Source organism: Strongylocentrotus purpuratus, unplaced genomic scaffold, assembly GCF_000002235.5.
Source record: "Strongylocentrotus purpuratus isolate Spur 01 unplaced genomic scaffold, Spur_5.0 spur5_scaffold_20, whole genome shotgun sequence".
Taxonomy (NCBI): Eukaryota; Metazoa; Echinodermata; class Echinoidea; order Camarodonta; family Strongylocentrotidae; genus Strongylocentrotus; species Strongylocentrotus purpuratus.
The window spans coordinates 27,465,518-27,536,464 of NW_022145606.1; the positions used below are offsets into that span (position 1 = coordinate 27,465,518).

The window sequence follows — 70,947 nt, forward strand, 5'->3', positions numbered from 1 at the left end:
AAAAATGGCACATAGAGATTATTCGTTTGGTAAAACACATAGAAATCAAAAACAAATACTAACCAATGCGATATTTCTGTATCAATAAAGTCCCCAACGGGTAACTCCACTAGCCTATTGTAATATATATATATGGTCCAATAGTAGGAATTTGAGAAGGTTCCGGGTTCAATATAGGTCAGCTCATTGTATCCCATATCTGTGTAGGTTAACGGAACGTCCCGAAAAGTATCCTTTCCCAATCGCGTGATATCACTTCCGAATAGATTCCTGCAAAATTAACGAAATATACAATTGTATGTGTTATACAACATCATGGGTCTAATTACAAACCTTAACTTCTAGCCCCTTCAACCTGGAGACGTTGTCACCAAGAAAAAATGGCATCTACAAAGATTAATCTTAAAGCGAAAATATACAATTTGTTTAGACATTGGTATATACCCCTACATTGTGATTAAAATTATCAGGGAAGATTTCAATATTTGTTTCACTTTATACACCATACACCATACAAGATATCATGCTTTTCAGTTGTGTGAGGTCGCAGTTCGACAAATTACATCTTATAAAGAGGAAATAACCCAATCCTAAAGTGGTTAAAAGCACATTCTCATAACGGAAGACTGAAAAAGACCTTTGACAGGTAACATAAGTATATCATCTATAGATTCCATGCGAGCGTAGCGAGCGAGCTTTCGGGAAAATTGGGAAAATTGCTCTTAGTCGCTTGAAATTAGCTAGGGCGCGTTTAATGATGAGAGGAAAAGGGGACACTTATCAGGAAAGAAAAGGAGAAAAAGGAGCTTGTGCCAAAGTACAAAGAGTAATTATCAGATGTGAAAATGGGGCACCTCTTACACCCTCAAAAAGAGGCACTCACCAGGGATGAAAAAAGTCAGTCATGACAGAGAACAGAAATAAGCATTTGTCGACAGAAAAGGGACCCTTTGTCAGATTTCGGTGCATGTATAAGATATTATCATAAATTGTTAAAAGGGAAATTATCAGAGGTGAAAAGAGGCAATTATTGCACCTGAAAAAGGGGCAACGAACAAATATTAAAAGGGGGCACTTATGAGAATGAAAAAGTGGCACTTGTAATAAAGGAAAATGTGCATTAGTTAAAAGCAAATGGTCACCGATCAGATTTTAAAGGGGCATTTATCGGAGGTGAAGAGGGCATTTATCTCAAGTGAAAATGAGTAACTTCTCGTACCTGAAAAGAATCATTTCCCAGAGAAGGGGCACTTATGAGAAGGGGAAGGGGCTCTTTTTTAATTGGGCACTTATCATTAGGAAAAGGGGCACGTATCTCTCAGATTTAAATAGGACATTTATCAGAGTTGAAGGGGGCATTTATCAAAAGTCAAACGAGGCACTTCTCGTACCTAACTAGGGGCATTTACTAGAGATTAAGAAGGGCACTTATGAGAATGGTAAATGGACACTTAATACAAAGGAAAATGGGAACTTGTCGAAGGAAAAAGGGCACGTGTCCAAATAAAAGGGACACTTATCAAAATTGAAAAGGGGAAGGGGCACTTTTACAAATTAATAGGGGCACTTGTCAAAGTAAAAGGGGCACTATTCCTATGTAAAAAGGGGCACTTCTTAAAAGTCTGCTCTCCCCCCCCCCCCCCCCCCCCGAAGTACAATCTCTTTGAGAGGGAACTATTGTGAAGCTTCGTGACACTCCTCAATCAGAAGCAACTTCCGGTGACATAACTACCCCCTCTCAAGTAGCTATGCCCTGATGTCAATTTGATTATTAGCATGAGGCATCTGTGAAATGTGCCACCCAACACGATGCGCAATGAACCAGGCATCAAACAACCGTTTTTGTTCTTCTTTTGTCTTATTTTTGTTTTATATATTATGTAACAATCGTATTATGTAAATGGAACTTTAATCATATGCAAGCATAATGCTTCCAAGGTTTCCTCCTCCTTACTGTAGATTATTGTAAGCATCATTGTATTTCATGACTTGCATAAAATCTTTTTTTTCTGTTGTTATACCACCTATCTATCGAATATATTTATGTACATAATTTGTTATCTTGTATTTGCGTTACTTTGTAAGTTCTTTCAATATGCAGTTAATGTGGAAATAAAGCCTAAATAAAAATAAAAATTGAACTAAGCCAATGGGGCAGATTGTTTACATGTATTACAGATTATGGTTGTGACATTAGTAACATAATCTTTGAATATGACGGACAAAGAAAGCGGACAAAATATACAGTTCCTCATTCTACCCTCAACATTTGTTGTGGTAGACAAAGGAACATCCCTTCACTGCTATTATGTAAAAATAAGTAGCACAGATGAATATGCATGAAACACCTGTTCTACACATTTTTACATAATAGCATTGAAGGGATGTTCCTTTGTCTACCACAGCAATTGTTGAGGGTAGAATGAGGAACTGTATATTTTGTCCGCTTTTTATTTGTCCGTCATGTTCAAAGTGATACTGGAGCCAACTTACAGTCCTGATAACTTGTAACAGCCGAAGAATGCGCTCGATGGTAAAGATTTGATTCTCATGTACTTGATATTTAGAGTCTTCAAGGATGATAGGTTCTGGAATGCCCCATCATGTGTGAACTGGAAGTTATTCCTGTTTAAATTGCTAAGGAGTAAAAAGAAAAATATATAATAATAGTTACAATGATAACGATAATAACAATATTTATTTGTCCGTGTCAGGCATATTTACATCTGCATATTCTTATGTTAGTTTTTTATCATCATCAGTATCATCACCATCACCTGTTTGTGTTATGTTGTAATCATCCCACCCCCCCCCCTCACCCTCTTAACTCTTATCATTCCACAGGGCTAATCCCCATTGTTCCAAGCCCCAAATCACGGAGCGCCAAGTTTATATTGAGATAATCTGATTAACGCGAAGGTTTATCAATACCGCGTGCAAAACACACAGCACACTACAATGGGCATGAACAATAACTGCTACTACGAAAGTGTGCACGCACGCACATGGCAGCATAGCAATGGTTTGCTCGCATCTACAAAGCACTATAACGATAGCGTGCATGCAGCCTAATGGCAGGCTATGAGTTAACACCGGGCTATCACGCTATCAAGCAATCGCGTACTGTAATGGCCCTTCTGCAGCTTTCTGGATGACTAATTTTGGATATTGTTTAATCAGTTATATTTTGTTTTAAAGCCCTACTGCACTATTTGTAGCTACTCGCTCCCTCTAGAAAACTTCCCCATCGGTGCCTGTTGGTCCCCCATGATCCTCTTTTTCATATGTTAGTGAGAGCTGAGTTAATGAGATAGCCACCTGTTAGTGACCTTACAGGGAGTTATATTCCCCTGGCCAAACTAGTGCAGACGGACTTCAATGTCATCATGTATTATTATTATTTAATTATATACACATTGGAGAAAACTTGTTAAATTTTGTATACGTTGAATTGCCGACATGTAATTTGATTTGTATGCTGCAGAAGAAATTCAATTCAATTCAATTCAAAATGCACAAATAGTAATAAAAATTATTATAATATTAAGAATGATAGTGATAATGGTTATGGAAATAATAATAATTATAGTGATAATATATATTAATTTTATATGAGGCTAACTAAATGAAACAGCATGTTACACAATTTATGAAATATATGTTTCTATCGTGAATTTTAACAAAGTAGACCAGGTATTTTTCACCAAAAATATGTCAATAAATATATATATTGCTTGTTAATGATGATAATAAAAGAAACAAATTAATGATGAGATATATATCACTACTAATTATAATGTGAACATTAACAATCTCAGTAATATTTATCATATATATGATAAAATAGCAAGAGTACTTATATTGATATTTTTCTGTGCATCCAAATTATCTCTATGTCAGAGCCTCCATACCCCACCCCACCCCTACCCTGGCGATAAAACAACAACACATATATGTTCAATGCGTTCTCTTATAAATGGTGCCCGATGCTTAAGCTTGATTCAAAGTAGCCGTTAATCACGCGGGCATGTTTGCTCTTTTCTTTCATAGGTGAATCTATTTCCTAGCTCCATCGTCGAATCTGCGATTGCAAGACATTTGTTAACTTAGATATTTTGCAAGGCTCTCATCATCTACAAACCAGTTCATAGATACAATCTGCGCATGGGCAGATAAAGGTCATTTGTACCAAAAAGGTAGAACCCACAGAGATGAATACTGGATATGCGCTCAGGAAAGTTATGTAACATTATTCATTTATGCACCAACGGTATATTCTATGATACGCAGGTGGAAGTATTCTTTTCAAGAGGGCAAACAAAATGTATTTATGAAGCACATTTAGGACTTTGGCAGTTATAATTCTAATATGCTCAAAGTGGAACATCTCCATGTGTAAAAGATCTGTGGATATTTGGGGTCATTTGTACATAAGAAATCGATGCAAACGAAAGGTTAAGGGTTATACTTACATATCCTCAACTGAGGTGGGAAACACGTTGTTCTCAATGGTGACTATGTTATTTTCATCTAGAGATATAGTTTTCAGGCTAGATAGCGCTGTGAAGGTCCCGGTTTTCAGATATATCAACTTATTGAATCCCAGTTTCCTGTTAGACACAAGAAGGCCATATTAAACTCTCTTTATATACCAAATAATATAACAAATAATTTCCCTGTGAAACATATTATATATATCATAGGATAAATAAAGATAATCTTCAAGTTCTTTTTATTCTGTTTCCCGTGAGGGATTTAAAGGGGTATGAACTGACGAGACTACAGACGCGACCGCAGCCATCACGTGCGTGCAAAATACGCAAAATCGAAGCGTGAGGTAACTTCAGTCTGTTTCGCGAACGCTCAACATGTAAAGATTAGTCGCTGACTACCTTTCACCAAGTCCATTCGTTTACGTGCAGTTGTTCAAAAGGAGACGTAGATGGCGTTCCCCTGTAATCGTCAGTTTACACCCCTTTAATATAAACGCCGCAAAAACAGTCTCTCTGTCCCGCATTTTCTTGATCATAGGAGAGATGTATCCACAACTTCGAAGTTATCTTAACTTTTTCGGTGCAAGATAAATCTATGCCGGTGACATAAAGGTTTTCAATGGGGAGCTTACCAATTTCAGACAGGTGTAATTTTGCAACGAAAGTCCTTCAATTGAAGGGGGCACTTAAACGATGGAAGGGGGTGGGGTGGTCAGGCATGTAGCCACGGGGGTTGGGCACGAGAGGGGCACGTGCCCCCAAAATGTGTTCAAGATCGGATGAACTTGTTTAGACCCTTTTTTTTTACCTCGATCGATTACATGTATATGCCCCCCCAAAAAAAAAAAAATAAATAAAAAATAAATAAAAAAATAAAAAAATAAAAAATATATATATAAAAAATAAATAAATAAATAAATAAATAAATACAAAAATAAATAAATAAATAAATTTAAAAAAATAAACAAATACACAAATAAAATATTTTGTTAAAAAATCAAACTCTGGTTACATGACTGTGGTGGTGGTGGGAGGGGTCGAGGTACTGGTCTAACTAGACGATACAATACAAAACAAAAATGCTTCTGAATTCGATGGGGGTCGGAGGGTGGTCCAAACCTCCTCTTTTCTTGCATTATCTCTAGTGTCAATAACTTCCCAACTTTAATAACTGCGTTGAAAAGAAAAGAAAAGAACTATTGTTGTGAGTCCTGGTTGTGTACGGGTGCGGGCAGGCAGAAGGGGGGGGGGGGGCATTGACTCGAAATGAAATAAATTGGGAAGAAATATACAGTGTTTTGATAGCATGTCCATATTTTATATGTTTTCGGGTGTAATTGTACAAGTATCGACTCGTAACTACGACTAGATAATAACAGGTGGCTGCATTCATGGAGGACCTTTCACGGGGAACGAAGTGCTTACCTTACCCACCCCTTTCCTCTCTCGTGCTACTATATGAAACGTTCGACACTCTAACCTATCACCACTAAAGGGATTGGGTAACTTTGTCTCTGATTCTGAAACAAAATCCTTGATTTAGCTCATGCTGCAATTATACTTATAAACCTTGAGGTGAGTCACGAACCCCATGACTTTTACAAGCCGATCGCCTGTCTGATTATCAAGAAATTTATGATTTTTGAGGGACTTTTTGATCATTTTGAAGCGCAATTTTGTTGGGGCTTCAATATAAAACCATATCACAAACACTGATAACACGTAGGGCCGTGCATCTCAGATTTAACATTGATGCCTTTGAAGTCATTTATCAAGCCTCATCATTCCCCCTTGTCGTTTGCACTGCATTCAGTATACTATGGATGGATAAGACAAAACGCATTCTCACTTCAGTAAAAGTATGACAAGGATGACGTAAAATAACTTCGATATGATTTGAAGTTATGTCTGTTGCATGACAATTTGTAGAATTAAAAAAAAATGGGAAATTAACTTACAATTTCTCTAGACTCCCAAGGTTTCCTTTTACTTGAAAAGATTCAGGCACAAAAACCATCTGATTAAGTTCCAAATCCCTGAGAAAAATAAATAAATAAATATTTGTAATTCACATATTTTTGTATTGATTTGTGTAAACGCTATTTCTCTCTCTTTCTCTTTCTCTTTCTTTCTTTCTCTCTCTCTCTCTCTCTCTCTCCCAAACACACACACACGCACACACAATTCCCACCAAGATAGTAACATTTGTAAGTCCTTCAACTAAGCGACACAGTTGGTAAATAAGTACCTGGTAGGATAAGACGGTCAATATGACTAGATTATTAAACATAGGCGCAACCATAGCAACACGACTAGCAGGACCTGGACAAGAGCTAAGGGGCATTTTGCGGTATTGTTTCTAGTATGACATAACTTTAAGCAAGCCAATCTATCGTACCCCTCTCTTGTTTTACCATTAATCCTTCACCCCTTCAATCATATTTTACTTCCATTAGGTCCCCTAAAAGATGTTGTATTGCCCTTAAAGGTGCCAAAACATGGGTCGGTCGGTCAGAAATCTGTTTGTTCTCCCTCTTTGGGCTGATATTTTGATTGCTTCAATATTTTGTTATTCATCAAACATTTTTTAATCTGAAAAATGGAATTAAAAAAATTTAAAATTTAAAAAAAAAGTAGATTTTAAAATGTGTGGGTCGGTTGCAAAGGGCAATACAACATCATTTTTTAACGCCTTACAAAAATGTTTTGAATACAAGAAATACCTTTTCAATTTAGTTCAGTTCAATTCAAGGCTAAATTTAAAGGGGCACTTTCCCGCCAGTGTATTTATCGGAACATGCCATCTGCGTAAGAGCCGTATTCTGTTGGTGTCAATAGGCAGCTATAGCACCGTCCGCCAGCGCTTACGTATTTGGAACGCCCTCTGGAATACGGGGAACATGCCTCTTTAAATGGTAAAAAATGATGTTTAACAAGCAAAATGTATTTTTTTTGTGGAAAATATCATTTTGTACTTACAAATACATTAATGAAGATAAGCATTTGAATGCGGCGACGTCAATCAATTTATCGTCCAACAGGTTATTGTACAGATGCAAGTCGGTGAGAGAAGGAACCTCGCAAAAAGTATCATTACTTATACCCTGGAGCAGATTATTTCCTAAATGACTAAAAGATAGTGGACAAAGGTAAATATTAATAATGACGACGATGATGATGATGATGATGATGATCCTTACGATGTTTATGGTAAAACTGTTATTACTAGTACAAGTACTACTACTATTACTACTACTGCTAGTACTAATACTACTACTACTATTACTACTACTACTAGTACTAATACTAATACTACTATTACTACTACTACTACTACTACTACTACTAATGCTACTACTACTTGTACTATTACTGCTTATATATATATATATATATATATATATATATATATATATATATATATTACTACTACTACTACATGTACTACCAATATTACTTCTACTGCTAATAACAATAATAGAAAAAATAGTAATGATAATGATATTATTGATACTACTTCTACTACTACTGCTACTACTTAATGATAATAATACTACTTGTATTAATCCTACTATTACTTCTACTGATTCTTATTACTACCACTTTTATAACTAATAGGCCTACCATTAAAACTGATAATAATGAAAACAATGATATTATTATTACTATTACTAACTCCACTCCGGCTACGGATGTACTCCAACGATGATGATCATAACAATATAAGCCGTACTAAAATTGACATAATTCATTACCAGTAGAAAAAGTACTTGTAAATAATAATACTTATAATTTACAAAGAGAAGCCGTTGAATGGAATAACCCGAGACACATTTTACCATTCTTCTCAACTTAAGAAGAATCTACTTATGAAGCCTACATAAACTTACATTACAGCAAGATTACGTAAGCCTTTGAATGGTTTGGCATCTTTAACCAGCGTGTCGTAGAGGGCGTCACTTTGTCCACTGAAGTCGTTTCTGGATATCTCCGACGCGTTGGTAATCTCGTTAGAATCCAGAAACCTGAAAAGACCAGAACAAATGTTGATTTACATTTTTGTTATCACGTCCAAAATGAAAATTTACGTGTAACAGTTAAGACATCTTCTTCGGACGGCAATTGGCAAACTCAAAAAACACTAAAATCATTATTACAACCATCCTGATAAAGCTCTTTCAGAATCAGAACAAATATTGAGATGTAACTGGAATTATATACCTTTTTCGCAATAACCCTTACAAATGGAGCGTCGTTCTAATTGCGTTTGTGTCTTCACTATATTTTCAAAAGATAGCCAGTTCATGTGCTTTTGTTTTATGGTTGGTTTGTTCTGTGCCTGTGCCATGTTTGCAGGCGCTTTTGCTCAATGCTACTGTGACATTGCGAACCAAGACTGTCACAGTTGCTGACGTATTCGCGTCGTACGTTTTCGAATAATACCGCGGCATTTGCAGCGAGGATAAGGTAGCATTCAACAATGATGAGACTAAGAGAAATAAAATTTGAATAGTTGAATGACATCACTTGAACAAAAAATATTATTTTGAGGGTCTTTATCTGCTGTAAATTGTTATTTTGGCGAGAAATTAATCTAAATTTACCACTCTTTTCCTAGTAGAACTAGATAGGCCTACTGGACAAACTAGAGCTCCGTTCATGCAGCCATATTAATAAAAATAAAAATAATAACAACAATAACAATAACAACAATAGTAATAGCAATAATGACATTTATCGAGAATAATTATATTGATAACGACTACATTTTTTGGTGTATTTTGTATTTTGCATTTTTAAAATTTAATCGAATCTTGTAAATATGGGACTCTCATGGTTTGTTCTAATGAAACATACACAGAACAAAAAAATAAACAGCCATATAATGGTGCCTTCTTTTAGCGCACATGTCCATCATACCGTGACATTCTTGTCGTTCCAATGTCAAGAATAGCAGTCATGACCAAATTTAAAAAAAACCCCCACTGTTATAAGAAGTTTTTACATTAATTTTATTGTTATTGTTATTATCACTGTTCCTATTATTATCATTATTTCTGTTATTGTTTTTTGTATCAACTATTATTCCTGTTATCATTATCATTATTATCAATTGTCCATCTACTTACAATTCCTCCAAGCTTTCGAAGTTGCCATAGTTGAACATACCGTGTGGTACAGCTTTTAGCCCATTCTCACCAAGAAATCTGAACAAAAAATCGAATGAATAATAAATGAAAACATCATCAAATAAATGAAAGATTAGATAAACGATTTGTTAAAAAAAAAAAACGCTAAATGAAATAGATTCATGCATTGATTAAAAGGATCGTTTAACAATGTTAAATCTGATATACACGGTCCTACATGTTACCCGTGTCTGTGATATGGTGTAATATGGAAGCCCTAAAAAAAATCGCGCTTCAAAATGATCAAGAAGTGCCTCAAAAAAGTAAAAATCTTTGAGTGACCGGTTTTACCATACTCGTTTTCCCCTATAGACTGTAGTGTTATTGAACCGTTCGGCGAACGGTTTTCAAAATTTGTAATTCCAATCATTAATATCTTGATAATCAGACAAGCGATCGGCATGTAAAAGTTATGGAGTTCCTGACTGGCCTAAAGATTTATAATTACCATTGCAGCATGAGCTAAATAAAGTTTTATTTCTAAAGGATCTAAGACAAAGTTACCGGATCCCTTTAATTAAGAATAATCTAAAGAAAAAATGAAATCAATGAACTCATTGATAAATTGAAGAAAAAAAATCTTTGTCATTGAAGTATAATTTCCATTTGAACAGAAGTTTATTACTTACTGAAAATACGTAATTTTCGTTTACAAAACATGTATGTAGAGAAAATATGAAATGAATAAGTTTATATTTTAGAACTACTGAAGTTGGGGCTCCTATTTAGTCAAAATATGATTGCGGCCTTGATATCAATTACGGTTGATCAGATTCCACTGATAAGAATGATGATAACCAGAAATTATATCCATGCAGGTCACAAAGTCACTAAATATCGGTGCATTTTGCTTACCGATTTATGCTAATGAAAACGTAGCACAAACTGCCTCTTGTCACACTACTAGCCTACTAATTTACTCTAAAGCCTGATTATTACGTAATGGATGTCTGATGTTATCATGTTACAGTTGTCAGTATCGTCACAGGTTATATGTGACTATCCTTAAATAATCAATCAATAATGCTATGTTGTATAACAACTTTTTTTGTTGTGGCGCAATTCTCATATAATTAATAAAACGTCCTTATAGACAAGTAAAATATAATATAAACTGTACTAGTGAACTTATCACCGAAATTAGTTAAACAAATATCTGCCGTTTTTAATAATGAAGATCGAGACGAGTTTTGTATTAGAACAATTCTATGTTACAAACGTGTAACATCTTTAAGAGTTCGTAGAAGAAAACAAATTGTGGAATAACGTTTTGTATTTTGAAAGTAAAGATAAAATATTTTGCAAAAATAATAACTGTATTGACAAAAAAGAAATGATCAGTAATAAGTACAAATATATATTCATCTGTGAACAGAACATCATGTATATTTTGTCTTTTAACCATGAAATGATATCATTCTAAAGAGATCGTAGTTTTGTTTAGAATTAAGAAATAAATCAGCAAACGTCTTTTTATGATATTCATAAACAGAACATAAAGAGAGCTTCATTCCAAAAGGAGCTGAATCCACTTTTGATGAAAATTGAGTTATTGATATCAGAACATTGTTCAATTAAATACCTGTCTTTCAACGAAATTATTAACCTAAATTTTGGGAGCAATTATGAAAAAATGCTCCTTCCAATATAACTTTTCCATTGATGCCTGTACAGAAATATGGTAAACAATTTCTTTTGTTCACAAGTTACAAAAATGGATTTAGCTCCTTATGGCTTTAAACTCTTCACATATTAAAGAGAAGGTTCAGTTGTGGGAAAAGGTGAAAAATAATTTGTGAGCGTTATCATTCTTATTATGCAAGTGTGGAAGAACATTAGATAAGACATGTTCCCTGAAAAGCATGGCTCTTCAAATGCCTACATATTCTAAATATGTCATGTAACATCGTAAAACCCCAGGTTAGGATTTTTACGCCACGTGTTCGTGTAGTCCCATACACATCTTTCTGTGTACAGTATTTGTAACTTTACCAAGACTTGGCCAAACTTCTTATCATTTTGATGATTCCAAAACCTTGCAATACACACAAATTCTTATATGCTAGATGATCGACCTTTTCTAGTCGATTCCACACCGGTTCTTTCACAATGCAATCGCATGACCAGAATTCATTCTTAAAGTAGTACTTTTTCCTATTTTCTTACAAGGTTGTAATGTTCTGCCCCGCATCTTTGAAAGCAGAGTGGGAGATAGTGCTGAGTTTGAAACCATCTTTTTGCGAATGGAGACGCCTAAAAATAAAAGGAAGGAAAACATGAACATAATTTTGTTTATTTAATTGTATTGTATTGTACTGTATTAATCTATTCACGGTAAAATTTCCCATCCAGTTAAAAAAGACTACTTTTCAGCGAGTCCATGCACATTATAAAAGAAGACAAGTAAACTGAATACAAAAAACATTGACAAGCAGATATTGAACAAATTTGTATCTTCAAACAATATTTTAAAACAATGAGAACCTCAAGGGGATTAAATTGTACTCATCAAGTTGTCAGGAAAATGTGTACATCAATGACAGCATCAACAATAATTTGCATAAATGTAAATACCCCCCAATATTCTTTGATTTATCGTTTATTGTTATTAATAAGTAAATACTAGTAAAGTTATTAGTAGTTGTAATTTTTTTTTTCATAGTATATAATTTACTTACTTCAAAAAGTTATGCGATTTTTTTTCACTGAAAAGTGTAATACTTACAGCCTGGTAAGACTTGGAAGTTGAGTGAAGGTCTGCGATTCGATGATCCGTATCGTATTGTTATTCAAATCTCTGCATCACGGGGAAAAAATATAAATAGATCCATTTTCTCTCTCTCCTCTCCACTTTCCTAAAACTGTTGTTCGCATGTCTTGAGAAATCTATGTATTATCTGATTGCTATACTCATTCTATGTTCTTTGATTGGTCAAACGAATAATAATAATAATGTAACCTTTCATTTGCCACCGCAGCCGATCCACACGATCGCTTTGTTTACCGCACTTGCCGATCGGCACAAAACAATATTCACCCATAATATTCTGTGCAACATAGCACCTTTGCATAAGTGCCCAATTTGTGTATTTATTCGCTCCATGGCAACCATTTTAACGCGTGTATAGATAAGTCTTGCACTGGAAACAGTTAAAGTGATCCTCGTCACAACGACATGAAATAAATTATTCATATTAATCATTTAATATGTGTTTAAAAATATCCGTTAGTTTCAACAATGTATTTGTTTTAAATGACATGAAATATAATAATGGATTCAAATCGAAATGCGAAAATTATATGCAAGTATAGACAAAAAAGGCTGACTATATGAGTAAATAAATAAACAATAAAATGATTATGTGGAAAATATATAAATAAATACATTCATAAGTACATAAATGGTTAAATGAATAAGTAGATATATTAGTAAGCAAATACATACTTTAATTAATAAATAAATAAATAAACTCAGGAACTTACAAATGTAACAGATTTGGTATGTCTTTAAACACACCATTACCGATCTTCTGGATGTCATTGTGATGAAGTTCTCTGTAAAAAGACAAATCGCAGAAAACGCTTAAATCACAGCTTAAAGGGGGAGTCCACCCTGAAATTAAGTTAGTTTTAATAGGAGTAGAAAAATGAGAGAAACAAGTCAGTGAAAGTTTGAGCAAATTCCGATTAAAAATAAGGAAGTTAGGATTTTTGAAGTTGTGATCAATTAAACACAAATTGGCAACTCTATGACGTATCATGCGAGCTCAACTTCCATTTGCTCAGTACTAAAAAAATCTAAAATTTTCATTTTCCCTCAAGAAAAATTTCAACCATACATGCACCCTAAATATAATAATTGCAAATGTGTTTCTATACTCCCCCTGCAAGGAACAAATATATATTCCGTCATCAATAACGAAGAAAACATGATTTTATGGAATATTATGCACAAAGCAAATGAAGGAGAGCTCGTATAATAAGCCACAGAGTTGCCAATTTGTATTTGATTGATCACAACTTCAATAATTCATAACTTTCTTATTTTCATTCAGAATTTGCTCAAACTTTCACTCACCTGATTTTCTTATTATTCTGCCTCTATCGAAACAAACTTATTTTGGGGGTGGACTTTCCCTTTAAGGAATAGTCCATTGTCGTTATGAAAATTTAAAGTGCAAGTGTGGGAGAACATCACAGTAAAAAACGGTCCCTGAAAAGCATGGCTCTTCAAATGCCTTACTATTCAAAACATTGACATGTATTAAACAGCATACAAATCGGGATGGATTTTTATGCCACATGTCTTAGTAGTCCTATATACACCTTTCTGTGTACAGTGCTCTTAACTATACCAAGACTGGGCCAAATTTCTTATCATTTTAATGATTCCAGAACCTTGCACTAGACACAAACACATATTTGCTAGATGATCAAACCTTTCTGATCGATTCCACATCGTTTCTTTCACAATGCAATCGCATGACCAGAACTCAAATTTATCTTTAGGTGTGTTTCATGGTAAAATAATTCCATTTTGAGAGGAAATAACTGAAATTCATTCCACATTAGTCGTGCATTTGTAAATTTGGTTTTAATATATAATTTCGGAGCTGGAAAAGGTAGAAATTATATTTTGTTTAATACACATAAAACACGTTCCCATTACATTAAAATGTTGTTAATATCAAAGAAAATGGTTATGATTTATTTACAAAACGCAATGAATTTATTTTCTACTGTGTTTTTATCTTGTATAAACTTGTTCTTAAAATGTAATAAGTTCCCCCTCCCCCCCCCATATTTTTTTTAATTTTTATTCTTTCTTTCTTGTTTTTTCTGATATACTTACAAGATCTGCAGGTCTTTCAGTAGCGAGAGGGAATTCCGGGCAATGTTTGTAATGTGGTTGTTACTCAAATTTCTGCAAAAAATATACCCAATTAGAAAGATTATTATATCACTTGAGGAAAAAAGAAATAGAGAAATCAAACACCTACACTGAGGACTCAGTAGTACACTAGTCATCTCGTAGTTTTATCATTATCATCATTGTCACTACAATTACTTTTGCACTTAGCTGCACTTTTCATTTCAATAAGTGTTCAATCTAAATGAAAACTATATAAACAAAATATGATAACACTAGAGCATTATCAGTAAAGAGAATACTTAGACAAACAAAATTATGAAAATGAGGGGTCAACAAAGAAGAAAGAAAGCGAATAGCCAAACAAAAAAATTACAAACAAATAAGCAAAAAAGCACGCATTATATAACATTTCACATTATTAATACAGACTTAAACATTGGATTTATAACAGTGTTTAAAAGAATTAAGTGATGGGCTGATTTGTAGTACAGGAGGAAGATTGTGCCATAAAGAAAGACCTTTAACAAAATGTTGAGTTATGTTTAATCAAATCTCTGACTTGAAGTAAATGATCATTTGATTAATTAAGATTATTGTTTTTATGTTTTCTTCAATTGAAGGGGTAACAATTAGACAGTACTAACTAGATTGTAAGACTCTTAGAACACAAACTCATTTAAAATAATTCTCTTACAAGAATCTTAGTTGACTCTAAGGTAATTGATAAGGAGAATGATCACGAGTATTGTGTTGATGTATTTTTAAATCAAGGGGGAAAAGTCGTAGACATGACTAACTGGGGTAAAAGACTTTTAGATCACAACAACATTAAAAATAGTTGTCTTTAATACAAGCATCTAAGTTGACGCTGAGGTAAATGATAATTTGATGGACTACGAGTATTGTGTTGATATAGTTAAATTAAAGGGGGAGACTCATGCCTCGTTGACACTTGCCCGCATTTTGGTCCTGCACTGCCCCGCTCTGTGGCGTGCCAATGCGTGCCAATTAGTGGCACGCAGGGTCACGTCTACTTTACGAATAGTTCACGCAATGTGTAACCACCAGGACACGCATTCGTATAGTACGCGGGCAAGTGTCACGGGGGCATATGCCCCGGTGACACTTGCCCGCATTTTGGTTTGCGCATAGTTTGCGCATAGACACATACTCTTGCGTGCCAATGCGGGAAGTATTCGTGGTAGCGTGCGGGAGGATGCGGGCGGATGCGGGCGGATGCGGGCCGTGCGTGAAATGCGTGACAGAATTTTCAAAATGTTCAAGATTTTGGCACGACAATTTTGTTTGGCAACGTGCGTGAACACTTCGTGAACTATGCGCACCCTATGCGCTGCCTAGTCGTGCCAGGGCGCGCCGCTGCGTGTCCTATGGCCTAGTGGCACGCATGTTCACGACTGGTTAACGACTAATTTGTGCACAATTTGCGCATTGGCTGCGCATACTTCGTGCGCAGTTTTCGCATGCCATGCGCATAGTCTACGAATGCGTGTCCTGGTGGTTACGCATTGCGTGAACTATTCGTAAAGTAGACGTGACCCTGCGTGCCAATAATTGGCACGCATTGGCACGCAACAGAGCGGGGCAGTGCGGGACCAAAATGCTGGCAAGTGTCAACGAGGCAATAGACATGACTACCCGGGTTATAAAACATTTAGAACACAAAACATTAACAATAATTGTCTTACAGGAATCTAAATTGACTCTGAGGCAAATGATAATTAGATGGATCGCGAGTATTGTGTTGATGACAGAGTGTTAGCCGTCGAATTCTTCAAATTGATGGTCTAAGGAACTACAATCCCCCTAAAACTATATACCTTAAAACAAGGTATATCGAGATGGCTGCTGGACTAATTGTTAAATTGAGGGGGAAAAGTCATGGAAGTGATCCACTGAGATATAAAACATTTAGAATACACACAAATTAATAATGATTGTCTTACAAGAATCTCAGTTGACTCTCAGCCAGGAATTTACAGCTCCGTTTGGTGACTGTCTCGATCTCGTTCATATCCAGTCCGATATATGTCAGTTTGGGCATGTTCTCTAGAGCATCCGATGGGATCGACCTGAATCGGTTGTTGCTGAGACTCCTTTAGTTTAAGCAAAACAAGAATGACAAGGTTAATTTCCGAAAGATAAGCTGGTATCAACTCCTTTTGCGAACTGTTCCAACTTCCAGGTTACTTGATTTGGAAGTAATTTTTCTCACATCAAGCCTTGCATAGGCCTACTGCTGAAGTCTGTCCAATTTGTTTTGAACATGAATGGGTTTCACCCGAATCTCTCATGTGTAATATCTTATATATAACATATGAAAAGAAATAATGATATAATGTAATACTTATGGAATATAATAAAATTATACACCATTTAATATGATATAGTATAACAAAAACTATAATGCAATATAATGTATTATATATGATATGAAATGATACGATATAACATAATTTAATTAAATTGAAAATAATATGCTTTATTAAAATATAATATAATATGGTTTAATATAACATAATATGTTATAATATGATGATACACAGTAGTACAATCTATTATAATGTACTAAGACTTTATATTATATAATAAAATACAAACTAATAATGAGCAATATAGTTTGTAACATGTATTTCATAATCAAAAGTTAATGTCTGATTTGTTTGTTCATGAAAACAATCTCCAAAAAATAGAATTGTCTTTTCGGGTTGCGTTAAATCATGACATTCACGACGGCCTTCACTTACGTGGAATAGTCAATTTTGTGTATTGAATTACACATATGATATGAGGAGCTTATTAAAGCCCGTCTGCACTAGTTTGGCGAGGGGGATTGGACCTCCCTGCAAGGTAAATGACAGGTGGTTATCTCATCAAATCAGAAAAAGGGGTCATGGGGACTAACAGGCACTGATTTATAGGCTTTGTTTGGTATGTATAGGGCGCAAATAGCTTTAGGTAGTGCAGTGGGGCTTTAAAACAAAATCATATAATTAGAATGTAATGGAAATACTTAATATTAGCAGTTTACTTACAACAGTTCAATTGATGTTCCCCAGAAAAACTTTCTCGGTAGGGTTTTCAGAGTATTAGTATTCAGGTTTCTAAAAGTAAAGGGGAAATAACAAGGTTACATGTATATTTATTACAATTATGTATATCATTTATCTTAAAAATACAAAATATATATTAAAAATCACTCATTTTAGGTTTGCGCTCTCTCAATATTTTCTTCTTGTATTTTCTTGTTTGTTTGTTTGTGTGTGTGTTCGTTTGTAAGTATTGAAGTTATTTTGATAATTCCACAAGATCACGAAAAAAGGATAGCTGACCCAAAATGCCCTAATATTCAAAATATGACAAACGTTACTTTTAACAAGTTGGCCGAACTGTTATACTACATGTGTGCATATTCCCATAAATGTATTTATGTGTACAGTACATTAGATATTCAGCACCACTGAGCCTCTATCTTTTTAATTTGATGAGATTAAAATCTCACAATCTGACAGGCTTTTCATCAATATCCTGTACTCATTTAAATATTCTAATTAGTATAACTTAACATTCTCGTCATGAATATCATAATATTAAAAAAAATACAAGAACATAACTTAACATAATATGATTGGATTCGTTTTACCGTTCCCTGTGACAAGGTGCCAAGATTCGTTCTAACTTACAGTTTCGAAGATTAGTTATTTCTTTACGATCAGTAGAAACGAAATGCGAAAAATTACCAAAGAAGGTGACTTTCTATTGATAGCAAAAAAACAGCATTTCCGAGTAACTTTACCAATCATATGACTCTCTTCAGTGTACTCACAGTTTTGTTAAATTCCGAGGAAAAGCCGGAAAGCGCTCTGATGACGTATATGATAACTTATTGCGTGAGAAATCCCTACAAGAGGAAAAATTGAGGTAATTTTTTGATAATTATTTGTTCAGCTTTCTTCCTTAAATGTGTTTTTATAACATTTCGATTATTAAATTATTTTTTTTATTTCACATTCAAGTTTGCTTACATTTGTAGTCAATGTCATCTTGATTTCGCATATATTTGATTTATATTAAACAGGGATAACGTGTTGGAACAATTAATTCATCTTGACATATACTGTTACACATCTAATCAGCCAGTTCATAATTGCAGTCTGAGCATGAGCAGATAAATGCAATTGCAGACCAAAGTATGAAATACACGGAGACAAATTACTGGATACGTGCTCATGAAAGTTTTGTAATCTTTATTCATTTTTGCACAAGCAGTGCACTCCATGATACGCAGGTGGACATAATATATTACCAGGGGAAACGAAGGCTTTTGGTGAAGCACCTCCATCGTTGTAGGAGTGATTATTTCAAAATGTACCAAGTGGGACCTAGTCATGTTTTGAAGATAATTATGTGGATATTCGGGGTCAATTGGGACATGTGCTAACCGTGGATTGGTCTATTCGTTTCTCATTTACCTATTCGTTTACATATTTAATATTCATTATCGTTATTTATTTTCTACTCACGCCTCCTTTAATTTTTCACATGAAGACATTGTTGGCATCGTCGTGACGTCACTGTTGTGAATTATCCTGTTGAAAGAAAGTGACATAATCAATGTTGGATTGTTGATCACATGGTTTGCGGTTCGTGTCCCGCCTGCGTCTTTTTTTCCGTAACATAGCCACCCCGCTGCTGCATTTGATTGGCTCAATAGGACATATACGTCATGCGCTAGTCATCAATATTCATGATACGGACGCACATAGAATGCGATAATTTATCAAATGTAAGATTTCATGCAAAAATTACAAATGCAAACCTAAGTTTACTTTAAATAAGTGACATTGCGACTAAATCAGGAGGGTTACCATAAACAAATTACTACCCAGGTCGTAATTTGTCCATAATCATTGCGACATACTGGTTAATTTAGTCCAGAATCTGGCCGATTTAATTTTGAATTTGATCTCCACCTAACCGTACCAACGCAAATATTCATATATTCAAACATAAATAGGCATTCTAGGATGGCTACCTTACGGAAAAAAGACGCGTCCCGCCGCGGAACGAACGTCAGTTGGCAAGGCATTAATCTACACTTGCCACTCACCACCCAGGTGTCAGATGGGTACTTGTAGAAAGGATATTTTCCTGAATGGTGTGACCACCACAATCGGTAGCCTAGCAGAGACTTGGAGCCCCTTGAGCACATTGCGCTATGTGCGCTACATTATGTTCATTTGTATTATTATTTTGATGACATGGAAATAAAAAAGACACAAAAAGATATATAATGGAACTAATGGTATTCGTATCAGGGCTTGATGATAACTGTTGTCCCCCCCCCCTCTCTCTCTCTCTCTCTCTCTCCCTTTTTCTCCCTCTCTCTCTCTCTCTCTCTCTATTTCCCTCTCTCTCTCTCTCTCTCTCTCTTTCTCTCTCCCCTCACCCGTCTGCCTCTCTCTCCGTGTGATTTATCATATTAAGCTTCAACTATAAAAAAGGATTCGTCAGATAATGAGATATCAGATAAGGATCGCTGGTGTAATACGCCACGGCTATATCATTTACTTCATTGTCTTCGGTGGCAGGCGACAACAACTCTTTATTGATTACGAATTTATGACTCTTACGTGCTGTTTCTATAGCTATTAAAACCTTTACTCATCCGTAGCAAGGTCATTCTGTTAGAAGTAGAATTCATAAGCGACACCGAGGCATGCTTTGTTAGTTTGTTCGCCAATAAAAATTGAAAGAAAGAGCTTTCGTTTTGTATAAGAGAAACATTGGTGATATGATTAGTCGGGGTAGGCGTAGATGTTGTGTATAGGATATTTAATTTAAGAAGTCATGGTAGTGTTTGTAGTAGTAGTAGTAGTAGTAGTAGTAGTAGTAGTAGTAGTAGAAGTAGTAGTAGGAGGATAAGTATTAGTAATAGTAGTAGTAGTAGTAGTAGTAGTAGTGGTGGTGGTGGTGGTGGTGGTGGTAGTAGTAGTAGTAGTAGTAGTAGTAGTAGTAGTAGTAGTAGTAGAAGTAGTAGCAGTAGCAGTAGTAGCACCAGCATCATTGTCTGCATTAGTAGTAGTAGTAGTAGTAGTAGTAGTAGTAGTAGCAGGAGAACATTACCCGTTCTAGTATCGTTCCCATGGTTTGTGTTTGATTATCTGAGCATCATTTGCTGTCTGTATTTGTTTGTTGGTTATATCTATGTATCTTTCATTCTCCCAACCATCCCCACTATCTCCCCCTCCCCCCTTCCCCTCTCTCTCTCTCTCTCTCTCTCTCTCAATCTCTCTCTCTTTCACCCTCTCTCTCTCTCTCTCTCCCCCTCTCTCTCTCTCTCTCTCACTCTCTCTCTCTCTCTCTCTTTCACCCTTTTCTCTCTCTCTCTCTCTCTCTCTCTCTCTCTCTCTCTCTATATATATATAACTTGTGTTTTTCTCTCCCTCTTTATCTTTCTTTCTTTCTCTTCCCCTCTTTATCCTTCTTTCGTTCTCTTTCTATTTCTGACATAAGTCCATATAACCATTCGCAGTAAAGACTAATTTCTGCAATGTGGTTGCTTAGTTACTTCTCCAAGAATGATTAGATATACAACATTGATACGTACAGATGTTCCAGAGAATCGCATTTCGAGAAGGTGTAGGTTTGAATAGGTTCCACTCGGCCCGAGTATATCTCTCTAAAGAAATAAATAAACGAGAACAAAATGTTTTAATATTTGCTTTCCAATCTCTGGTTAATTGATAAGAATGGTTTCTTCACACGACGAATAATATTTCGATATTCTACCTCACTTTACTAGCATCATATAAAAGATCGGTAAGATAAACGAAATATTAGGACAAAGCAAATCTGGCATTCATGCAAATTAGAGTATTATTCATGCAAATTTGAGTATAAATCATGTACAAATTTCAGTGCGATTCAAGGATTTAATTCATTTAACTTTGAATGTAATTTGTATGTATATTTGGTATAATTCCTATAACGTTCAGTATAATTCATGTAAATTTCAAATATTCCATTCATGGAATGCAGTACTTACATTCTCGAAGAGTTTGCACTGAATGTCTTTGAGTTCATTTGTGTGAAATCCTTACCGACGACGTGTCTAATATATGAAAAAAGTATAACAATGTAAATATAACGAATAATGCAGGATGATCATGGATGAATTATGATGTTTAGTCCTCAAAGCTTTTCCTTGTTAATATTTTATTGATTGTTACATACCCTAACGATACTGTGTAAGATTCCAGGACAATTATATCCCCACAGACAACTCCCACCGGATAATTCTCCCGCTAGGACAACCACCAAGAGAACATCCCCCACCACCAGTGGCAATACCCCCCCCCCCCCTCTCCCCCGAGAACAATTACTCCGCGAAATAAAATCTGCTTTTTATTAAAACCAACTTATCATCAGGGTGGATTTTCTCTTAAATGAAAAGGGGTATTTTTTGTTGGAGGGTGGGGGGGGGGGATTCCTCTGGGGGTGGTTTTCTTTGGTTGTCCTTAGGAGAATTTCCTAGGGGGTTGTTTTCAGGGATAGGGAATAAGTTGTCCTAGGTGTAATTTTTCTGGGGGTTTATTGTCCTCGGGGGCTGGTTGCCATTTATTTGGGCGTAATTTCCCGCGGGTTATTGTCCTGGGGGTGGCGGTGATTGTCAAGAAAGTAGTATCTGACAGTGTACATGTAGTGGATGCAAAAGAAGGAACCCATCATTTGTCGCTCAGTGCATTGAAGTTGTTAATTATCAGCTTTAGCAAAGCCCAGTATTGAAGGATCATGCTTCCCCGTCTATGTAAGGCTCTTTTGTACCGTCCTTGTCAGACAACTCTTTAAAAACTGTATTTGATGCCAGAAGTGCCGAACTTTGTATTCAAATGGTGAATTCAGTGATAGTGATAAATACAAAGAGGGATGTCTGTGTGAATAATTGACCGCTAATTTTTTGTTTTACTTGATCGCGTTTTTTAAAATAATAATTTGTACACCGTCACTTTGTTCGTGGGGTTATGCTGTAACATGCGACCATTTTGAGTGCGCGGAGTGATATTGGACGGTACGAAAGAGCCTCACAGGACGCATACACGTGATCAGTCAATGCAGGGCTTTTCTCAAAGTCATTATGCATATCCTTTCTGTGTTGTCCAGTAAGTGATTTCCTTTCAACGAAAAACGCACGGCCATAATCTATATTTCATACCATTAAGCCCATTCTGAACTTCCTGAACTCCTGATGAATTACGATCAGCGTAAACCAAAGAGCAAGCCTGATGTATAACTTTTGAGAAATCCAGATGTAAACTTGACTAGGCAAATAAGCTACTTAAATTACCCACAATGGAATCCTTGAATACAAAATATGCGAAAGCCTTGTTAAATGTAATTATTATTTCTTTAAAGCCTCTCTAAAGTCTTGGGAGCCCAACAAAGTTGATGGCAAACATTCACTTCAATTGTATAATGAAGTGAAAGAGGATTTCATATAACACTAACTTCTGCAAGGATTTTCAGAATTATGTTTGAAGACGAATATTGAAGAAATATTACACAATTTAAGTTTTCTGCGTATAACACAAAAACCAAGTTTTGTATTCTTTCATCAATATTCGTCTTCAAACACAATTGCATTACAAATCCTTGCAGTATTAAGTATTAAATGACAGCCTGTTTCACATCATTACATAATTTAACTGAAATTTTGCCATCCCATTTTTTTTTTAGCGAATTCGGGGCTCCTAACACTTTAAATGGGTTTAATGTAATAATAAATAAAAAGAAAGACTAATCTTACACGACACGTGCTGTACATAGGGTGGTAATATTCCCGGTGCATTGGCATCCTGTACAAGCACTTCCGAAGTATTTATCATTATCCAACCAATAGCCTCCTTCTTCTTGTCTTCCTTCAACATGGGACCAGAAACCCGGCCAAGGCTCATCTGCAGTAGGTTGGATTCGAATAATAAACAATATCAATTAGTATTAAGTAGGCTTTTCTTCATCTTCTTCTCTCTCTTCTTCTTCTTCTTCTTCTTCTTCTTCTTCTATTTATTCTCCGTTTTCTTCTTCTTCTTTTTCTTCTTCTTCTTCTTCTTCTTCTTCTTCTTCTTCTTCTTCTTCTTCTTCTTCTTCTTCTTCTTCTTCTCAATACTAACATTGATACGACTACTACTACTAATGATACTAATAATGGTAATAATAATGATAATAATAGTTATAGTGATAATACATGGTATTTATAAAGCGCTTTTTCCTCTTTTCTTCTTCTTCTTCTTCTTCTTTTTCTTCTTTTTCTTCTTCAACTTCTTCTTCCCTTGTTCTTCTTCCTCTTCTTCTTCTTCTTCTTCTTCTTCTTCTTCTTCTTCTTCTTCTTCTCAATACTAACATTGATACGACTACTACTACTAATGATACTAATAATGGTAATAATAATGATAATAATAATTATAGTGATAATACATGGTATTTATAGAGCGCTTTTTCCTCTTTTCTTCTTCTTCTTCTTCTTCTTCTTCTTCGTTTTCTTCTTTTTCTTCTTCCTCTTCTTCTTCCTTTTTCTTCTTCTTCTTCTTCTTCTTCTTCTTCTTCTTCTTATTCTTCTTCTTCTTCTTCTTCTTCTCAATACTAACAATGATACGACTACTACTACTAATGATACTAATAATGGTAATAATAATGATAATAATAATTTTAATGATAATACATTGTATTTATAGAGCGCTTTTCCCCCCTTTTCTTCTTCTTCTTCTTCTTTTTCTTCTTCTTTTTCCGCCAATGTTCCAAAATCTTTTTCAGGTGTAAGGACACAAGCGTGATTATAGTTCAAAATGCATTCTATTACAATAACATAATTGTATTTGATAGTACCAAATATTATAATCAGTATATTTCGATTTCACATATCATTACTACAACATAATTATATAACACAAAATACAACACTGTTATGCATCATTCCAAAAACATGATAATATTTCATAATACATTCTATTGCAATTACATAATTGTATTCGTACCGAATATTACAATCATGATATTTCATTATCAAATATCATTATTACAATATATAAACAAATGAATATATAACATCATACAATACTATTATGCAACATTCTTTCAATATTTATCATTATAACATGCATAAATTTAATATCAGCTGATTAAAAACGGATAATAATAAGTGTCATACCTCCGAAAGGAAAGTCATTTAGCTGCAGCTCGTATCGTTCCAGCCAATATTCCTTTGCAGTCCAGCCGAGAGTTTCGGGGACATAGACAGCAAAGAGAAAGAAGAAGAAGATGGGCCATAAGGAAGCCATGATGATTGAATCCTGTCAAAATGAAGTGAGAGATAATAGGTATATAACATATATGACACGCGTTACTAGGAAACGTAGTCTGCTAGAAGGTTTGCAGACGAAGGTAGAGAGAGAGAGAGAGAGAGGGGGGGGGGGGGGGTGAGAAAGGGAGAGGGGAGGGGAGATGGGGGAGAGTGAAAAGTAGAGAGGGAGAGTCAGAGGGATACCGAAAGGGATACAGAGATGCAGAGATTTAGAATGAGTGTTCCTGATCACCCTCTTCCCTTCTCTCCCCATTTTTTCTGCCCCTCTTTCTTTTTTTCTTTTTTTCCCTTTTGTTGGTAGTATGTTACATATTCCTTCTAATTGGGGAATCTTGACGTTCAGTTTCCATTGAAGATAATCTTGGCTCAACAGCTTAATGGCGTAATTCTGACGTCTCTGCAGGCATTTGACAATCACTTTAATAATAATAAAAGTATATTCAATGTCTACACTTTCATTCCTTGACAACAAACATGTCTAGACGCCACATTAAATCAAGTAAATATTGCAGTATCATACACAAAACATTTTGCCATTTGCTAGTGGCGATGCGTTTGTTGTTGTTTTTTAGCGGCGGATCAGGGATTTTCCAAAAGGGGGTGGGGGGAGGGAGCGAGCTCTTCTTGTAGCTGGGGTTCAAAGGGTACTTTGGACGTAGCCCCCGGACACTCCGAAATTTAGAAATTCAAAAGCTTCAAGATGCCTTCTTGAGCGATATAAACGGACGCTCTCTCCTCAGGAAAATTTCTTACAACAAAGGGTTGTCTTGGGAACCACTTCTATCTTTACAGATGTGGTCCAGAGCCCCCCCCCCCTTATGGCGTATTGTGGGTTGAAGTGGTAGAGCCCCCTCAACGCACTCAAGTTTTACCAATTCAGAACCTTCAAGATGCCGTCTTGGGCGATACGAACGCACACTCTCTCCTAAGAACAATTTCATACAACAAAGGGTTGTCTTGGAAAACACTTCTATCTATACAGATGGGGTCCAGAGGCCCACCTGATGGCGTCTTGTGGGTTGCAGGAACAGTGCCCCTGCCAGGATAAAGAAGTTGGAGCTCCCGAATTATCTCGAGTTTTAGAAATTCAGAACCTTCAAGAAATACATGCACCCCTTTCGGTTTACTCCGTTAGAAATCAATTCTCTATCACACTCGCTCTCTCTCATAAATATGATTTCATAGAAAAAAGGTTGTTTTGGGAAAAACTTCTATGTGTATGGATGTGGTCCAGGTTCTCGCTTTAAGGCTCCTGCCGTGTAACAAGGGCATAGCCCTTTTCGGGGTCCAAGATCTTGTGTTTTTGACGATTTAGAACCTTCAAAAATTCACACACCCCTGTTATTTCATTTTGTTAGGAGTCATCTCTCTTAATAAGTTTCTTTTTGCAATCATGTACTCCTTCAGTGCTTTATTTTCGCACGCGTTTTGTTTTTCTTCTTCTTCTTCTTTTTCTTCTTCTTCTTCTTCTTCTTTTTCCTCTTCCACCCAAATCCCATTATTTTTCCGTGTTATTTCTAATTAGTCCTCTATTTTCTCTTTCTCTATTTCGATTTCGTTTAAATTTCCCAAGCATATTCTTTCGCACCCAATCAAGTTCACTGAACTCTTCGTTTTCGAGAGTCACTCATGCTTAACCGTCCAGTCACAATTGTGTGTATTTCGGTGCCGTTTTCATGCCTTTCTCTATGACTTCCTTATTGCACTTTGATGGATAAACTGCAAGTTCTTGATGCCGATGAAGTCGTCACTATTCTCATGAAAAAGTCCAAAAAAAATTATTGATCGACCGAGGTCAATATGATTTATGTTCTGCCTGAGGAACCACAGATTTTCAAAGCCCGACTTCATATAGTATTGTGGTCATATTTCAAATGGTCTTATTTGGAGCATGGTACAATTAGCTAGCTCTCGTGATCTATATATTAAGTTAAAAGGATATCGATTGGAGAAGGAGAACTGATGACATTGACTAGTCAGTGAGCAGCTGGACCAATGCGAGGTTCAAGATAACGATCACCAAAAAATCAGAAGATTTGTTGTAATATACGTTCGGATCGATACTACAACTAACTGCTACTAGTTTTTACAACGGTGCCGATTACGTTGGAATATCTTGTCTTACCTTTTTCATGAAATTGTTATGACAATATGGTTTATTCTTGAACTATAATGATCAATCCCTATATGACTCCTCATATTGATCTCCGAGTTGTCAGAGAAATAAACTTTATCTACCAAGAGTATCATATTGTCACAATCATTTCATTAAAATAGGTATGGAAAAATCATTCCCACTTTTTTGGCAACAGTGTATTAATTCCACTTCCCTCACTCCAACAGTTGGTTTTACTGTTGTTGTATTGGTAAGCAGGTGGACCAAAGCAACGTTGAAGATAACGATCAAACCAATGATTAGGAAACATACGTTCAGATTGATTTGCTTGAACTTGAATTTTGAATCAAATTAAATTCAGTTAAAGATAATAGTATGATAATAAGAAATGCTGCTCCAACTGTTCATAGTATCAATATTTATACTACTACTACTACTACTACTACTACTACTACTACTACTACTACTACTAATACTTCCACTACTACTACAAAATTATACTACTAATACTACAAGTAATACTACTTTTACTTACAACTGTTATTTCTAATGATATTCGTAATACTTGTACTTCTTCTACATTCTACTACATTCTACCACATGTTCTACTACTACTACTACTACTACTACTACTACTACTACTACTACTACTACTACATGTTCTACTACTACTTCTACTACTTCTACTACTACTACTACTACTACTACTACTACTACTACTACTACTACTACTACTTCTACTGCTGCTACTACTACTACTACTACTACTACTACTACATGTTCTACTACTACTTCTACTACTTCTACTACTACTACTACTACTACTACTACTACTACTACTACTACTACTTCTACTGCTGCTACTACTACTACTACTACTACTACTACATGTTCTACTACTACTTCTACTACTTCTACTACTACTACTACTACTACTACTACTACTTCTACTACTACTACTACTACTACTACTACTACATGTTCTACTACTACTACTTCTACTACTACTACTACTACTACTACTACTTCTACTACTACTACTTCTACTACTACTACTACTACTACTACTATTACTACTATTAATACTACTAAATGTTCTACTACTACTACTACTACTAATACTTCTACTACTGCTGCTACTACTACTACTACTACTACTACTTCTACTACTGCTACTACTACTACTAATGATAATAAATCTGAGATGTAAGGGCTCTATGGCTACAGCGGGAGATGTGGGGTCGTCTCACATTGTTGGACCATGTTTTCATCACCCCCCCCCCCCCCCAGTCAGAATTATCACTTTCTCATGATCATGACTAATAACTAGTATCACGTGAGATACATTACGTAACACGAACTAACTGCACCGTCCTTATCTTTCCTATTTTCTTTTGAGCCCAAACCCCTTCTCTATTTCTCTCTCTCTCTCCAAATATGGGTTTGTGTGTGTATGTTCTCCATCTGCTGTATCATTTTACTTCCCCCTCTCTCTCTCTCTCTCTCTCTCTCTCTCTCTCCTTCCCTTTTCTTTTTGTATTTTTATCTCTCCGCGGGCTGCCCCCCCCCCCCCATTATTTCCCTTATACTTGTTTTTCTTTCTCTCTCACTTTTTCTCACAAACCCACTTTCTTATTCCCTAATTTATTCCCGTTGTCACCCGGTCTCTCTATCCATCGCTTCCTCTCACTTACTCTCTCCTCCATCTCATATATATTTTTTCGTCCCCCTCACCTCTCTCTCTCTCTCTTTCTCTCTCTCTCTCTCTCTTTCCATCTCTCTCTCTCTCTCTCTCTCTCTCTCTCTGTCCCTCCTTCCCTTTTGTCTTTTTATCTCTCCGCAGGCTGTTTTCCCCCCATTATTCAACTTATACACTGTAAAAAAGAATTTGTTCATTGGTAATTTTTACGTATTTTTTCCTTGTAGAATTTACTTGAAAACATTAGTTTTGCCACTTACGCACTAAATTTAAGTCTTGCTAACTCAAACTTTCAATTTAGTAGAACATACGTGGAATATTTAAGTAAAATCAAATACATAAGAACTTTAAGTAATTTCAGCTTGTATTAATTTAGTAATTTTAACTCAAAATCAGAAATTATACGTATTACTCAAACAATTTATGTTGATTATTCTTATCTTTTTAAAGTAAGGACCGATGCAGTGCGTAATAGAAATATTTACATAATTTATGAATATTCATTAAGACCAAATTAAACTCTTTTTTTTAAATAAAACAATTCTTTTTTGTGGTTGAATGAAAATTTAAGGACTTTAAAACATTTACTAATTCATTTAACATGGCTGAGCAAAGACAAGACAATTTTTAATTGTTACCCAGTTCAAAACAAATCAAAACTTGATATTTCAGGAAATTGTCAACCAACTTTCCTTTTAAGATGCTACGATCAAGTATATATAAAATTTGGAGCCTTTCAATATGTGTCGAATTGAAGCGTATGTAATAGTTTGTGATGGTGGTAGACATATATATACGGTTAAATCTTAAATAGAAGTAGTGAATGATTAGTGGATGTTACTTGTTAGATTAGATGGGTACCAAATCGTGCAATATGTAATCCTATCATAGCTTTTTTTTTAATTATCTAAAATGATTACAATACTTAAATTATTTACGTTAATGTAACTCGATTTAACTGAGTAAAAATTTATTCAGCAAAATAAGTAAATTCTACTTAAGATGCCGTAGGTAATATTTACTTAATAAAAATAAGGCAATTCTTTTCCTCAATTTGATTGAGTTATTTCGACTATTATTTTTTTACAGTGTACTTGTTTTTCTTTCTCTCTCACTTTTTCTCACAAACCCACTTTCTTATTCCCTAATTTATTCCCGTTGTCACCCGGTCTCTCTATCCATCGCTTCCTCTCACTTACTCTGTCCTCCATCTCATATATATTTTTTCTTCCCCCTCACCTCGCTCTCTCTCTTTCTTTCTCTCTCTCTCTCTCTCTCTCTCTCTCTGTCCCTCCTTCCCTTTTGTCTTTTTATCTCTCCGCAGGCTGTTTTCCCCCATTATTTAACTTTTTCTTTTTCTGTCACTTTCTCTCACAAACCCCCTTTCTTTCTCCCTATTTTGATTCTCTTTGCATCCGGTCTCTCTATCCATCGTTTCCTCTCTTCAATTCTGTCCTCCATCTCATATATCTTCTTTCGTCCTCCTCGCCCCCCCCCCCCCTCTCCCTCTCTCTCTCTCTCTCTCTCTCTCTTCTTTCTTTCGTTTTGACTTTATCTCTCCACACGCTGTTATCCCTCCTTATTCCCCTTATACATGTTTTATTCTTCACCCTATCTATTAAACAAACCATCTTTCTGTGAAAAGTGCAAACAAATTATTACGTACCACCAGAAAAAAAAAGCAATTAAAGTTATCATCATAGACTGTGAATTTGACTAAATTTTTTTTAATTTTTAGTTTTTAATTTGCAATAGATATTGAATTTACAATGGCGGTTTTGATCAACTACAATAGCACAAAAGGGATGACCGATTTAGCTATACGAATATGACAACCATTTTAGTTCGCCTGGAGCGACCTAAATAATGCTTCTTAAACCTGGCATTTTTCTTCTCCTGACAAAGGAAGGGTCAGTGTTCGAATATCTTTTATTAGGGCATGATGTAATTAGTCAAGTGTCAGTGATTTATGATTATGATGGTGATCGATATGAGATATCGATTGTCCGATAAAAAGATAGATAAGATAAATATCTGTGTCAGTATTGATTGCAATCCGGTGGTATAGCGTTTTGTGATATCGCCCTTTTTCTATATAGAATAAATACCCCCTCTCTCTCTCTCTCTCTATCATCTCTTTCTCTTTTTCTTCATCTCTCTCTCTCTCTCCCTCTCTCTCTCTCCCTCAACCACTCTCTTTATTCCGACATCTTTGGCCCCACCCTCCCCTCCCACGTTTCGTTATCATTATTATTATCATCATTACGACACCCTTGCTTTACCACTAGGCCATTGCACGTCTCTTGTAGTCTGCAAGCACAAACCCTGGTTAGTCGTAAAAGTGAGTCTGCACTATAAGACTACCATAGACCATGTACTGTAGCTGCTCCTGACAACACAACCAGTAGGTAGCTGGGCTAGACTTCTCTCCAGGCACAATAATTTTTTTGATTAAGTGTCAAATTAGGGTCTGTGCCTGCAGACTACGTCTCTTGTATGATTTTACGTATTTTTGGGTTGCATTATGTTTCTATTGTTTTAATTAATAAATAATTCAAAACATGCATGCACTAAAACATAAAAACAAGCAAATAAATAAATAATAATGCGCATTTGGAACTAAAAAGAATGAAAACCAAGACAACAAGAAAATTTGCCAGAAAATAATGTTCACTACTCTGCTTCTGTAGATAATGATTTTATTCATTGACTACACATTTTATAAAGTTTCCTTTTTCGAAAGTTACACATTTGTTCGGAATGTTTTTCTGTTTGGTACCCATGAACAGTAATAAGCTAATAATAATATCAAGTTTTTAGTCTAAATCAAATAATGCAAAACAAAGGAATTTATATTTTCCTTCATTTGATCATAATAAATAGCGTGAAATACTTTAGGTGTGAATTTTGCTAAAGGCCTATGCATGCATAATGGTAGCAATTGTGCCGTAATGATTCGCCGTTTTGCAATGGCAAAACGTGTTAAAGGAAAATCCAAACTTAACTGAAATTTGCTCTGAAAGAAAGGATGGACATTTGAAAAGTAGATTAGAGAAAGTTTGAACGAAATCCGAGAAAAAATATAAGAAATTTTTGATTTTTTTTTAAAGTACAAATCAATATACGTATGGGCACTTCAAATCGGTGCGGACAAAATTGCCATCAACCTCCGAGCTGGGAGAAGGTACCAGTATGAAAGGAAAATGAACTCATTACAAAGATTTGAATGCCCATGAAATCATTAATAATTATGTATCGGAATAAAATATTTGGAAGAAAGTATACTCTGCTGTTTCCCATTGTATATTTGCATAAAGTCTTACTTTTTGGTGCCTAAACTTTGAACGAGATTAGGAGTTGTGAAGATGCTTCTGGTGCTTGTGGTGAAGATGCGACATAATTCATTCTGTACATCGGGCGGGATGTCGGGGGAGGGGAGGCATTGGTCGTTAATACGTTATACATTATCTTATTCTTTCTTTCTGTTGTTCTCTCCATATCTTAGATTCTCCCTCCTTCTCTCCCCCCCTCTCTCTCTCTCTCTCTCTTCCTCCCCTTTCCCTCTCTCCCTCACTCCCTACCCCTCCTCCTCTCTCTTTCTCTCGCTCTCTCTATCTCCCTCTCTTTCTGTCCCCCTCTCTCTCTCTAATTCCCCTCTCTGTTTTTCTCTCAATCTTTTATCTATCTATCTAGGTTTATTGGCTTCGAAATTTATCTGACAACTCCAACACTTAGCACTAATATCGTTTTGGCATGCCGTATTCCTTCCAAATAGTTTGTCGGCCTGTCTGTACGATAAACTAAATGTTGCATCGTCGGATAACATCATAAATTCAATTGTTTGAAAACCAGAAGGGGAAAATAAAAGAGTAAGGAAATCTTGTTACCTTTACTTCACAGTAAATTTCTCGACGTATCCCACTCTGGCTTAAAGTTGGTTAAATCCTCATATACAGTATATCCATATCATGCAGAGCAGTCGCTGGTGAAACGCGTGTCAAGTCCAAGCGTAAATGCATGTTTGAATGAAAGAAACGCGAGCCCTAAAAAGATATACATCGCTTTTTTTTTTACAGTTTAAGATCAATAATCAATATTTTATGAAGAGCTCAAAAAGAACGTATAAACACGATCAACTGAAAGTACTCCGAGGGGGTAATGCGCTTTTCCCTGACTTCAGCACGCTTTTGTCTTTGTTAGTAGCTTGTCGTTAAGAGTGTTTTTTTTTTTGGGGGGGGGGGGGGGGTTGCTGCTGATTATACTTGTTGTAAAAAGAAGGCAGTTAGTAAGAATTTAAACATTTTCTTTTTTCCTTAGATGAGGCCAGCAGCAAGAATGGCTCCAATTCATTGTAACATTATAAACGGTGTGTCCTTGCCTTTCAGGAATTCGATTTTATACCATCTTCTCTTCTGTTCACTTTGTTATGTTATTCTTTCTAAGTTCATTTCATCTTAGTTTCTTTAAGTCTTTAGTTTATTTTCTATGTGTTGTTAAGGTATGGTTGTAAATGTGTCAGTGTTATATTACTTTCGTTTATGTCATGATTAGGTTGCTTTTTATCAACACGGCCCTGATTGAAACCAGTCTGCGAACTGTTTCGGGTTTTTACCGTGTATAAATCAAATCAAATCAACTCAGTTTCAGTTTCAGTTTCAGTTTATTTTCATATTTCTCACATGTTGTATAGTACATCATTACATATAGCATGTTACATTTTGAACTCATTTTAGAATACGTTTATACAACAAAACAAAAATGATACATAAGACTAAGTTGAATAAGGGAAGAAATATGATGGAGCCTAAAGAGAAAGCAATGCTTGTAGGTCATAGGCTCCGGAAGTTACAACAATGACATAGTCTTGTGTATATTAACAAAAAGACGTAATTTAATTAAGTTGAAACCTATTATGAAGAAAAATAAACAATATTCATACACTTAGCAATATTTGTATAACATTTTCACTACCCGTACGCAATGGCAATTCACAGGGTAACAACAGCAAACTTTGAACATCAGTTTGAACATCGACAAAAATTATTAAAAGTAACATCATGCTTCTTCTACCATTAAAGCGTAATTGCTTAGGAGATGACATTTCAGCTTGCGCTTGAACGAATATAGTGAGGTTGATTCTGTGAATTCAATGGGGAGGTCATACTCTAGTCCTAAATTATGGAATGGCCTTCCTGAAGACATCAAAAAATGTTTATCCTCTGATTCTTTCAAAACTCATCTCAAAACATTTCTTTTCAAGTCTTGATCTTTTTTCCTGTTTATACGCGCCTTGAGCACTCCACAGAGTGGATTTGGCGCGATATAAGTTACATTATTATTATTATTATTATTATTATTATTATTCCAAAGTTTAGGGCCCGTGAAAGTGATATTTTTTTGAGCAAACAAAGTTCGTGTAAGGGGAAGGTGGAATAGGTTACGTTGGCGAGTGGAATAAGAATGGATTGTATTATTTCGTACGAAGAGTGCACAAATTACAGCAGGTAACTCATTTATAGTTAATTGATACATAAACACTCCTACGCTGAACACATACACATCACCAATTCGGAGAACTTTGTTATTAAAAAACAGTTGGCTAGTATGGGAAAGGAATCCCGCATGATTTATGTTTCTTATTGCCCGTTTTTGAATAATGAGAAGTTTTTCAAGTTGGGCTTTGGTCCCGTTTCCCCAGGCAAGAATACCGTAGTTATTAAAGGTAAGGTAAAATTAAGGTGTTATACAGAGATAACAAAATATGGGTTGGGAACTCGTGTTTTAGTTTATTTAAAATACCTGTGTTTCTAGAAATCAGTTTGCACAAATAGTTAACGTGTATCTTCCATGATAAATCACTGTCAATGTAGATACCAAGAAACTAAACTCACTTCGCGAAATATCAGGGCTCGGGGGCTACCCCCCCCCCCCCCCAATATACAAACACACATGTTAAAGAGGAAAAGAAGGAAAGACATTTTAGAAATATTTAAGAAAAGGTGATGATACGGTACTCACTTGTATCCTTTTAAACAGAAATGTATTTCTACCTATAACATGGGTCGACGTTACATTTTCTAATCTTTAGCAAGTGTCTCTTTTGAATGAAATATTCTTTCAGACCGGATATGCAACCGTCACAAATAAGGTATCGAAATATGCTCATCTGACCGTAATTAAATGCCTTAAACCCCTGAGACAAAGTTAAGGTTTGTTAAATAGTGAGAAATGATTCGCGACCTTTTTATTCTTAGTAAAACAAACAAAATAATCGTATGTTATGACTTTCTGTTGGTTCATTACAACTCTACCTTTCTTTTCTCTCCTTTTTCGTTTGTTTACATTTTTCAACTCGATCCCGATAGATCCCCCCCCCCCCGGGGGGGGGCGTTACCGCCGTGCATTCGAGGAAGTATCATTACCACCATTAGTATCATCAATATTATTATTATCAAAACGTTTACATTCCATCGAATGACGATTGCAAATGGAATCTATTTCTCTATATCCCATCCCGTGTGCCTCCCCCCCCCCTCTCTCTCTCTCTCTCACTTCTTTTTTTAAATCTCGATCGCCGTCTTTTTTCTAGACCCTTTACATCTCTCTCTCTCTCTCTCTCTCTTGCTCTCTCTCTGACCACATGTGTCTCTCTTACTTACTCTCTATTCTCTTCTTTTAACTCTCGATCTCGATCTCCTTTCTATACCCTTTACATCTCTCTCTCTCTCTCTCTCTCCCTTACCCACTATCTCGCGCGCGCACACTACTTATATAAATCTTTCTATACGCCATACATCTCCCTCTCTTTGTGTGTCTCTCTCCCTCCCCCCTCTCTCTCTCTCTCTCTCTCTCTCTCTCTCTCTCTCTCTCGCACACACACTTTCACACATACAGAGACATGCGCACTCTCTTTCTTTTTTATCGATCTCCCTCTCTTTTTCTTTACCCTATCTTTCTCTCTGTCTCTCTGTATCTTTCGCACACAAACACACACACACACACACTCTTTCTCTCACTTATTTTTTTCTCTCTCACACACACAAACACTCACACACCCTCTCTTCTCTCTCTCTCTCTCTCTCTCTCTCTCTCTCAGTCTCTCTCATTATTGACTGTCCATTTTTCAAATACTCATTTTCAAGTGCTTATTCGTTTATGCCCCTTACGCCGAGGTACAACAAAAAAATATTAACAAAATAGATGAATTTGCGGTTTCTGTTAATCAATTTTAATGGAAGAGAAATACAAGTAACAAAAGGAATAAATGAAATAGTACGGTAATTATGATAATAACGAAAGTTATAAAAAAAAAAAATAATAGCGTATGTTTTATCGTAAATCGTAAAAAGAATCTGTTACAGTCAAACAAAACGGAATGTTGAAATGTTTACAGGCAGTTTGGTGGGTTGATTTTTGAAACCCAACGAAGGAAAAAGAGAAAGTAAAGAAGATGAAGAAGAAGCAGAAAAGAAGAAAAACGATAACAAGGAGAAGAAGAAGAAGCAGAAAAGAAGAAAAACGATAACAAGGAGAAGAAGAAGAAGACGTCTGTAGTCGATCTGGTTAGTGAGGTGGAGGTTCGGATAGACGACGAACCGGCTAAGCCACGGATCACTTCTTGCAGATATATCCGATTTGTTTGTTGCAGGGAAAATCGTTCCACGATCCGGATGGAACGTTACGCAAGTGACCGCAGTCCTCTGTGGCGTATCCGTGATTGTAGTTATCCGGCTGATTTTCGGCCCAGTTCGTGTAGTCGTTGGAAGAACCGTCAGACCAAACGAAGGGTCCGTTCGGTTGATGGTATCCGATCCAAGCAAAGCCATCCTCGCCCTGCAACATGCATCGAAACAAAAATGAGCTGGTTTTAATTATTCTACATTATTATTATTATTTTTTTTTGGGGGGGGGGGGGGGGAATACTTACAGTCTATACTAGTTTGGCCGGGAGTGATTAGACCACGCAGCGTGGTCAATGACAGGTGGCTATCTCATCAACTCAGCTCTCAATTAACATCAGAAAAAGAGGATCATGGGGGACCAATGGTCACCGATTAGGCATTTTTGATTATATATAGAGGGAGCAAGTACGTACGAGTAGGACAGTGGCGCTTTAAATAAATTCTTTCTTTCTCAGTAAAACAATCGAGCAAACAAACAGAAACAAATCAAGAAAATGAAACAAACGGAAACGAGAAACAAATCAACCAACCAAATAAACAAATGAACAAATTAAATGATCATTTATGACTTTAAAATCACCCTTTCTTCTCCCATAAACTGTAATCCCCCCCCCCCTCTTAAAATAAAAAAGGTGCCATTCAATAGTTGTTGACAGTTTTTATAGATTTTCTGTACTCTAATGGTTTAAATGTAAATACTAACCGTTGGCGCGTCACAACCGTCGGTCAAAATGAGTGCGTATGCGAATGTGTTCTCGGCTTCGTCGTGCATCGAGACGAGGTTCGCCCCCAAGCCTTGGCATGCGTTTTGAGCGGCTTGCCAGTTGACCTTTTGCGTGAAGTATCGATAGCAGTTACCGGCGAAGCTGCTCCAGCCAGATGAGCATGCGCATTGCCCTGTAGCTTCCGGGAGACCGAAGAGGGCCACGGCGGCCAGAGTCATCAATGTAAGGAGGAGCTTCATCTTGGCGCTAACTGGTAAAAAGATGGTGGAAAAGTATTGCGATATGTTTCAAATTTAGCCAAAACTATTGAAATACATTATTGTCAGAATATTTTAGTAAAACTTCTCAAAACTACTAACAAATCGGTTGCCAACAGGCCTTGAAAGACACATAGAAGTGTGTTTTCATTGGGAATTTGATACCGTTCGGGTGTTTGCCCGGTACACAGGCGTTGTCAATCAACGAGATTTGCCTACATGTTTTACGACCAACAGGCTTTATGTAACGCTCTGTCTTTTCCCCATACGGTAAAGGCTTCATCTGACATTTGCATTACCCGGAGACTCTCCGAGGCACGAGGGGGGGGGGGGGAGACTTATTGAATGGCCTACGGGTTTGCTGTGTGCAGATTCGTAAAACCATTAGCTATATTTCCACCAAATCTGGTATCAGCAAATTATGAACTACTGCAAATGGAAACTGACGACCCATCCAGTTTAAAAGAATGTGCCAAACTTTGAACCAAATTCGGATGCTAACTGCTTAAACATTTTTGTTTAAACAGAAATTTCTTGATGTTACCCTATCTGAGAATGAAGCATTAAACTTTGAGGCTAATTATTGTCACAAAACCTCGCTAATAGGTTAAGAGTCGCAAATATTCGTGAAAATAGTGCATTCTACCATGGAGTTTAATACTAGCCCTGACTCCACTCTCTAAAGAGTAATTCCACTGTCACTTTGAAGTTGATTCCACTCGGAGCAGATTTTAATTCTAGGGAAGTGATCCTTAATAAAATTGACTCCCTAAAACAAGATGTCCATCCTCTCGCACCCCCTCGCACCCCTCTCTTGCATCAACCACTTAATTGCTTCATCAAAAAGATGAAAACATAATAATAATGAAATACGCATGTACGATACATTACTGAAAATCCCTGTTTTTCAATTTGTTAATGCTCATATTTTGAAGTTGCTTTTCAAGATTCTTGTTTCATTTTTTGTACACTTGTAACCTCGCAAAACAAAGCAAATAGAGAGAATAAGGAATAACATGATGCATGTGCAATAGAGGGGCGGGGTCTGAATGAATGAGTATGAGTAATGAGCATAGAAAGATAAGGAAATCAGGGTAGTACTAGCCCAGACACCATGTGTGTTGTCCCATATACATCTTTCTGTGTAAGTGATTGTAACTTTACCAAGACTCTGCCAAATTTATGATGATTTTGATGACTCCAGAACCTTGCATTACACACCATTACTTACATGCTATATGATCAAATTTTCTGATCCATTCCACACCTTTTCTTTCACAATGCAATCGCATTACCAGAACTCAAGTTCATCTTTAACCTCAACATTTGTAAGTGTGTGCTTTTTTAAATTTGCACGTTGAGCATGAACGCGATAACCTTAAAGTCACTCGGTAACATTGCCTCAGTTTATGAAACAAAATCCTTGATTTAGCTCATGCTGCAATACTAATTATAAACCTTGAGGTCAGTCAAGAATCCCCTGAATTTTACAAGCCGATCGCCTGTCTAATTATCAAGATATTTATGATTGGAAATCGAAATTTTATTTTCGTTTTCCTAACGGTTTTTATAACACTACAGTCTTTTGGCAAAATAAGTATGGTAAAACCGGTGTTCAAAGATTTGTTTCATTTTTGAGGCACTTCATGATCGTTTTGAAGCGCAATTTGTTTAGGGCTTCAATATTTCACCATATCACAGACACTGAAAACACGTAGGGCCATGCATGTCAGATTTAACATTGTTAAACGATGCCTTTAAACCCCGCCCCTCCCCTTCCCGCACACTTTCCTTAAACAAGCCTTAGGTAATAATTAATAAAATTACTTAAAACCTCTTCTGTCAAATCTACTGTTCGATTTGAGCCTACATGTTGTACCGATTACCGCTAGTGGCAAACCAGGGAATAATCGGGCTAATATGAAGATGTAAGGTTAGAGAGAATCAGCATACTCACATGCAGGTGTAGCTTCTTGCAGAGAGGGCTTGAACGTTTCGGACTTCACTTCAGCTTCAGCAAGATCGATCGTGGATTGATTCTGCACAAGATTTACCCCAGTATTTATTGAAAATGAATCGGGTATTCGTGATAAAATCACGCCACTTTTTGATACCAGGAGAAAGTTTTTTTCAAGGATGCCGCGGGTCTCAGGTCATTGATAAGTTCAAGTGTCATGTCACGCGATTGTTGGGTGACAATAGGATAAAAGAAGCAAGAGGCTCTATCTCTAGGCTTAGAATATAATGATAACAATAATAGATTAATTAGAAAACAAAAGGATAATAAAAGCAAAAATTGTAATTCAATGAAACATTTTGAAAAGATCTAGTAACTTTTGTCATGGTTTATTTCTTCCATTAATTCTTCAACGGGGGTATTTGTGATAAAATCACGGAAATCCAGTCAATTGTTAAAGATAAAAACCAGTTATGGTCATGCGATTGCATTATGAAAGAAACATTGTGGAATCGATCAGAAAAGGTTGATCATCTAGCATGTAAGTATTGTTGTGTACTCCAAGTTCCTTTTCATCATCAAAATGATGAGAAATTTGGCCCAGTCTTCGTAAAGTTACAAGCACTGTACACAGAAATATGTATATGGGACTACGCATACGTGCGCGACACGTGCGTTTATCTTTCACATAACAATAGATTAACTAATTTACCAAATACATCAATTAGTAGGCGGTTTCCCGGCAACATTTGTATCATCATGTATTAGTTAGAACATATTCTTTCACATGATTGGTAATAGGAGCTTCCATTTCATATTTTTTTTTAAATTGGGGCGTTTCCAATACTGGTCTTTACCTTTAATACCCGGAGAAATATTGAATTGTTCAAGGATGTCTGTCAGGTAAAGTATATATATATATTATCATGTTCAAGGATGTCTGTCAGATAAAGTATATATATATATATATCATGTTTAAGTATCAGGTCACGGGATAATAAGGTGAAATTGGATATTAAAAAAGGGCACTCTTTAGGCACTTGGCATGGCACGATAATAACAAATAAGAAAGACAAAAGAAAGAAATTGAGACCTACTTTAATTTAGGTCAAGGAAACTACTAGAAAAAGTGACTTCACCTGTGATTTAGTTGACTTTTATTTCTCTTCTTTTGTTCATATATTTTGATATTATACGATAAGTTAGGCTGTGTACTCCTGTGCTAGAATGACAAAATATGTGAGTAATAACTTACTTCAACAAAATGAGGAAAATGGAACTGAAAAATGGAACTGAAAATGTCTAATGAATCAGCCGTGTTTGTGATGTAGATAATTCTCTTCTTGTCATTTCTCACATCTTTCTTTCTTTCAGGAAATATTAAAGCACATTGAACAGTCCTTAAATTTGTTTAAACGTTACAACAAATTAAGATTACCGTAACGTTATTTAGCCCAACATCCTTTTAAGAATATAGAATTTAATTGTATTACTACAGTACTACTACTACTAATACTACTACTACTACAACAACAGTAACAAACAGTATTACTGACAACAGTAATAATGATGATAATGTTACAATAATAACACTACTAATAATAATAATAATACTGCTAATAATAATGGTCCTGATCGAAAAATAATGATATTACTAATAACTTCTATTAGTACTACAACTAATTTGAAATAGCTAAAGAAAATTGATACAGATTCGTTACATGATTCGCGTGTAGATCCACGTGTGGAGTTTGAGAAAATAGTCTCAATGAAAATGCATCAAAACTACTTATACCCTGTTACACAAACGAGACCAACATCAGGGCCCTGTATCACAAGCAGTTAATATCAATCGCAACTTATTTGCGATTCATTTCAATCGCAACTATTTACATACGAGATAGGAGACTGCAAACTTGCGATTGATCTGGATCAATCGTAAGTCTTTGTAAGGCGGGGCCCAGACCGACAACAATGGCCGAGTTCATGGGGCTAATGCGAGGCGATTGAGATCCCCAAGACCGTTTCGAGTCGTTTTGAAAACTCCCTCGCAAATGCCGATCGCAATCCAACAGTCGCAGCCTGCAGTGAAACAGGGGCTGAATTCAATCTTCCAGTGATATACCAGTGGCGCCCACTCAAGGGGCGATATAATTTCCTAACGTCTCAAGTATGGTCTTTCTATAAAGTGCAGGCAGCACAATGGACTTGACATGTTAAGGAGCGAAGGAGTGTCGTTCAAAGTTGGGAGGGGGTAACAACAACAAATTGACAAATCACTTTCTGGCAAAGGAGTTCACAACTTAACTAATCGTTTACAATGTATGAAGAAAACGATTATACAAGATAACTAAATCATTACACAATAAAATAAATCACATGTGAAGTCACCATTTATGGTAGTTTCCTTGACTTGTGTCTTTAATTTTAAATAATTTTATTCGTTACTTACTCGGCCAAGTTCATTCTATTTAGTATGTCCAAAGAGGATAATTGTTCATATATATACATAATATATAATATATAATATATATTGTTCATAATATATTTGCAACGTTGATCTGGCGCTGCTCAGTGCCTGCCGGGCTCACGATCAATTGGGCAAAAAGAATTTCCATTTTCGGTTTAACTTAACAAAATTTGGAGTGGATTTTAAAATATTATTGTTATTAGTATTATTTAAAATCTTGCTTCACAGTAATTCACAAGTACAACATATAACTGACAATCATAAGTACTTCATTAAATACATGTGAATTGTATTTTTCCCCACAGTAAACACATACTTAATGTTTGTCTAAATTGTGTTCTACCTCGTTTCCGATTTAGGCTGAAGGCCCTGTTTTTAGTATACACTCTACATACATGATCATGATGAATATAGGTTTCTGAAGTAGGTATTATAGCTTTTTCTAATAATTCCCTGATATGGTATAACAGTATTGGGTACAAAAGTAATACTAAGTATACTCAAATTCATTGTTTTTGTTTAAGTGTACTAATCCCCTGAAGAAATAATTTATGTATCTAAACTAGAATGTATATAAAATAAACCTCGTAATAAATTTACCTAGCATTGTATAATTATGTAAACGACTAAGTTATATGAATACTATGTAAGATAACATTACACTCTGTGATAGTGATTGGAAATTAAATGTCAAAGGAAAAGAGTTGGTTATTGGGTTGGTATTATGTTCGAGAATAATAGACTGGTTTTACATTTAAAATGTATTGGTCATTTAGTTGTGATTACATGTTTGTATTTAACATTTGTTACCCATATCTAAAGTACTTTTGGTTGTCTGGATTTAGATGATCATGTGTTTCTCTTTCCCCTGTATTTTCTTATAACTATCCAAATGATTACTTTGAAAACCATATTTTGAAAGTTGTTCTTCAGGCATGCTCTGTTCAATCAGGCTATGTATTTCAAGATCGCAACCAGGTTTAGAAAATCACCTCATAGGACAATTTCCATAAATCAGTTTCGGATTATGTAATATTCTTATTGTCATGTGCACATATTTGGATAGGTGTGTATGTCTGGTTATGTCGTAAAACATCTTTAAAATGTTTTAATTCTAATATAATCAATTTGTCTCCACCCTCTCTCTCTCTCTCTCTCTCACTTTCGCTCTTTCTCTTTATCTCTTATACTTACGTACTCTCTCTCTCTCTCTATTTTTTTCTCTCGATCTCGATCTTTTTTTCTATACCCTTCACATCTCGATCTCGATCTCTTTCTCTCTCTCTAACCATATGTTTCTTTTTCTCTCTCACACTTACTTTTTCTCCTTTAGCCACTATCTCGCGCGCGCACACTGTCTCTCTCTCTCTCTCTCTCTCTTTTGTTCTTTCTTCCGATCTCCCTCTCTGTTTTATACCACATTCACCTCTCTCTCTCCACTCGTCATTTCTGTATGTGTCTCTATGTCTCCACTCTCTCTCTCTCTTTCTCTCTATCTCTTATACTCACGTACTCTCTCTCTCTTTTCTTTTTTCTCTCGATCTCGATCTCTTTTTCTATACCCTTCACATCTCGATCTCGATCTCTTTCTCTCTTTCTAACCATTTGTTTCTTTTTCGCTCTCACACTTACCTTTTCTCCTTTATCCACTATCTCGCGCGCACACACTATCTCTCTCTCTCTCTCTCTCTCTCTTGTTCTTTCTTCCGATCTCCCTCTCATTGTGTTATACCACATACACCTCTCTCTCTCCGCTCGTCCTGTCTGTCTGTGTGTGTGTGTGTGTGTGTGTGTCTCTCTCTCTCTCTTACTTACTCCCCCGTCTGTCGCAAACACACACACACACACACCCACGCGCACACACACACACACACACACGCTCTCTTTTTTTCTCTCGATCTCCACTATCATTTTATATGATGATGATGATTCACAACGTTTGTTTGGCGCCATATATCTGTTTCAAAAAACATTCAAAGGCGCGAGCTCCTCCAATAAAGTTAGCATTATATACCCCTTCATTTCCCCCTTTGTCTTTGTCGCACACGCTCTTCCCCTCTTTCTCTCTCTCTCTCTCTCTCTCTATATATATATATATATATCGCTCTCTTTCTCTCTCAATCTCTTTCAATCTCGACACTCCGTAATCCCAGTCGTATATTGCATCATTTATGAATCAAATCCTCATTTTCAAATGCTTATTCGTCTACCCCCCCCCCCTTTCACCGAGGTACAACACAAAAGTATAAACAAAACACAAATAAAATTGAGGTTTTTGTTAATCTTTTTTAATGGAAGTGAACAAAAAAAGTAAGTAAAGGAATAAATGAAATAGTATGGTAAATTATGATGATAGCGTATGTTCTATCGTAAGAAATTATGTTAAACTCGAACAAAACGGAATGTTAAAATAGTTACTGGCAGCTTGGAGGGCTCTATGATACCCACTGGAGGAAATTGAAAAAGATGAAGAAGAAGAAGAAGAAGAAGAAAAAAAAAGAACAAGAAGAAAAATAAGCAAGTGTGTCACATTAGACAAAAAAATTTGCACTACGCACTTACATATGATTTACAATAAAGGGAAGAAAAAGAAGAAGAAGAAGAAGAAGAAGAAGAAGAAGAAGAAGAAGAAGGAGAAACAAAAACGAAGAAGAAGAACAAAGCAAGGGTGTCACATTATAATAATAATATTGAACTAATCAATCAATGTCAAAGAATTGATTCATCATCGCTCTATAACTAATTGTTTTACATTTTAACATACCTGCATTCTTATCCATCACAAATTAACATTTCGTAGGTATCTTGAATGTTCGTTTAGATTAATTTCCTCCTCCTATCCTTCTCCTCTTTAATACTGATTACCATGGGTGTCGATCCTTACGTAATACCTATTCATCAGGGGGGATGAATGAATAGATCACCCCCCCCCCCTGATGAATACGTATCAGTTACAGATCGAAACCCATGCTGATTACATTTTCCATTTGTCTTAATCAAAGCCCAATATTATATTCATATTTTATTTTAATATGTACGAGAGAGAGAGAGAGAAAGGAAGAGGGAAAATGAGAAAATATGTTAACATACAATTATCATGTTTAACTATGAATTGCATCCTTTACATTTTAATTCAATTTGCTGCCAATATTCAGAATCTAAATATCATAAATCAACATAGTACACCAACTCTGAAATGTGAACTCAGAACACATTGATTATTTTGTCATTCAAACTGTTAATAATTGTCATCATTCTGGCATCAACATGATTTGTCTACGTTCTTTTCTATGTATTAAGTACAGCAGCTAGATTTCGTATTGTCTGAAAGATTGTGTAGATAGCGAAGCTTGCAGTTCGTAATCGATAAGTCACCGCATTCATGCAAAGATGAATAAAGTATTCAACATGCTGGTGGATAAAAGCGGCAATTATTATACTGTACAACTAAAAATTGCATCCTTTTCAATATAAATTAATTCGCTTCAAATATTCAGAATTTAAATATGATAAGTCCACATAGTACACCAACGCTGAAATATAACCTGAAAACACATTGAACATTTTTTGATCAAATTTTTAATCATTGTCATCCTTCTGATGTATCTCCTTTTTTTAAACTTTCTTATCTGTGTATTTACTCCAGCTAGATTTCGTATCGTTGATATATTAAATGAATGTCGAAGCCTGCCATTCGTAACCGAGTAATCACTTAATTAACGTCAAAGAATTAATTTATCATCGCTCTATATTTGTTTTAAACATTTTAACATACCTGCATTCTTATCAATTACGAATTTACATTTCGTAGGTATCTTAATTGTTTGTTTTGAATAATTTCCTCCCCATTTCTTCCTCCCTGTTTAATACTGATAGGATTTTTTATTTGTCTTAATCAAAGCCTAATTTTGTATTCAAAATTTATTTATGGGCGAGAGATAGTGAGGTAGAGAGAAATGGGAAAAGGGAGAGGATATGTTAACATGTAAGTATCGTGTTAAACTATGAATTGCATCCTTTTCAATATAATTTAATTTGCTGTCAATATACACAAATCTAAGTATGATAAATCAACATAGTACAACTATAACCCATGTGCCAAAACACAATGTTGATCAATTAATATGGAAGAACAACAATTAAATTTGAATGAAATTAAACTTACCATGCACTGTGAGGCTTCAGTTAGAATCATAAATTCTCTGTGACTGGCTTAGTATTAATGTTGAGGGACCAGTCACCGAAGATCCATAGTTTAGAATACAACAAATGGCAAAGAAAATTTTCTCACAAGAATATTATTCTCATATCTATTTGACACGTTTGAACATAAACCCTCTTCGAAATCAATATAAATTAGACATATACAACTGAGAAGTGATATATAGTTTTGAAGATTCTTCCTATAATACAAATAAAGAAATAATTGTAAATTGCCAATTTGTATTTGCTTGAGTGAGTGCAGATTGAAGAAAAACAAATCCCAAGTATTTAATTACTTATTTGAGTTTTCCTGTGCTTAAAAGCATTTGTTTGGACCAACTCTCCCCCTCTCTCTCTCTCTCTCTCTCTCTCTCTTTCTATCTCTCTGGATCTTAAATGCATATCCATATAATTTAGGGTGTTTTTCTTTTTCTTTTACGAGGACACTTAATTTAGGTGTGACAGACAATAGGGAAGGAAAGGAAAAACAAATTACAAGCAGAAAAAGGTAAAAGGAAGATTAGAGAAATTAGGATCTTTGAACTATATGTCTGACAGTGGGTATAATGCACAAACTGTGTACAAATCATCTAACTAATTATTAAACCACACAACATGAACATTATATATAAACTATATTATTCCAAATTCATATACACAAACATATATTTTAATTCCAATATACTTATCCAATGAATACGAGGCCATCAACAAATATAACAGCTGCCGCATATTTGAAAGGTTTTTTAAAGTTGTTGTTGTTGTTTTGATTTGTATGTTTAGTTTTCATTTGTTACTTTTTGTAAATAAGGAAGAGGAATTTGTCATAGGCTGATTACATGCTGATTTCGTCTTACTTTTATACACAGAAGAGTTGAATTTGGGTAGGCGGTGCACTTTTTTCAAAACTTTGCCACTATCAAAAAGAACACCAAAAACAACAACATCGTTTTAGCAATCTTTGAGATTTTGTATTTGTTTTTCTTATGTCCTTTCTCGAGAGTTTCATAGCACAAATGCGTAAAGTCAATCATCATTGAAGAATACAGGAGAGCTTTGCTCACATCAGTCTAGAGGCAATATTAGTTACCATATCATTTTACCAATATTTGTAGCTGTACCACTTCATAGGGGGAAAAAAAAAAAAGCATTTCAATTGGTCTGGACAACCATTAATGCCACACTGTACTACTTGCTCCCGCTATATAGAAATATATAATAATGCTTAGTATAATTTTTTTTTAAATCTTATCCTTTGATGATTTTCAATCGTATAAACTCGGACTGGAACTTGTAAAAGGAAACTTTACAAAAAGGCCTGTGGCTCACAAAAAAAGTCAAGTTGCATGAAAAGAGGCGTCCAGAACGCAAACAAGTTACAAGCAATTGAATGCTAAGGACCTTCTGCTACAGTACAATATGAGTGGTCGAATGCTTATAAAGATAACTCGATAAGGCACATCATTTGAAGTCGACTGATAATAAATACAGAGTTATTCTTAGCGTTGTAGCACACGATCGTGTGTATAAAATAAGACTACCAGTACAAAGACTAGTCTACAGAAACAGAACTACCCTTTGTCTTTTACAGTGTGAAATATGTGTTAAAAATAAATAAATAATAAAAATAAATAAATAAATAAATAATAATAATAATAATAATAATAATAATAATAATAATAATATAATAATAATAATAATAATAATAATAATAATAATAATAATAATAATAATAATAAAATAATAATATTAATAATAATAATATTAATAATAATATTAATAATGATAATAATAATAATGATAATAATGATCACGTTTTATATCCCCAGGGTTACTACCCTTTTCCAATATGCTGAGCGCCTAGCTAGAAGGCAGAAGGTCCCCTTGTTATAAGTCTTTGGTATGACTCGGCCAGGGTTCGAACCCATGACCTCGTTTTTATGAGGCGGGCGCTCTAACCACTGAGCCACCACGCATTTAGATATTACAGGCTACACACATTAAATCAATTTGAAATGCCTCTGCATATTATGGGGAAAATGTGTCTTGTGCATTATGCATATAAATAAAAGGGCGATCCCATGCAATGTGACCTTTATGCCGTATGACATTTGTCCATTCATCCACAGATGGAAAATCTCTTAAATATTAAAAACTACGAGTATATAGTAGTGGTACGAGAAAGCACCATTATGATGGGGGGGGGGGGAGAGAAATTACATTATTACATTTCCGGGTGAAATTATTACATTTGTGGGTAAAGTGTTATTACATTTATGGGTGTTATTACATTTGTGGGTAAAGTGTTATTACATTTGTGGGTGTTATTACATTTGTGGGTGTTATTACATTTGTGGGTAAAATGTTATTACGTTTGTGGGCGTTATTACATTTGTAGGGTAAAGTGTTATTACATTTGTGGGCGTTATTACATTTGTGGGCGTTATTACATTTGTGGGTTTATTACATTTGTGGCCGTTATTACATGTGTTGGCAATATGCAATAAGGGATAGAGCAACGTCGATCTGGCGCTGATTAATCAGTGGCTGCCGGGCTCACGATCAATTGGGGAAAAAATAATTTCCGCTTCGGTTTAATAAATATTGGAGTGGACTATTAGGCTATTATTATGATTAATATATTATTATTAACAGCAATAAGCTAAATAATATCAAGATTTTAGTCTAAATCAAATAATGCAAAACAAAGTAATTTATATATTTCCTTCAAAACATACACTTTGCAACTTTAATTTTATCCGAATCCTACTGAAAACTGCTCTTAAAGAAAGAATGGTCATTCGGAAAGTAAATTAGAGAAAGTTTGAACGAAATCTGAAAAAAGATATAAGAAACTTTAAAGTTTAAAAGTAGAAATCAAAATACGTATGGGCATTTCCAATCGGCTGAATTGGTCAAGTCAAATTTTGCCTTAAGCCATAATGCAAGGCCGTCCAGAGGATTTTTGTATGTTGGGGACCGGGGTAAAATGCAATAAATTATTGAAAATTTGTTGCATTTTCTGTTTTTTATTTTATTTATGGAAACTGCCCCCCTACCCTAGCCCCCGCTGCGTACAGTCATGATTTAGTGACAAAGCAATGGCCTCGTAACTGTGAGGCCCCACGATCAAAACCGTGTCGATGTGCTTTATAAGTGCCCTTTTGTGGGGCATTAATCCTTATTACTGTCATGTATGACTTAAGGGCGTAGGTCCCCTAGTTGATAAGTATAGTAGCATACACATGCTTTAGCAGTCACGCAAAACACACATTGTCAAATTAATATTTGATACAAATCTGAGAATGTAAACTATTATCTAGATCTAATATTTTTAAATTATTTTAAAAATAATTCCATAAATTGGGGTAAAACAAAAATATTCCAACTTTATTTGCGACAGTGTAGTTTGTCGGTCTGTCTGTACGATAAACTAAATGTTGCATCGTTGGATTACATCATGACTTCACTAGATATTTCAAATCTAGAAGTGGAAAATAAAAGAGTAAGGAAATATTGTTACCTTTACTTCAAAGAAATTTATGACCCTATCCCACTCCGGCTTAAAGTTGGTTAAATCTTCATATACAGTATATCCATATTATTCAGAGCAGTCGCTGGTGAAACGCGTGTCAAGTCCAAGCGTAAATGCATTTTTGAATGAAAGAAACGCGAGTCCTAAATAGATATACATCGCCTTTTTTCAGTTTAAAGAGACTGGATCGGCAGTTTCCATGTGTAGAGGGCCATAATTCGCTGACACCAGACTTGGCGGAAATACCATTAATGGGAGTACAAATCTGCACACAGCAAACCCGTTGGCCAGTCAAAAAGTACCCCCTAATCGCTCGGAGAGCTTCGGTGAGGGAAAAGCGAAGCATTACATAAGATCTAATGGTCATAAAACTGAAGGCTAACCCTGGTTATTGACAACACCTGTTATTGGGTAAACACCCGAACGGTGTGGAATTCCACATGAGAGCTAACTTCTATGTGACTTTAAGATCAATAATCAATGAAGAGCTCAAAAAGAACGTATGAGGGGGGTTATGCGCTTTTCCCCGACTTCAGCACGCTTTTGTCTCTCTGTGTAGCTTATCTTTAAGAGTGTTTTTTAGTTTTTTTTTGCTGATAATACTTGATGTAAAAAAATTAAGTTAATAAGATTTCACAATTTCTCTATTTCGTTAGATTACACCAGCAAGAATGGCATCAACTATTTGTAACATTGTAAACGGTGTGTCCTTGCCTTTCAGGAATTCGAATTTATATCTTCTTCTATTTTTTTTTGTTTTGTATTCTTCTTTCTAAGTTCATTTCATCTCATTTTCTTTCAGTCTTTAGTTTCACGAAACAGCGGGGCTCGGGGGGGGGGGGATCTCAACCCCCCACAATTAAAAGTATGTTAAAGAGAAAAAGAAATAAATATATCTTAGAAATATGTGGGAAAAGTAATGATACGGTACTCGCTTGTATCCTTTAAAAAAAAAATGTATTTTTCACCTCTGAAATGGGTCAACGTTAATTTTTCTAATCTTTAGCAAGTGTCTCATTTGGACCCTGCACGCCAATTTACGCTCTCCCTGATCGTAAATATTTTAGCCTTCCCTCCCCCCCCCCCTCCCCCCCCCCCCCGCCACCACCACACTTTGAAAATCGTTCCGTGTGACCTGACTACCACCGAGCAAACGTACCTCCCAAAAGGGGGGGGGGGATTTCTGGTAAACGTGAACATTAATGTTCGTTTAGGAGGATATAAAATCAATAAAATGATGCCTCCTGAAAAGAATGCTCTTCAAATGCTCTCATCATTTTGAATAGCCTTTTCTTCATTTCGTTTGTGTAGAAAAAGTTAGAGACAAAGTTAAGGTTAGTTAAATAGTGAGAAATAATTCGTCACCTTTGTTATCCTCAGTAATAAAATAAATTGTAATCGTATGTTATGACTTTCTGTTTGTTCATTACATTAAGGTATGAGTCAAAATCCAAGGGGCACTGGAACAATATTATTTATTTATTTATTAATATATTTATTTATTTATTTATTTATTCTAATTTTATTATAGGGGGTATAGTAAAAAAAGTCTTTCTCGTGTTCTTTCTTTTTTCTTTCAATTATTCTACCTTTCTTTCTCCTCCTTGTTCGATTTTTTACATTTTCTCAACTTGATTTCGATAGAGCCCGGGGACGGGGGGGGGGGGGGGGGGGAAGGGGCGTTACCGCCGTACCAACATCATTATCATCAATATTAATATTATCAACACGTTTATATTCCATCGAATGACGATTGCAAATGTAATCTATTTCTCTATCTCCCATCCCCGTGTGCTCCATCCCTCTCTCTCTATCTCTTTCTCTCTCTTTCTCTCTTTCTTTCTCTCTTTCTCTTTCTCTCTCTCCCTCATTCACTATTTCGGGTGCATATACCATCCCTCTCTCCGTCTATTTCTGTGTCTCTATGTATCTCTCTTTCTCTCTCTCTCTCTCTCTCACGTACTTCCCCCGTCTCTCGCACACACACGCACACACACACTCTCTCTCTCTCTATTTTCTCTCGATCTCCCTCTCTTTTCTATAGCCCTACATTATTCCTCTCTCTGTCTCTTTGTCTCTTTCGCACACAAACACGTACACACACACACTCTCTCTCTCTCATTTCTTTTCTCTCTTACACACAAACACACACACATACACTTTCTCTTTCTCTCTCTCTCTCTCTCTCTCTCTCTCCATCTCCCTCTCTCTCTCTCACACACACACACAGTCTCTGATGTTGTTGTTGTTGTTGTTTGGTATTATCGGCGTTTCATTTTGTTTTAGAATGTTTACGCCTTTCACTTTTTTCTATTTGTAAATTTGTACTTTTCTAATATCCTAGTTTTGTTATAATACAATCGCAGATCCACTAATCCATGAAAACCCTTCACCGCAATTAATTGGCACCTTCCTGTCTCTCCCTGTCTCTTTTTTTTCTCGACCGTAGTTGATCCCATTCGTATATTACATTATCATATTACATTATCATCACATTCAAATACTCATTTTCAAATGATTATTCGTCTATATGCCCCTGACGCCGAGGTACAACAACAAATTATTAACAAAACATAGATAAATTTGCGGTATCTGTTAATTAATTTTAATGGAAGTGAAATAAAAGCAACAAATGGAATGATAAAAGTCTATGTTTGACGTATATCGTAAGCAGAATCTGTTTTATACTGTTTAATAATGTCCTTTGGCAAGACATTGATCTACATTTGCCACACTACACCCAGGTGATGTAAATGGGTACCTGGTAGGAATTTATTCCTTGAAATGCTAGAGCGCCGTATGGCAGCCGTGCTAAAGCCAGTGTAATAATCGGGAGCGCCAGGAGGGTCAAATCTGACTGACATGAGCGCTATACAAGAACCCACTATTATTATTATTATTATTATTATTATCTCGGAAACCAAACGAAGTAAAAAAAAAGACAAAGTAAAGAAGAAGCAGAACGGAAGAAAAAGGAGAACAATGAGAAAAAGAAGATGTCTGTAGTCGATCTGGCTCGTGTAGTGGAGGTTCGGATAGACGACGAACCGGCTAAGCCATGGATCACTTCTTGCAGATATATCCGATTCTATTGTTGCAGCCCAAATCGTTCCATGATCCTGGCGGACCGTAATTACGCAAGTGACCGCAATCCTCCCCGCCTCGGGCGTCATCCGGCTGACCGGGGGCCCAGTTCTCGTAGTTGAGGCAAGAACCGTCAGACCAAACGAAGGGTTCGTTCGGTTGATGTAATCCGATCCAAGCAAAGGCAGACCAGCTCTGCAACATGTATCGACATTTTGTTGAGCTGATGTTAATAATTCTGCATCATTATGTTGGATTACTTACAGTCCATGTTAAATAAATTGGTTCCTTCTCAGTAAAGCAATCAAGGAAACAAACAGAAAAGAAATCAAGAAAATAAAACAAACGGAAACGGGAAACAAATCAATCAACCAAATAAACAAATTAACAAATAAAATGATCATATATGACTTTAGAATCGCCCTCTCTTCTCCCCCCCCCCCCCTCATAAAATAAAAAGATGGCAATTGATAACTTTTGACAGTTTTTATATATTTGTTGTACTCTAATGGTTTAAGTGTAAATACTCACCGTGGGCTTTTTACCGTCGTCGGTCAAAATGAGTGCGAAGGCGAATGCGTTCTCGGCTTCGTCATGTATCGAGACAAGGTCCGCCCCCAAGTCTTGGCATGCGTCATGAGCGGTTTGCCAGTTGACTTTTGGGGAGAAGAATCGATAGCAGTTCCTGCCAAATAGGCTCCAGCCATCTGAGCATTCGCACTGACACGTAGCTTCCGTGAGACCGAAGATGGCCAAGGCGGTTAAAGTCATCAATGTAAGGAGGAGCTTCATGTTGGCGCTAACTGGTAAAAAGATGGTGAACAAAATATTGCGATATATTTCAAATTAAGCCACAACTATTAACATACATTTATTTCAAAATATTTAAGGATAATTAAAACTGCTAACAAATATGATGTCAATATGCCTTTATAGACTCTTAGAAGTGGCATTGTTTTTGTCAGGGGAAATTAAAAACCATGCGGGTGTTTCCAGCAACGGGTGTTTTCAATCACCAGGATCAGCCTACAGTTTTATGACCAACAATAATGAAATTTAAAAAAAATGCTCCATCGATTAATACTTGAAAGAAAAAAACAAAATGAATTTATTTTTATTACAATTATATGAAGCTCGTTGAATTATATGTTGTTGTTGTTGTTTTTGGTGAATACAACATCATTCAAATTATCAGAATACAGAGCCGAATTAAAAGTTTAGCAGTTAGGTCCAGACATCTGCCAGACATGTTCCTCCGGCAGGTGACCTATATACCACCAGAAAGCCGAACATCTTCTAATTCTTCTCTATTAGAATATGTCATCGGCTAAGAATACAAAAATTGTCGACCTAAATTTGAAGCGCCTCGGAAGTTTGTCACCTCATTTTGGATATACTGTTTAGTGCCCGGATGTATTACCAGTGTACCGATAATTCCAATAGTTTTAGGATATAAAGAGTTATTTCTCATTTAATTGATATAATTATTTGAATTAGACGACAAATATGATAATATTCTAGTGAGAAGCATCTAAAGAGAATGGGCGATATTTGTCTCCCCTTTGACGACACTGTAAATGGTCGCTGAACTTGTGATCGCCAAATTTAAAGAGCGGACCTACCCAACTAGCACTGCATGCTTCAACTATGATAAAGACGACTTTTGTCGGTCAGCGCCCAAATTGGTAAGGAACATGTTTATTTAGTATATTTTCTGTCCCGAATTTGTATCATTGACAATGTACTCCCTTAAACAAAAACATAATTCCGTTTAAATTTATTTTATTTATAACTTAAAACAATTTAATGTGGGTAAATATTTTACTGTTGTCCCATATACCGATATATTTGTTATAAGGAAACTTACAAAACCAATGCCGGATTATTTCCCGTTTAAAGCTAGTTTCGTTGACAGAAATTGAATTTTACTATAAAAGACCCGTAAATAAATATCTGAATTATGTTGCTATTCATCAGAATATTTCTAACAACTGTTTAATTCAATGCTATTATTCATATGATGCCATTACTTGTTTCCTTCACCCAGTTGGAAGGTTCAATCTAGACCCGACATATCTAACTTTGAGGCTAAAAAGGTAGGGGCTGGGACTAGGATAAAGAGGAACAGAGAAAGATAAGTAGGAGAGGATATGCGGCTCGCCCCGCCCAGGCCCTTCCCCGTTCAATTAGATATGGGTGCATAATATGTAGGGCTATTTTTTCTAATAAAATTATTATGGGTGTTTCCATGTGGCTTCCACTGCCCCCTCCCCCAAGGTGGAAAGGGAGGGTAAGGGGTTTCAACACCTACTACCTCTCCCTTCACAAAAAAATGATGAAGAACAAAGATCAATTAAAATGAGAAATGAATAATATAACCAAAATATTTAACTTAAAGGTACTATGTCCCATTTGCAGGCCAAAAAAAAATGAAAAAGTTAAATTTCAACAGGATTTGAAAGATAATACTAATTAAGAACTTCCCTAAAAAAGGTGGGGCTTGAAAATGTCTTCAAGTGGGAAAATAACTACTATTAGTTGTCAAATCGACTCTATGGCTATAGAGCCCAAAAGTAATAGTCTTGATTTTCAGACAATTGTACCGAATGGTCATACGTTTTGTGCTGCGCAAAGATTCAATCGGTTTAATCTTGGCCATCACAAGAAGTGGGTTATTGATGTAGACAAATGCTCATGTACCCTTTACAACTCTTTTCATGTGTGTTATTACCAAAGAAGAAAAAATCCAGTCATTCACTCAATAGTGTCTGACAGTGAGGTATAGCAAGCAAACGGGTTTCCTTGCATAATTTGAATATGAGGACACTGCTAAAGTTTAAATTTCACATATAGGACATACATGACATATTCATAATTCCTGCAAAGTTCTACATAATTTGAGGTTGGCTGCATAAGGGACATAGTACCTTTAAAAGAATACAATAAACAAAGTAAATATCGCATAATTTGCTCAAAAAAATGTACACCTATATATTTTGGCCATCTAACGAATTAAAATTTAGGATGATGCCTCCCTCCCCATTTTGTAGTCGGTTCCATTCTTCTTACAATGTGATTTTACAACAGATCTAGATAGAGATATTTTTTAAACACAGCACACATTTTGCAATGGAAGTTTAGAGAAGCAATTTAAAGTTGTGTTTTATTTGTGTTTCTCATACAATATTGTTTTCTCATTTGTTTTTATTTAATTCTTTTCATGCTCATTTATTGCATTGTCACATCCATCTCATTCCATTGGTCTTATATACCTCCCCTGAGGATTCAGCTCCGTTCGACAGAGATTAGGCAGAATGACAAGTCATGAAAACCTTCCTGCGGAAACAAAGATCTTTCCGATCTATTTACTATTTTGATTAAGATAACAATGTAATGTTTATATTGCAAGAGGGCGCAATTAACCTTCCTGATAATACTTTAATGTACTGACTTAAGTACTGAGTTAAGGCATATGAAATCACCGTTTGTTGAGTTGTTATTCAAGACTCCCTCATTACAACTAACAACAAAAATATCACATTCATCATTTCTTTTATATCATACCTCGAGTTTGACGTTTTGGTAATGTACTGATCAATAGATGGAACATGTTTCAGATGACATTTGATGCCATGTTGCTATGAGTAGGATAACGGTTACTCTAATATCATACCAATGTTATATTAATATTATAATAAAATTGATTAGTATATAACGCAAGTATCGACCTTGCAAGGCGCTCCAACATTACCCGGCTATGCTAGGCTGCCGATTTCTACGCTATCATCATTTAAGGAATTTCTTTCTACCGGCACCCATTTAACACCTGGGTGGAGAGTGGCAAGTGTAGATTAGTGCCTCGCCAAAGGACATTAGTGCCGTGGCGGGACTAGAACCGCGGATCCTGTGAATCACAGTCCGACGACTTATCCACTACGCCACAACACCTCTACATGTTACTCTGACATGAAATCCATGCAACATCGGTAACTCCTCTATTGAGGTGAATATGGACCATACATCGTGCAGATTTTCTTTTATTTGTGTCATTATCTCATCAAATGTTTCATGCAGCAATTAATAAACACATTTCGTATAATGCAGCCAAGATGTTCTATGCTAGTGAAAAGATTACCCTCTAGAAGAAAGAAAAAAACATGGTCTGAAAATTGGAAGTTCCTCATATGTTTCATGTGTATAAATTGATATAGTTTTGCTGAATTCGAGTTTACTAAAAGCCCGCTGCACAAAAGGCGAATAACTGTCTGAAGAAATGCAGACCTACGCTCATCAACTGAATATACATTCATCTTTCCAAAATCCAGACTCTCAACTCCAGAAATATGCTAAACAGTGGCCGCTTCGAAGACTTGGAACAATATTCCCCTTTCCATCAGATAATTAAGCTGTTTTGCCACTTTCAAAAGTTTCATTTAAACATACTGTCTTCGTCCATCAGTAATAAAGTATGATTTACCTATTTATAAGTTTTGTTTCTCTTCACATTCTATGACTTTATTTGTAAGCGATAAGGTACGTAATGGAGTAGTGTCAATAACATTATAAAAACTGACACAGACGTCTCATGTGCAAACGGCATAACGTAAGGGCTGTTGTGCCTACCTGATATCGATGCGGTGTTCGAGCAGAATTCGGTGAGATGATGTATACCTTCTTGTAGCTTGATGTGACATGTGACGGAGTGTCTCTATCCAGCTAAGTGTTGACGTAGTGGCAGACCAGTTCAGTTTATTTATATTTGTATTATATTATTTTTTGCACGGCACCAACTTCAGCCAAAAGCTGTTCTTCTGTAGGTCCGTGCGCAATTGAAACAAATATATGTACAATTATAAGATAACACATATCATAACATACAAATATAAAAAAAAGCTTGATGGGAAGGAGTGTCTCCATCCAGCATATTTTATTTTTGCACGGCACCAACTTCAGCCAAAAGCTAGTCTTCTGTAGGTCCGTGCGCAATTTAAACAAATACATGTACAATTATAAGATAACACATATCATGACATACAAATATAAAATAATAAAAAAAAGCTTGATGGGAAGGAGTGTCTCCATCCAGTATATTTTATTTTTGCACGGCACCAAATTCAGCCAAAGGCTGATCTTCTGTAGGTCCGTGCGCAATTGATACAAATACATGTACAATTATATGATAACATATATCATAACATACAAATATAAAAAAGCTTGATGGGAAGGAGTGTCTCCATCCAGCATATTTTATTTTTGCACGACACCAACTTCAGTCAAAGGCTGATCTTCTATAGGTTCGTTCACAATAAAGAAAAATGCATGTAGGCCTACAATATTTTATTATAAGATAACACATGTCATAACATAAGAATAAAGGTAAAGACAATATGGTCATGCGATTGCATTGTGAAAGAAACGTTGTGGAATCGATCAGAAAAGGTTGATCATCTAGCATCTAGCATTTGCAAGGTTCTGGAATCATCAAAATGATAAGAAATTTGGCCCATTCTTAGTAAAGATACAAGCTCTATACACAGAAAGATTAATATGGGACTACCCTATATCTCTCACAGTCCATAAGAGAAACACATTTACCAAATATATGAATTAGTAGGCGGTTTCCCGGTAAACTTTTTATCATCATGTATTAGTCAAAACATATTCTTTCACATGATTGGTAATGAGAGCTTCCATTTCATTTTTTGAAATTGGGGCGTTTCCAATACTGGTCTTTACCTTTAAACTGCATGTAACGGAGCACCTCTATCCAGCTTTCTGTTAACGTACTGTCAGTTCAGTTCATTTCAGTTTATTTTATTTATTTTAGCACGGCACCAACTTTAGCCAAAGGTTGTTCTTCTGTAGGTCTGTGCGCAATATACAAAATGTTGTAAAATTCTAAGATAACACATACAAATATTGAAGAAAAAAAAACTTGACTTCACGGAGAGCGTCTATCCAGCTATTTGTTGACGTACTGTCAGTTCAGTTGAGTTCAGTTTATTTTAATTTTGCAAGGCACACACTTTCAGTGGCGGGGGGGGGGGGGGGCTCCACCCCTGGGGGAAAAAAAAACTTATACAAATTTAGATGTTGAACAATAGAACGCGGATGAAGAACAATATTTTCAGCATAATTATAGAAAAGCATAAATGATGCAAGTTAAAATAAATCATACATTGATATTATAAAAGCCCTCTCCTTTTATATGACTTAATGATTGACACGTACACTATTCACTTCATAGTTTTATTTTTCAAATTACAGCTAGTAGACTAACCTTGTCAAGTAGACCAATTAGGCCTAAAGTAAAGGAAACCAAAACTATAGGTTTTCATCTACACTATTGTTCTAGTCAGTGGCGGATCCAGGGGGCGGGGGGCCCGGGCCCCGACCCCTGCTGAAAAAAACGTGTAAAACCACGTTAATTTTACTTTTTTTGGAGATGGGCCCCCTTCCCCTGGCGCTCACAAAACAATTCTTGCTTACTACCCCCCCCCCCCCCCCCCCACTTAAGGAATTAATGGCCAGCGGTTTGGCCGCTAACTTTTTTCTCACGAATTTGGCCCCCCTTGCCGCCGGCTGGATCCGCCCCCTGCTGCCAGACACCCTTAAAGGTCGAGCCCCAATCCCCGAAATTGCCATAGATCAGCTGGAAAGGAAACCCTATCAAACCCATATAAGAAGATTTGTGGACTCGAGGTACATGAATGGACAATGCCAGACGCGTGTGTATTATGAAACGATTTAAGTGGTGGGGAATGCCTGCCAGACGCCACTAAATTACCACAATCCCAATAGTGAGCTAGATCAGCTGGAAAGGAAAACCCCAAAGGAACCTATATGAAAAGATTCGCCACAGTCCAATGATACACTAATGGCAGACGCCCTTTGATGCTAGAAAGTTTTATAGATTTTGGAAAGAAACCTTGCGGGAATATATATGTGAACAGCAAATTGTAAGGGTTTAACGTCCCTTTCCTGCCCTCCTTCCCGATATGAAGACGAAAAAGAAAGAAAAAGGTTAAGAGCTACCCTAGGATTTAACTTAAGTCTTGTGCTACTTTAAAAGTCCATGGCGATCTTTTTTTCAAACTCTACCTATCTTTACCATAGGCCTATGCGGTAATTATTGTTTTTGAGTTATTAAAATTCATAAAACAATGTCGAACCAAATGCTTGATTCAACACCCTTGTTTTTTAAATATGTTTTTAAAATTAACGAAAAAAACATCTGAGATCAAACGAAACAATATTAAAACATGTCTATATCATACATAGTTATGACCATTTATAAAATATAACAAATAATCTTCCAAACAATTTGTGCCTACTTGAGTGAATTGGATCGTATATGGTACATAATACGCATGAAATGATCAGTTGTAGCACATTTACTAACTTTAACCCGCAGAGTATGCATTCAATTCAATTCAATTCAATTTTATTTCGCAATATGAAAATCAAAATATACAAACTATCAGTAAATTTTAACTATGTTTACAAAGGTTAAATGCGGGGCTTTCCATGAAGGTTGCGAAAACCTGTGAAGTTGGATCGCCCATGCATATCTCAACTTGAGAAACTAGTTAACTGCCAGCGTCACAACAAAATAAGGTATCACAAAATGCTTATCTGACCGTAATTAAACGCCTAAAATCCCTGAGCTTCCTGGGGCTCTGCCCCCTGGACTCAACCAACGGCCCTAAGGCGGGCCCCCTGAAACTCATCTGACCGTAATTTAGTGCCTAAAACCCTTGAGCTTCTTGGGGCTCCGCCCGCTGGACCTCACGCCAATCAGTGTCCTGCCAGTGTCACAAATAAGGTATAAAAATATGTTCATCTGACCGTAATTAAACGCCTAAAACCCCTGAGCTTCCGGGGGATCTGCCCCCTGGACCCCGCCTAGGACCCTAAGGCGGACCTCTTGATTATAATATGACGGTAATTTAATGCCTAAAACCCCTTAAGCATCTGGGGGCTCCGCCCGGTGGACCTCACTTCAATCAGTGTCGAGCCAGTGTCACAAATAAGGTATAAAAAAAGTTCATCTGACCGTAATCGAATGCCTAATACCCCCGAGATTCCGGAGTTTATGCACCCTCGACCCCACCAGGGCCACTAAGGCGGGCCCCTGAATGCTTGTCTAGTCGTAATTTATTGCCTTAATCCCTTGAGTTTTCGGGAGCGGACAAGGTATCAAAATAAGTTCATCTGACCGCAGACGCGTAGCCATGGGGCGGTGGGGGGCACCCCCCCCCCCCCAAAAAAAAAAAACACCGGCCAAAAAAAAAACACCGGCCAAAAAAAAAAGAGGACGTAGGAAGAAAAAGGAGCAGACAAAAAACATTTTTGAAATTCAGACAAGGATTTAGAGTCGATAACGGTACAACGAATCGTCTTCTTTCTCTAATAATTTAATAAAACGTCAAAGCTTCCATGCTTCGCGCAGGAAGGGGGGGGGGGACTAAATTCAAACGAGGATTAATAGTCGAGAACGGTACAACAAATCGGTTTCTTTCTTTAATGATTGAATGAAACGTAAAAGCTTCGGCGCTTTGCGCGGGAGGGGGGGGGGTAAACTGAATTCAAACGAGGATTAAGAGTCGAGAACGGTACAACAAATCGGTAATCGGTTTCTTTCTCTAATGATTTAATGAAGGGTAAAAGCTTCGGCGCTTCGCGCCAGAGGGGGGGGGGGGGGAGGTAAATTGAATGCAGACAAGAATAATGAGGAGAAAAGTGTAATCTATTCCATTTTCCATTAGACCATTTTTCTTCAACATGTCTCAGCAACAATTTGTTTTTATTTTCTCAGCAAAATAAACCAGCATTTGAAATATAAACAGGGCCTCTATAGGTTTTTTTTAAACAAAACTTTAAAAAGTTACGCAAAACGTTGATTGAATATAAAGCTAAAATCTGACCGAACGTTGCCTGCTCCAGATATCGATTGGCACAATCATGGATTGTATGTACTAATTCCAATCATGTTTTCACTCCGATGGATTGGCTCCCACATAATGAAAATTGTGCACTTTTTGAGAAAAGCATGAAACTTTCTAGCATATTTAGTTTAGACCATAATATTTATTTTCAGATGTGGAGGGAAGTCAGATTTGACCTCTGATGACCCTGAAAGGTCAAATCCAAATTGGCCGTCAGTCCGCATGGTCTATTATGTACAAACACGCTTAACTTTTGAACCAAATAGTCAAGAAAAACGTTAAAAGGTGTCATTTCTAACTAAATTGGGGATGCCAATTCATTTGGTAATACTTTTGAGATCGCCAGAACTCAGGGTTTTGCATTGCCCTCAAGGTCAAGGTTAAAATTGACTAAAAAATAGCAAGTTTTTAATGGTCACAAACAAAATTCCCATTCATTTGTCATTTATTCTCCCCTTTGTTCTCAAATTTCTTAAGGAATGGTTCCCCTGTATAGTCCCCCACCTTAATCCCTTTCAGTTAGTTTATTTCACAATTTGATTTGACCTCTGATGACCCTGAGAGGTCAAATCCAAAATGGCCGCCAGTCCGCATAATCTAATGGTACAAACACGCTTAACTTATGAACCAAATAATCCAGAAAACGTTTAAGGTGTCATTTGCAAGTAACTTGGGGATGCAAATTCATTTGGAAATACGTTTGAGATCGCCAGAACTCAGGGTATTGCATTTAAGTTAAGGTCAAAATTGACTAAAAAATAGCAAATTTTGAATGGTTACAAAGAGTTTTCCCATTTATTTGTGATTTTTTCTCCCCTATGTCCCCACATTTCTTTAGGAAAAGGTTCCCCTGTATAGTCCCCCACCTTAATCCCTTTCAGTTAGTTTATCTCACTTATTGTAACACCAAACCATTATCTGGATCAAGAGTGATATTCTGATTGCAATGGACAGACAGAAAATCACTCTCAATCACTTATTACTTGACCTGAGTAGTGCCCTTGACACTATTGAGCATTCCAGATTACTAGATATTTTGAAGATATGTTGCGGTATCGACGGTGTTGCTCTCGGCTGGATCGAGTCATACTTGTCTGATCGACATCAAAAAGTTAAAAATTGATGGCATTGTCTCTGACTCTTTCCACGGTGCCCTTTGGTGTACCACAGGGCTCTCGGCTCGGCCCTTTGCTTTTTGTGTTATACACGAGTAATCTAATAAAGAGCACTCATGATAATTTTCCTGAAGTCTCCTGTCACTGTTATGCAGACGACACACAATAATTTTTATCCTTTAGACCATCTACTAGTACTTAAGATGCAAGTGTTTCAATGTTGGAAAAATGTGTTAATTTTATTCATAGATGGATGCTTAACAATATTCTTAAGCTAAACGATAGAAAGAGTGAATTTTTGGTTATATGAACTCCACAACAGATCTAAAAAATAAGCATTGACGGTGTAAGAGTTGGATCCTGCAATGTGATACCCTCTGTTACAGCAAGGAATTTAGGCGTATGTTTTGGTACTAATTTGAACATGGAAACACATATTAAAAATATATGCAAATCAACATACTATCTTCTGTACAATCTCAGACGTATCCGCAATATTTTGAACAATAAAGTATGAAATTGGTTGTACATGCTCTTATCACAAGTAAGATTGATTATTGTAACGGGTTGCTGTTTGGAATGCCTGATTCTCTGATAGCTAAGTTACAAAGAGTCCAAAATGCATGTGCAAGACTTGTCTATCGTCGGTCGAAATTCACTTCAACCGCACCTCTTCTGAGAGAACTCCAGTGGTTGCCAGTCCGTCAAAGAATCTCATTCAAAATAGTGTTAATTGTATATAAATCATTGAGTGGTAAAGCCCCTAATTACATCACAGAAGTACTTCAACTCAAAGTCCAGTCTCACAGTCGTAGCCTGTGCAGTTCCACAGATAAATTATTGTTTCAGATTCCCCATGGCAAAACTAAAGTAACTCTCGGGGACCGTGATTTTGCTATTGCTACCCCCAAACTATGGAATAGCTTGCCAATACAAAATACGAAGCACTCAATCTCTCAATATTTTTAAATCCAATTTAAAAACTTATTTGTTCAACTGAGAGATCTTATTTTGTAGAATTTAGTAAAATGGAGCTCTTAACCAGCGCAGCTGAATATATTTTGTTTAAAGCTCCGCTATATAAATTTATTATTATTATTATTATTTTGTCTTGTAACTGACCATATGCATAGCATGGTCAGTGGGCAGCTAAAAAAAACGGCAAAAACCTCAATTCAAGTCAGGAAAACTGCCCCTTTCCATTACTCCTCAATATTACTGGTAATGTTATTCTTTAAGTAACTTTGTGTTTTATTTGGTTCTAAGTAATTTAAAGGATCACTACAGAGTTTGAGGAACAGGCCATAAAGCAAAATAACGGTTCTGCTAACATTAGACAACATTACCATGATCAGCAGCCTGGAGTGCAGACAGGATTCCTGAGGGATGTTAAGGAACTTCTGACAGTACTGAAAGAGATGGGGAATCCATTTCTAGAACAAAGTCAAGACCTTCTAGTCATTGGTACAAGCGACATATCATGGACACCCAAATGGCTGAAATTGGGAGATGGATTGAGACCCTAGTTGAGGAGCAGTACACAAAGTGTGTGACAGAAAGGCTAGAGCAGTGTACGACACCTGTCACACAAACACTTCATACGAACAAGTTGCCAATTTTTAGTCGGCAGCCGGCCAAAGTTATCTTTTCGAGGACGTACATCTCGTATCAGACACAGGATGGAGATATGGACAATTTCTTCTCCCATTAAAACCAGACAGCCCAGCCAGCTTTGTTAACTGGAGGAAAATGCGGTTAAGAGTAAAAGTAGATCTACTTCGCTGCCTGGTATCAAATCTGCTCGAAAACAATAGTGCACCTGTGGCCCAAGCAATAATTATTGATGGTGAAACTGTGGTTCAAATGCTCAATCCTGGAACATCAAGAACACTTCAAGAGTAAGGAGAAAGAGTGGCCTGGCTAGGGTGAATACTTTACCTGCTAGCCTGAAAGCCTCAATAGGGCCGGAAAGGGGAAATGGCACCAGGAAAAGGGTGGCTCCTTTTACTGTGCTGCCAAAAAGTTGGAAGGACTTCCTTCAAGTCAATGAGAATAAAACCTAATTGGTCGCTTTCCTGTCACGCGAAGAAGTTCATCTTTCTCTACCACAGGGCAATGAACTGTATGCAACAGATGGAAGTGGAGTACTCTGCTCTCCTGCTGAGTCACACTTGGCAGGCCTTGCTCCATGCTCGCACGGGGAAAGGCTGACACTCGTCTACTTCTGCATGTGGAAGATGCTGTGCAAGAATGGTGTAAAAGGGTAACCGTGTGTACTGTTGTTACTGACGCGGTTGTACTGGCCGTGGCTTCATTCAGCAAGACAGCTCCTGATGATGTGGATCGCTTTTGGTGTCAGATCAAGCTTTCGGTACATAGCTATGCACAAAATAGTTGCCACCATGAGTCCCACACAATGTAAGACTCTCTCATTCTTTCATACGTTCACCGGGTGTGACACAGTTTCTGCATTCAGAGGAAAGAAGACTGCCTGGGAAACTTAGAAGTCTTTCGGAGAGATGAATGATTCCTTCAGTGAACTCCGTGCCTAGTGAGCCTCAGTGAAGGATCAATGTTACTGTCAGATCAATTTGTGGTACTGATACGACCAAACCAGTGAGAGCATGATAGTGAATGATGCCAGGAAACAGCTCTTCGCACAGAAGTCTAGAAACCTGGAGAACTTTCCTCCAACCCAGACAGCACTCAAGCAGCACATCAAGCGCACTTGCTACCAGGCCAACTGTTGGAACAAGATATTGGCCAAGAATTCAGAGATGCCAGAGCCATCTGATTTGGGCTGGACAAACGAAACAACTGGGTGGCTACCTCTTTGGACCACTCTACCGTACACTGAACTGTGCTCTTGTTCTGGAGACTGTTAGATTTTGATCGTTACCATTAGAATATTCATAAGTGGTGGACAGTGCTTAATTCATGTGGATATCTATAGCTGTGGTAATGAACAGTTTTAAGTCGTATTTGGAATAGCTTTTTTGGTCTTCTGGCCCCAAATTCAGAAAGCTGCTTACCGGTAAGCAAATTATCGTGATATAACTGTAGCAGAACAAATTGCTTGAGCAGGTTAGCAAGACATATTGCTCCGTTTAGTCTCATTTCATAACGCCCCCCATCGTCAGAGTCAGCAGCCTAACATTAAGCCTATGGAATGTTACCAACAAAAAAAAAATCGTTAAACAAAATAAATCATGTTTTGTTTAAACGAAAAGCACATCCACCCCGACGTACGTTATCACTAGCTCTTTCATTTGAACCCTCATGTCCCGTTGACTTTTGAAAGTTCACCCACCGTACTTTGATCAAAATAGGTTGCAAGCTCGTCATTGCCTATAATACACATGTGAAACAAGTCGAACTTTGGACTCAGTTTGCCAAGCGTTTGAAGATTATAGGTCAAGCAAACGAAGGATAAGAAGCATGAATTATCATAGATCACTTCTGCTTGGTTCATTTAATACATTTCATACAACCCCCACCGTCATTTTTCCATTTAGTAAAAGCAAACATTTTGCCGAGGTAAGCGAAAACAGGAATATTCATGAACGGTCAGACAATACATAGTACGTAACGTATAGTAAATGGGAATGGGCGATGATCCGTCCAGGAAGTAGAGGTCAGTGGTTTGTGCTGGCATTGTTCCAGCGAGTGAAAATGAGACAACCGGAGCCATATGAAACAAGGCGTTCACCTTGCGCGTTTAAAATGGATTTGCATTGTTACAAAATTCATTTTCGCCCAGTAAGTAGCGAAAGGTGAATGCTTTTTCGTGTGCTTACGGTTAGCAGTGCTATAAAGTAGAAACTCACACGTAAGCAGAGAACCGGCCGATAAGCAGCGCTATAATTTGGCTCTTGGATATTCAAAGTGGTGGTACATGGGTTTTTTTATTATTTAAAAAAAAATGACAAAAAAGGGACACTTTTTTGGCCTAATATGACCTTGACCGTGACCTCATTGCAAATCCCTGAGTTCTGGCGATCCCAAAAGCGATCTCTGGACTATTTGGTTTAAAAGTTACCACGTTTGAATATTAGACCTTGCAGACTGACGGCCATGTTTTATTTGAACCCTCAGGGTCATCAGAGGTCAAATCAAACTGAAATAATCTAACTGAAAGGGATTAAGGTAGCGGACTATGCCGGTGAACCATTCCTTCAGAAATTTGAGAACATAGGGGAGAACAAATGACAACTAAAAGAGATTTAACCTTTTTTTAACCATTCAAAACTTGCTATTTTTAGTCAATTTCGACCTTGACCTTGACCTATATGCAGCACCCTGAGTTCTGGCGATCTCAAAAGTACTACCAAATGAACTGGAATCCCCAATTTAGTTGGAAATGACACCTTAAACGTTTTTTTTCATATTTGGTTCAAAAGTTACCGCGTTTGTACATTAAACCTTGCAGACTGACGGCCATTTTGGATTCGACCCCTCAGGGTCATCAGAGGTCAAATCAAACTGAAATAAACTAACTGAAAGGGATTAAGGTGGGGGACTATGCGGTTGAACCATTCCTTTAGAAATTTGAGAATATAGGGGAGAACAAATGACTAATAAAAGAGATTTAACCTTTTTTAACCATTAAAAACTTGCTTTTTTTAGTCAATTTCGACCTTGACCTTGACCTAAATGCAGCACCCTGAGTTCTGGCGATCTCAAAAGTATTACCAAATGACACCTTAAACGTTTTTTTTTACTATTTGGTTCAAAAGTTAAGCGTGTTTGTACATTAGACCATGTGGACTGGCGGCCATTTTGGTTTTGACCTCTCATGGTCATAAGAGATCAAATCTGACTTCCCTCCACATCTGAAAATAAATATTATGGTCTAAACTAACTACGCTAGAAGTTTCATGCTTTTCTCAAAATTGCATAATTTTCTTGCTAAGCCGCTGCACTATAAACAGGTAACCTTAGGTTCTTGATTATAACATTGTGAATGACAATCAAACCTTTCTGATTATCATAATAGTTGAAACACCATATGGAATTGAATCGTAAATAGCTAACCTTAGGTTCTTGATTAGTTCACGGCAATCAAACTCTTCTGATTATCATAATAATTAAAACACCATATGGAATAGAATCGTAAACAGGTAACCTTGGTTTCTTGATTAGTTCACGGCAATCAAACTCTTCTGATTATCATAATAATTAAAAAACCATATGGAATAGAATCGTAAACAGGTAACCTTGGTTTCTTGATTATGTGCATAACGATAAAAACTTCATGATTATAATATTACTAAAATCACCTTTGTTTTACAATCATATTAGGTGCTCTTCAAAAAAAAGATTAGAGATAAATGAGTAATTATAGTTGTACAGGTTAATGCACAGAGAAATTCAAGTTCATTGAATTGAAAGAGTGTATAAGCAGGGTTAGGTAATGAGAGTATAATGGAAAACATATTATCTAGGTACTCTAAAATGCAAAGACTCTCCGAAGTCATACATTTTGCACAATAGAAATTTTAGTTATTTTATGAAAAATTGTTGGACACCAGTGGTTGATCCAGGGTAAGGGGGGGGGGGGGGCGAGCGAATTATCGGCCGGCACGATATGTTTGTGTCTTATGTATTATACAACCCAAGGATTCCAACTTTATGGAACTAAATTTACTCATTAGATCGTCATTACTATTACCAGTTCTTCCGGTAACTATTAAATCCTGACTTCTTTCAATCAAATCGGTGATAATTTAAGGAATTGGGAGCAACTTGAAGAAATCCATACACCGAGCCATAACTCCAAAAATATTTGTACGGAAAAGGGAAGCAGAATAAAAGGTCATATACAGGAGGCCATAGGTTACCATATATGGTAAGATGAACTCTAGATATGGTGTGTAACACACCAGGAGACTATATTTTATTTTAGGGGGTTATGCAGCTGAGAGAGCTCTTTGTGAGTGAAGTCATTATATGCCCGGTGTAGTTGGTGATTTCTGCCAAGCGTGAAAACATGGCATTTTGATAAATTGTTTAAAGGGGCATGTTCCCACCAGTGTAGTTATCGCTGCTCTATTCATCGCCATCTTGGTTGCGAAGATCGACTTCTTATTTGAATACAACTGTCAATCAAAGTACGCGCGTCCTGGCCTGCCTTCGCCAAGCCAGCTGATCGCTGCCGATTGTGACGTCACGAAAGTGGGTGGAAACAGCAGCCGAATCTTAGAGCCGAACTGCGATTGGTATTACTTCGGCACATGTATGCGATAATCGGCATTGTGCGGGCATTCGGAACATGCCATCTGCGTAAGAGCCGTATTCTGTTGTTGTCAATAGGCAGCTAGCACCGTCCGCCAGCGGGTACGTATTTTGAACACCCTCTGGAATACGGGGAACATGCCCCTTTAAACATATTTCTGGAGCAGTAATAATAATAATTTTTGGAAGTACTTTCAAGGAAATATTAATCTTAATAATGGTGAAAGATAAATTTGGATAGCTATTTTCATTTTTTCTCAGTAATCTTTCAAGTTTTGAACTGATTCTAGTAAAAAAAAAATCCATGTTTGTGCATGACTGCACGGATGGCAGGTTTTCCTTGAGTGCTGTTTGCCATGCCTACTAGTAGATACCGAAGCCTGCTGTTCGTTACCGATAAGTCACCGCATTATTGCAAAATTGAATAAAGCTGGTGGAGAAAACTGACAATTGTTATGTACAACTAAAAATCGCATCCTTTTCAATATAATTTAATTCGCTTCAAATATTCAGAATCTAAATATGATAAATCCACAAAGTACACCAACGCTGGAATAAGACCTCGGACCATATTGGTTTTTTTGTAATCAAACTTGCAATCATTGTCATCATTTTGGTATCTATTTTTGTTATAACTTTCTTGTCTTTTCATTTACTTATTGCTATACTCCTTATCGTTTGCTAGATTTAGTAAATGTTGAAGCCTGCCGTTCCTAACCAATTAATCAACGTCAACGTTCTACATTTCAACATACCTGCGTTCTTATCCATTACGAAATAACATTTAGTAGGTATTTCCTCCCCATTTCTTTCTCCCTGTTTAATACTGATAACATTTTTTATTTGTCCATATAAAAGCCCAATATTATATATATAAATATTTTCTATATGTAGAAGAGAGAGAGAGAGAAAGAGAGAATGAGAGGGAGAGGGAAAAGGAAAGAATATGTTAACATACAATTATCGTGTACAACTATGAATTGCATCCTTTTCATATAATTTAATTCGCTTCAAATATTCAGAATCTAAATATGATAAATCCACATAGTACACCAACGTTGAAATATGACCTGAGAACACATTAAATATTTTCTTATCAAATTTTGAATCATTGTATTAAATCATTCTGATATATCTCCTTTTTAAATTTTCTTATCTGTGTATTTACTCCAGCTAGATTTCGTATCGTTGATATATTAAATAAATGTCGAAGCCTGCCGTTTATAACCGACAAGGCACCACATTCATGTAGAATTTAACCGATCAATCAACATCAAAGACTTGATTCATCATCGCTCTTTAATAATTATTTTACTTCTTAACATACCTGGGGGGGGGGGTGTTTCATAAAGCTGTTCGTAAGTTACGCACGACTTTACGCACGACTGGTGATAGTACAGCGGATAAGCTCCCAATATAATGAAAATTGTGCACTTTTTGAGGAAAGCATTAAACTTCTAGCATAGTTAGTTTAGACCATAAGATTTATTTTCAGATGTGGAGGGAAGTCAGATTTGACCTCTGATGACCCTGAAAGGTCAAATCCATAATGGCCGCCAGTCCGCATGGTCTAATGTACAAACACACTTAACTTTTGAACCAAATAGTCCAGAAAAACGTTTTAGGTGTCATTTCAAACCGACTTGGGGATGCCAATTCATTTGGTAATACTTTTGAAATCGCCTGAACTCAGGGTTTTGCATTTAGGTCAAGGTCAAGGTCAAAATTGACTAAAAAATGGCAAGTTTTGAATGGTTACAGAAGGTTTTCCCATTTATTTGTTTGCTCTCCCCTGTGTTCTCAAATTTCTTTAAGAATGGTTCCCCTTCATATTCCTCCACCTTAATCCCTTTCAGTTAGTTTATTTCACATTTTTATTTGACCTCTGATGACCCTGAGAGGTCAAATAAAAAATGGCCGCCAGTCCGCTGCATGGTCTAATAATTGTACAAACACGCTTAACTCTTGAACCAAATAGTCCAAAAAAAAAAC

At 36.4% G+C, this 70,947-nt stretch overlaps 2 protein-coding genes across 3 annotated transcripts; both read right to left on the reverse strand.

The window, feature by feature from the left end:
* Nucleotides 1-36,236: 36,236 nt before the first annotated feature.
* LOC575374 (echinoidin) lies at nucleotides 36,237-39,442 on the reverse strand. 2 transcript variants are annotated; one of them, XM_011679111.2, is made up of 3 exons: nucleotides 39,367-39,442; nucleotides 37,131-37,398; nucleotides 36,237-36,578 (listed from the first exon to the last, which is right to left on the reverse strand). In XM_011679111.2, exons 2-3 carry the CDS (start codon nucleotides 37,389-37,391, stop codon nucleotides 36,357-36,359), a joined length of 483 nt encoding a protein of 160 aa, XP_011677413.1. In that variant the 5' UTR covers nucleotides 37,392-37,398; nucleotides 39,367-39,442; the 3' UTR covers nucleotides 36,237-36,356. The 2 variants fall into 2 exon arrangements, with proteins under 2 accessions (XP_011677413.1, XP_780871.3); XM_775778.5 differs by having other exon boundaries at nucleotides 37,131-37,402.
* Nucleotides 39,443-52,525: 13,083 nt separating this feature from the next.
* On the reverse strand, nucleotides 52,526-57,379 carry LOC115918851 (perlucin-like protein). Its single transcript, XM_030992580.1, has 3 exons — nucleotides 57,282-57,379; nucleotides 53,190-53,461; nucleotides 52,526-52,853 (listed from the first exon to the last, which is right to left on the reverse strand). Exons 2-3 carry the CDS (start codon nucleotides 53,448-53,450, stop codon nucleotides 52,638-52,640), a joined length of 477 nt encoding a protein of 158 aa, XP_030848440.1. The 5' UTR covers nucleotides 53,451-53,461; nucleotides 57,282-57,379; the 3' UTR covers nucleotides 52,526-52,637.
* Nucleotides 57,380-70,947: the final 13,568 nt, after the last annotated feature.

Excerpts from the sequence above, each read along its gene's own strand:
- LOC575374 (XM_011679111.2), bottom strand. The coding sequence starts at position 37,391 with ATGAAGCTCCTCCTTACATTGATGACTCTGGCCGCCGTGGCCCTCTTC. Across the intron at positions 36,579-37,130 it reads ACGGTTGTGACGCGCCAACG|GGCGAGGATGGCTTTGCTTG; the intron begins GTTAGTATTTAC and ends TGCATGTTGCAG.
- LOC115918851 (XM_030992580.1), bottom strand. The coding sequence starts at position 53,450 with ATGAAGCTCCTCCTTACATTGATGACTTTAACCGCCTTGGCCATCTTC. Across the intron at positions 52,854-53,189 it reads ACGACGGTAAAAAGCCCACG|AGCTGGTCTGCCTTTGCTTG; the intron begins GTGAGTATTTAC and ends TACATGTTGCAG.